This window comes from Gossypium hirsutum, chromosome D09, assembly GCF_007990345.1.
Source record: "Gossypium hirsutum isolate 1008001.06 chromosome D09, Gossypium_hirsutum_v2.1, whole genome shotgun sequence".
Classification (NCBI taxonomy): Eukaryota; Viridiplantae; Streptophyta; class Magnoliopsida; order Malvales; family Malvaceae; genus Gossypium; species Gossypium hirsutum.
This window is the reverse complement of record NC_053445.1, coordinates 3,172,118-3,244,206: the sequence shown is the minus strand read 5'-3', so window position 1 is coordinate 3,244,206 and position 72,089 is coordinate 3,172,118. Positions and strand designations below refer to the sequence as shown.

Here is a 72,089-nt window from a genome sequence, read left to right as displayed (position 1 = left end):
AACAGTTCTAAAGGATTTGTTTAAGCAAGTAAAGGGATTGGCGTTTTTATAATAATTCAGGATAGGAATGGAGCAAATCTAAAGAACAAAGTGGAGTTTTTATAATTTTTTTTATTTTTTGTGACCTTTAGTGGCGTTTTTTGAGAAAGCGTCGCTAAAGGTCTTGTTTTTTAGCGGCACTTTAGGAAAAAGTGCCGCTAAAGATCTTAGTTTTTAGTGGCGTTTGAGAGAAAAGTGCCGCTAAAGGTCTTGGTCTTTAGCGGCGTTTGTGAAAAAAGCGCTGCTAAAGGTCTTGGTCTTTAGTGGCGTTGGGGAAAAGCGCCGCTAAAGGTCATTGTCTTTAGCGGCATTTGTGGGAAAAGCGCCGCTAAAGATCTTGGTCTTTAGCGGCGTTTGTGGAAAAAGTGCCGCTAAAGTTAGCGACGATGTCGTCAGCGGCGTTATTAAGCGCCGCAAATACTTTTAGATGCGCTAAAAAGCGACGCTAAAGGCCTTAAAAAGCGCCGCTAAAAGCTTGTTTTGGTGTAGTGTTTATTGACATATTTTGAATAAAATTGATTTGATCTTTTATTTCTTGAATATTAAAAATTGTTAGCAGCTCATATATAAAGACTTTTTGCTTGAGAAACAATCCAATCAAAAATATGAATAAGACTTTCAGTTCAATCCAAATTCCCTTAGAAAATTCAATGTTAAAATGAGTTTGACTATTAGAAGATCTCTGCCATTATGCTGATTATTAAATACCTTTTTATATGACTATTTTAATGGAATAAGCTATTGTAATTGGTTGCAATCCAACAAACTTTAACTCTTATATAATGCAAAATTTGTTTAGGTTATATGTACGAAAAAGAAAGCATTATACTTGAACCCAACCTTATCAGCCAGTTGAGTCAGCTGGACTAACGGTGGGTTTGGATGGGCGATTAGGTGCGGTGTGGTGCATTTAGCTTACTTTTTGTCTCACGCTACAATATCGCTACAGTATCTAATCTCATCGTTACTGCTGTTTTTACACTAACCACAGGTAAATGCACCGTCCATCCAAACTCACCCTAAAATTGGCAAGGTATTTGTCTGAAAAAAAGCCATTAGACCAGTTGACTTGAGAATTGGGTAATTAAACTAATTTTTTTAATATTTTATTTAATTGAACTGGATGGACTAGTCGAACTATGAACTGATAGCGTGGCCGGTTTGATCATCGATACAATTTTGAAAACATTAATAAAATATTTCACACTGATATATTAATAGTTGGATGGTAAAATTTTGATTTGATAGTATCTAACTGTATCATAAGTACTTTATATCAAACAATACTTACCAAACAATTTTCATTTTTTCAAGGTCCAAACTATTATATTGTACTTTAAAAAAATTGGAGATAAAAATTTTAAAAATAAAAATAAAAATAAAAATTTATCAATAAAAAGGAAATTGTCCCACAATTATTGTTTTATTTGTGGAATATCTAGATCATTTTATTAAATATGAAAATGACCCTAACGATTTGATAACTATTCCCATTATCCAACGGTTGGTGTGATGCTACGTGTTCATTATGATTTTAGGGGTTTAAATGATTTTTTATATATTTTTATAAAATTTTAAATATTTTAAATATATTTTTATTAAATTTGTAAATTTTTGCAAATTATTATAATTTTATAATTTTTATGATTTTCATATGTTTTAATGATTGTTATGATTATTATAACTTTTAAGATTTTTATATAATTTTATAAAATTTTAAATATGTTTTATTAATTTTATAAAATTTATAATTTTTAGTTTTTAATATTTTTTTATGATTTTGAATATCCTTTTATGAGAAAATATTAGACTGAATCAAAAGTTGCTATGTTTCACCATATAATTGATCCATCAGTTTTATTTTAATGGTGAACATGGTCAGCCACGGGAGGGGCATAATTGATTATTTTAATTAACGATAAGAACTCAATTGGGCACGAATTTAATACAATGATTTAATTGATTTTTATTTTCACATTTTTAAGGTTTCTTTTACATATAAGCCTTTTATTTTTAACTAGAAATTCTATCACACACATATTATTATTAGTGTAATGATAAAAAAAACTTATTTATAAATCAATTAAACGTGGGCTTAATCCCTAAACATGTTAATTTTAATTCTTTTATTTTAAAAAATATATGAAAATATAAAAAAATAAAAAATAGTAATAGTAATAGTAATAATTTAATAAAAGGATATATTAATAATTTATGACCAAGTTGATACCCAATTAATTTGTAATACCAATTTAATAAAAAATAGATTAATGGTGTAAAAAGCCCTCAAACTTTTTCAAAAAAAGCAATCAAGCCCCTCAAATTTTTTTGCACTTAATTGAGCACTTGAACTTTCAAAATGCATCAAAAAGACCCTCAAACTTCTTCAAAAAAAGTAATTAAGTCCCTTTTTTTTTCCACTCAATTGAGTATTTGAATTTTCAAAATGCATCACAAAGACCTCAAAATTTTTCAAAAAAACAATTAAGCCCATGCTCTTATTAAAAAGTAAAAAATAATAAATTTTAGAAAAATAATTAAAATTTAAAATAATTAAATTTTATAAAATTAATTAAATTTATTAAAAATTAGAATTTTTTTTATAAAAATCGTAAAAAATAAAAATTGTAAAATTTTATAAAAATAATAAAAAAATTAATGACTCCTAGTTTTTTAAATTAAAGTCATCACGTGTTACAACATAGCGTGACATGTGACAAAAAATGATAAATAAAATAAAAATCAATAAAAGTTATAGTAAAATTATAAAATGCTTTTTTTGGTACGATAATTTTTATAAATTTTTTTACGAAATTTATATTTCTTTACATTTTATATAATTTTTTTACGACTTTAGAAAATTTTATAATTTTTTTATATTTCTATATATTTTATAAAATTTTTACGATTTTTATAAAAAAAATTTCTAATTTTTAGTAAAATTTTAATATTTGAATTCTTTTATTAAAATTTAATAATATTTTTAGCTTTTATTGATTTTAAATTTTTTATAATTTTTAATAAAAGCAGGCTTAACTGTTTTTTTTTTTAAATTTGAGAGTCTTTTTGATAAATTTTAAAAATTCAAGGTGAAAAAAAGGGGCTTAATTAATATCTTTCGTAATAGAAAAAAGAAATCAAAATTGAAGAAAAAAACACCTAATAAAGAAAATAAATAAATAAAGCCATAACGGTAAAAAAAACAAACCCTAGAAATCAAAAGTGTAAAAGAGCTCACGAAGGCAAAATATCTTTCGCCCCCAAATTCTCTCTTTAGTTCTTTTTTTTTTCAATTTAAAAAAAAAATCTGATTGTTTAGACACTGAGAATCAATCTCAATTCTCAGGTAAAACCCCATTATCTTTCGGCAATTAATTCCCCTCTGATTGCTCTTGCTTTTTTTAAATACTCTTTTAATCAGATCTAAAATCTACATGTTCTGCTCTTGTAAACTTTTTTGATTCATTTTTTACTGGAATTATCATTCTTTTTGTATTTGATGAGAGGAATTATAGTTTATTTATTGAATCTAATTATTTTGTGTTAGTTTTTGGAGATTATTTATATTTATGCTGTTTAAATTTATGGGTTTGAAATTTTTATTCTTTTACGTAATTGAATCTCTATAATACTGGGTTTCCCTTTATTGTCTGTTATATTAATTTTGGATGGGTGATTTGAAGTGGGATTTTAATTTGTTATGGAAGAAGATGAACTTGTGGGTCAAAGTTGAGATACAGTTAGTAATTTATCTCTGAATTTGCCTAGTTTTAAAGCTGAGTTATGGAGTGCTAAAGATTTATATAACTGTTTTGTTTTCAATGTTGTTACTGATAGTTTTGCTATTTGCTCCACTTTCTTGAGAAATTGCTATGAGTAAATATCTTATTTGACCAAAAAAAAAAAAGAGAAATTGCTAAAGATTTATTGTCTGTTATATTAATTTTGGATGGGTGATTTGAAGTGGGATTTTAATTTGTTATGTAAGAAGATAAACTTGTGGGTCAAAGTTGAGATACAGTTAGTAATTTATCTTTGAATTTGTCTAGTTGTGAAGCTGAGCTATTGAGCGCTAAAGATTTATATAACTGTTCTGTTTTCAATGTTGTTACTGATAGTTTTGCTCTTTGCTTTCCTCTTTCTTACGAAATTGCTATGAGTAAATATTTTATTTGACCAAAAAAAAAAAAATGGACACATTGTTGGAATCTAGTGTTTGTTCGATCATAAATTTTATGCGTGTCTTACTGTTCCTTAAGAAACTCAAACCAACAATTAAATTTAAGTTGAGATATAATGTTATCTGAATTATGCTTTGATGATTGAAAAATGAAAATAATTTAGTTATTGATTTGGTCTGTTGATGAGCATTTTGTGCTGGTGCTTTACATTTTGGGTGGTTCGATCCTCAAGATTGGTTCAATTAGTATTTGTAATGTTTTACTATTGTCTTGGAACCAGGTATTTATTTTTGCTGACAACAATGGCGGGTCAGAGGAATAGCTATGGGAAGCGGTCTCATTCTCACTCTGGCTATTCTGAGAATGGATCAAATAAGAGGAGAAATGCAGGTGATGACAGGGAACAATTTGTTATTGATTCAGACGATACCGTATATAGGTATTTGTGCCCTGCAAGAAAGATAGGAAGCATTATTGGAAGGGGAGGGGAGATTGTTAAGCAATTAAGAGCAGAAACTAAATCAAAGATTAGAATTGGTGAAACAGTTCCTGGTTCTGATGAGCGCGTGGTTACTATCTATAGCTCTAGAGATGAGAGAAATGCCCTTGAAGATGGGGATACTTTTGTTTCTCCTGCTCAAGATGCTTTATTCAGGGTGCATGACAAAGTTGTTGCAGAAGACTTGCACAGTGATGACGAATCTGAAGGCCACCAAATTACTGCTCGGCTTCTTGTATCTTCTGATCAGATTGGATGTGTTATAGGAAAGGGTGGACAGATCGTTCAGAACATACGTAGTGAAACTGGTGCTCAGATTCGCATTCTTAAGGACAATTTACCTTCTTGTGCCTTGTCCACAGATGAACTTGTACAGGTAATTTGACTATTTGATTGTTGTTGTGGTACTTTCAGATTTTGCTTATTCATTTAGCAATCTATTCTCCCCTTTAAAACATAGTTTAAGGCCATACACCCACATGGGCAAAAGTTATGCTGAGATTAGTTTCAAATTTTTGAAAGCATTGGCAAGAAGCTTTTCTTGTGTATAGGGTCAACATTTGACAAAGATTTTGTTGATTTGATTGCTGTAGTTGACAAAATCAGCATTTAATCTTTCACCTTTGAGTTCTTCAGGTTATGAATTATAACTTTTGAGACTGTTTTTTGCATGCTTTTTATATGTTATGTTTTTTATGTGTTTTTCCTGAAAATTTCACTTTCTTTTGTTTGTTATCTTTAATATTGTTAGTTTCTTTTTTATATTAATAATGTTATTAGATGGTTGGCCTTTTTATATTTTAATTTACTTTTTGGCTTTAGATATCTGGGGAAGCTGCAGTTGTGAAGAAGGCTCTGCATCAAATTGCATCTCGCCTTCATGAGAACCCTTCACGATCTCAGCACTTGCTCGCTTCTGCTGTGTCAAATGCATATCCTGCTGCTGGTGCAATGCTTGGTCCAGCTGCTGGTGCCCAGATTGTAGGGATAACTTCATTGGTTGGACCTTATGGACGATACAAAGGTGACACTGGAGAATGGCCACGCTCTATGTACTCGGCTCCAAGGGATGAGATGTCATCAAAAGAATTTTCTCTTCGTTTGGTTTGTCCAACTGCTAATATTGGAGGAGTGATTGGCAAAGGTGGTGCTATAATCAACCAGATCAGGCAGGAATCAGGTGCAGCCATCAAAGTAGATAGCTCAACTACAGATGGAGATGATTGCTTAATAACTATATCAGCTAAGGAGGTTAGCTTTTCATCTTTGCTATGTTTATTTGTCTTGTGGAAGTATCTATGCTATGCTTCGACGGGGTTCCTAATCTTCTGCTGTATTAGTTCTTTGAGGATACGTATTCACCTGCTATCGAAGCTGCTGCACGGTTGCAACCTAGATGCAGTGAGAAGGTTGAAAGAGACTCTGGAATTGTATCATTCACAACCCGCTTACTTGTGCCAACCTCACATATTGGTTGCCTTATTGGTAAAGGAGGAGCTATTGTAACGGAGATGAGAAGGATCACGAAAGCTAATATCCGTATCCTGTCAAAGGAGAATCTTCCAAAAATTGCATCTGAAGATGATGAGATGGTTCAGGTGTACTATCATTTATATAGGATTTTCTTAGTAATTACTTTCTATTTGTTGGCTCTTTTAAAAAAAAAAAAATTATACAAACAGAGTGAACATGGTTGATCTGTTATTATTCAGATTGCTGGAGACCTTGATGTTGCAAAGGATGCCCTTGTACAAATAACAACACGGTTAAGAGCAAATCTTTTTGATAGGGAAGGTGCTGTTAATGCGTTAGTGCCAGTTTTACCGTATCTTCATGTGCCAACTGAAGGAACAGACAGTTTGAGTTATGAAAGTAGAGAGGGCAAGAGGCATGGACGTGTGCACTCCTTTTCTGGTGGTTATGGCTCTAGTGATTTAGCTGCTAGTGATGACTATGGAAGTTATGGTGGTCTCCAGGTATTTGCTTTTGACAACTTTTACTATTTTACAGTACTTTAGGTGGGTGAATTGTAGAAATATAGTTAGTTGGACTTCGTTATCCCATTTATCAAGTGAATAATTTTAGTCCCTTAAATCCTTATTCCCTTCAATATTTATTTCTTATTTGGCTTCTTATAATATTTTAGCTTTCTCATTTTGTTTACATTGTCCCAATCTCTCTCTCTCCTCTCTCTCTCTCTCTCTCTCTCTATCGCTATCTCTATGCTGATAGTTAATAATTATGATTCTTAAATATTATTTGTAGATTGGTAGTACCACCGGTGCTTATGGAGCTTATTCTTCAGGACGTGGTGGTCCTTCTGGGTGAGAATAATTTCTTTCCTTGAAAGAACATATTTCTTGTTGTTCACATGACTGCCATTAGTATCATTTAATGCAGGAAAAGTGCTTGGGGCTGATGGAGTAATTGCACTATCATAAACATCATATTTAAATATTTGAACTACATCACATAAAGTTGTATTCGAGGGTACAATGCCAGTCTACAATTTGTTCTTTCTCAAGCATGTCTTTGAGTCTTTTAGTTTCCTTAGGGTAGTACATACACACTCTCTTAGGATTCTTCAGTATTCATCATTAACTTCTCTTACCAGGTTATCAAGCCATACCTCTGTTTCCCGGCGCTAAAACTATGGTTACTAAAATTCCATGATTGGTACGTGCAGATAGATTGTAGTTTTCATTTTGGTATTCTTATGTCTATTCATTTTGTTACGTGTATACAGTTTGATAACATAGCCTATCCGATCTCCCTATTTACGTATCTGATGCTCTTGTTTTCCCTTTGTTGCCTTTCCGATCCCACTAAAACAGCTGAGACTTATGAAGCCTGAATCTAGCCTACTGCCTACTTTGATGAAGCCTGCTTAAACCTGAAGACCAGATGAACCAGGGTTACTCATGGCCCACCCTGATGCTACTACCTAGAAGGACCAAATATACGTGGAGATTTTATTTTTCTCTTTGAAATTTGCCATTTCCATGCCACCAAAAACACCAAGCTCTGTTATGTGTGCTCCCAAGAACCTAGCTAGCCGTCATGCTTGTTGCTGCCTTTTATTTCCTTATTTTGCGTCTTTTTCTCTTTGTAGTTTGCATTTGTTTAGGGGTTCTAAACCTTGTACCTTCTTCCATCCACTGTCAGCTGTACTGAGAGTGCTGGGTTTATTATCTGACATTTGTCTTCTGCATTTTCTTAATTTCATCGGTTGTCTCAATTTATGATGGAATTTTATCCTCAGCTTACCCGGTTTACCCTAAAATGTAGCTGTGAAGACATAATCTGGAATACAGACATTTTCTTTCTATTTTATTAGCATCTAAATCAGCTTAAATGGTCCTTGAGTCTTTGTAATGACACCCTTAATCAAGAAGTCCATTGGTATCCACCTAACTGATCACCTGAGACTTATAGAAGAAGTCTACAACATGTTAAACTATGTTTGCGTAGGAGGGAAAAAGGAAGGAAAGAGGTGGAAGAATGTAGCTTTTCTTTGCATCCCTTCGTTTGGTAAGAGGAAAATATGAGCAAGTTAAATAAGTGGATTCTTTCTATTTAAATTGACTGTTATGTTTATTTTCCATGCTCTATGCTAAACATCAGAAAGGATAAAGAACCTTCTTCCCCCCTTTTTCCTCTCCTTTTTTCATTCTCTCTATCTTCCATCCATGCCTAACAGTGTTCGATGGATAGAGGGGATACAATATGGCATCTAGTCATCAACCTTTAGGGTTCAACTCCTCAATAGTGTTTTCTGAGACATGGCATTGTTTTAGGGTAAAAAAAAATGCTAGTTTATGCTACCAATGGATTACTTAATTAAAGGACAATATAATCATGTGAAAGGACTATGTATTGGTGTCTTTCTACATTATGTAGGTTCTTGGATTTTGTCTTGCACAAAGACCTCAAATATAAGGTAAGAGCTTAATTCTTTTATAATGGTTGGTTGTGACTTGAGGGAATAAAGGAATTCATTGAGTTGCTTGAAACACACTAGTAAGTTATTGCTTAATCTCTGTAATAGTATTGTGGATGTTCGTTTGAAATATGGTTAGACTGCTAGCTATGTTACTCAGACTTGGGTATATGTCCGACATGGATATGTTCAATTTCTTCAAGTGCCGTATCCTCGTACCCATGTCTGGTTATGCATCAGACATAGGTACTTAAAGAAAAATGAATGGGTAGAGTAACATAACTAGTTAGAATGTTATACAAGCAATTGATTTGGTGGCAGGTTCTGAATGTCACTGGTGTATTTATTCTTTTTCCTGGGAAAAAGTGCTATATGTAAATTCATTCTTCATTTTTATTCCAAGTTTCGGGGAAGACAGATTCAAAGTGGCTGAGGCAGAGAATGCATACGTATGCCGTAAATGATGAGGTGCATAATGTCTTTGTTGCATTATTTTGTATTGCGTTTTAATATGTTTTGTATGTAACAATTTTGATGGAGCTATTTAATCTAAACTCTTATTGCTGCTATTACCGTGTTATTCAATCTATAGCTTAACCCGGTTCCTTTCTAGTAACTAAAATAAACCTAGTCTTTATTATTTTCTGTTTTTGCTTGAATAATATTGAACCAATGTAACTGTTGGCACTACTGTAGTTTGATTCAATGCTTTATTTTGAACACATACTGTTTTTACTACTGTTACATAAATATTTTTCAGTGGAGGTTATAGTTAGGCCATAAAAGAATGGTAAAAGTACCATGGAGATCATTGCACTATTAATTTTTATTGTTAAAAATTGGTCATTGTACGTTAGAATGAGGTACACATGGCACATCACTTGTAGTTGTTTGGTTATTTTGTCAGCAATTAGTTTTTAAATGTATGAATTGATGAAATTTTTACAAGGGTTAGTCAACGTTAGTTTTTAAATGTATAAATTGACAATTTTTACAGGAAACGATCAATTTGTTCTTTAATTTAACCTATAGGTATAGGGATTAGTTCACACAAGAACTGATTACAGGTGTTGGAATTTAAATATAAATAAACTAAACCCTGAATTCGATGTGGTAATCTCATTTCTTAATCGGTAGGTTCAGCTATTATAGGTGATGGTGAAAATCAACTGATGCTGCTGAGCATACCAAGACCTCTACTGAAACTGAATTGAACGTGTCTGAATATGCCGTTAGCTTCCACTGCAAAATTCTTTTAATGTTCATTTTGTTTTGTCGCACGAAAGTTGTTGCTTGCAGTAGAAGTTGGGTGGTGATTGGACAGTCAGATTTGAATGGCTGAAATCACTTAATTGCAAGATTTAACGGAACATGGGTGTTGGACCTTGCTGTGAGAATTTAGGTAGAGGCTTAGAGCTTATACAAATGATATGTAAAAACTTAGGAGTAAGAAAAACTAGGAAACTGTCACGAAAGTTGTAAACGGAACTTTTTTTACTATGATAATGTCATTTTATGATTATGAAATTAATAAAAAAATATATGAACATCTAATAACTGTACTACATTTTTCAACCCTGGTAGAACAAGTAAAAGAGGGGGGGGGGGATCGTGTAATATAGTTGCATTTACCATGTACGTAAATATTGAAATTTATTTACAACATTGTTAACTTTTGTCAATTTAGTAGTTAAAAGAGATCATTGCCTATAAATACCTACACAAATGCTGAACAAACGATCAACTCTCCAAGCATGCAAGCTTATACTCTTATAAACTTTTTTTCAACATTTAGTTTTTACACCCTCTTTACTTTTACTCTTTGTAGCCTTCGGCTTTTTGCCCCAGCTAGATGAACTGACCTCTATAATCATCATTGCATTCTCTTTTGTACCTTATTGTATCACTGTATCAACAATTGGTGCGATAAATGTGGACAACAAGACTTTGCAAACCATAGTTGATTTGGCCAACTTGACTAATCACTCCAACTAACACCTGCATCAAACATAGCTCACGATCTTCCTCTAGTTTGAGTTTTACTCAAATCCCTTTTTCTTCCTCTCTTGTAGGACCATCGTTACAATATGCATATGCCTTTCTCCCTACTCTAGAGTAGTTCATGAAAGCTTTAAACATACTCTTGAGCTTCAACCTAACTATCTCGACTGTATCAGTTAACCCGATCCCTCTAGCAGCTTCAAATCCCTCAGCCATCGCAAAGCATCAACCATCACCTAATGCATATTTTACTGGACTTATAGAACAGATAACATTCACCTGGTTAGTCCAAGGTTCTTATCAACAAGCATTTAGGCTCTCGTCTCATGATTTAAGAACCTAAGAGAAGCTACGACGACTAGAGTAGTACTTTTCCAAACAAGAACACTGCTTCAAATAACAACAAAAGTAGTAGATTGTCGAATTGAGACCTACGTGGGAAGGCCTAGAAGAGAGAATCCAGTTTGCTAGAAAGATAAGGTCAAGTCAACCATCTGAGGAAATCGTGAATATAACGACCTTAACAACCTTCACAGAGACGATGGTAGCTTCTTGGTAGCATTCTAACATTCTCAAAGTAACAATAATGACTATCAAGAAGAACAACTAAGGATTTTCAAGGCTAAGATGATGTAAGAAAATGAAAGGGGGTTAAAATAGATGAATCTGTTTGAAACTTCTCCAACGGGTCACTTGTCCTAAAAGTACTAGCAAACAATATTTCAACCTTCTTCAAGTTCCTAAATTTTGTATATAACGGGTCGGGGGGGTTCAGAAGATCATCTGGCTCGGTATTACAACCACATGAATATATTAATAGCCTCCGATGGAATTAAGTGCAAGGTATTCTCTATGACCCTCTCTTAAACAACTCGATAGTGATACCTGCCACTATTACGAAGGTTTATTTATACCTTTGACCAATTAGTTGGACAACTCATGAGTCATTTCTTGTCCAATAAAACACTCCAGTAATCCCTAGCCTACTTAATGATCATTCGTTAGGGAGTGGGTGAGTCCCTTTGTATTACGTCCGTTGATTCAATACAGCCACCATGATCATAAAGGGGAACCATTGATGAATGGGCCATTCAAGCTTTCATTGCGGGAACTACTTATCATCATTTGAGGTATATCATTATCTGGAACACTCTGAGCAAACTTCTCAACCTATATGAGAGGATTACAAATTCTTGGAGGGAGATGAAGTTGAGAAAGTTCGTGCTTTTTTTTACACCTTCTCCCGACAAGGCAACCCTTCGCCAAAGCGTTCTATTTGATGGGCCTTAAGGACACGACTCAAATTGGAAAGTCCAATTTGTTTTGTGAATAAACCCGTTGTTGTCAAAGGGTCTATTGCTCTTTATAGCCCTTGGTGAGCACACCACTACTGAAATGGTGGAATTTTTAGTAGTTGACCATTCGATGGCCTAAAATGCCATTTTTAGAAGGTCAATTATGAGGATGACTAAAGTGGTGATAGCCACCTTATTTATGAAAGCCAAGTTCTCTACCCTCACGGGTGAGGGATATATAAAAATCAACTAGAAGACGGCCCGTGAGTGTCACATTGTCTCTCTACAACTCACAGGGAAATATCAACCCTTCTCACCTTTCTCCGGCTTGTTTCACATTGCATTTTCATCCTTTGATGGGGGCCAATATCATTAGAAGGATGGTAATTGATTTGGAAAGCCTTGAAGCTAGACCAGAGACCCAACTTCCCAAGGCACAACCAACATAAACAATGGAATCCATTTAATTGTATCGAGAATACCTTGAGAAGGTTACCTAGATTGTTTCCATCCTTCCCTTTGAAGAGAAAAAATCTTTTGAAATTCCTTGTTGACGGAATGTCAAGATGTCTTTGCCTGGTCTGCGACAAACAAGCCAGGAATTCACTCGTTTGTCATTCAACATTCCCTAGGGGTGGATCCCGATGCACAACTAGTAAATAAAAAGAATAGCAAATTCTTCGTTGAGAAGGTTGTGACTACAATAGGTCCTATGCCCTTATTGAGTCTCCAATGTGGTAATGGTGCCCAAATCCGAAAACAAATGAAAAACGGGTGTAGATTTCACCAACTTGAATAATGATTGCCAAAGATAACTTTTCGCTCCCTTTCAAAGATCTATAGGAGGATGCTTTTGCAGGCCACCAATATATGAGCTTCATAGATGTTTTTTCAAGCTACAATAAGATATTTATGGCTAAAGAAAACCAAGAGAAGATATCTTTCGTTATTGAAGATGTGTATTGTTACAGGATGATGCCTTTCAGTCTAAAGAATACAAGAGCTACCTATCGACAGTTGGTGAGTAATCTATTTTAGAAACAAATAGGGAGATGTATGAAATCGTACTCAAATGACATAATTGTCAAAAGTGCCACCATGGAACATGTCAATAACCTTTGAGAAGTATTTACGGTGCTACACAAATGCAACATGAAGTTCAATCCAAATAACTACATTTTCGGACCAAGTGCCAAGAAATTCATGGGTTTCATGATATCTGAGAGTGGGATTGAAGTGAATCCAAAAAAAATAAGGCAATCTTGGAAATGACTCCTCCGTAGAAGCCCAATGAAATTCAACGGTTAACTGGACAAATTGTATCCCTTAGTGACAGTGACTTTCTAGGTCTACAACCTAAGTCCAGGTTATATTCAAGTAATAAAATCTTGGGAGTCTGAGGTCGATCGACAGAGAAGTTGATTAGAACTTACAAGATTACAAATATTATGTTAGAATAGAAATTTAACACTTAACTTTGGAATAAGCATTGATAATGGAAGTAGTAGCTAGAAACACTAGAAATAAAAAGTCAACACAAAATATGCTGAGGTTAGAGGATCAACTTTTGGTGTCGGGATCAACTCTTAGTGTCGTATTAAGACTAAATTTTAATACTCAATACTATTACTCAATTAAAATCCATACATAAATGGAGGTCACAATCGATGATCTAGTAATGTACGTCCACTAATTAAGCATATGAATCCATGAGCAAATGTATGTCCATCAATGAAGTGTCCAAAATGATTGTCTAATAAGTCCAAAAGTTTAACAAAAGAATCCATAAGCAGATGATGGTGCAATATGAAAGTTCAAGCATATGGTATTATAATCACTTGATAACTTCAAGACTTATAAAAAGATTTCAAATATATATTTTGCCAATTTTTATGTCTACAACAAATCAAGGTTAATTTATCCAAGCATTCATTGTGCTATATATTGTCTATAACAAATAAAATATCTTACTTTTCAAGTATGATTATAACAAGTGATTGATAATTAATTTTAGCTCAAATGATGAGTGGAATTTACTTTAATATTTCCCAAGAGTTTCACCCTTTCACCTCAGCATTGAAAACTTAAAATTACATAGCAAAAGTAAAAAAACTCAAACTTAGATGAAATATACATATTAGATATAAGAAACTTGAGATTTTACATGAATAATGAAACAAACAAAAAACTTAACAAGCAAATGATCTTCAACTCAACTTTAAGATGTCTACTATGCTAAAACCAAAGACTATTTATAGAAATTTGTGAAGAGAAAAATGACAATACAAAGGATATGCTAATAATAAATTTTTAGGCCTACTTCTTTGTCATCTTTTGAGGCATTTTTTACATGTTAAAAGATGACTCATTTGGTCCAAGTTAACAGCTCTCAATAGGAAAGGTCCAAGAGAATTGATTGATGGTCTATATGATGTAAAAATTTCAACTCCAAACTCTAATTATGTTGGGAGATATGAGCCAAACACGAAAATGCGTCAAAATTGTCCATTAATGTGAAACTTGTAAATTTATCTCTACTTTTGAATTTCTTCCTGATGCATTTTGGCGTTGGTGTTTCAATATTTGAATGGATCTTCAAATCCCCTTTTCGATGATATAAGGTACACCTAAAATAGAGTCCTAAAGCTCGAGACATGATCGAAACACTAAGAAGTGTTTCGACTGAAAGTTCTGAAAGTGTTCAAATTACAAATTTTTAATCTTTTGAGCTTTTAACTTTTACTCATTATCTTGGATCAAATTTAGGCTTAATGCATTTAATCTCATGGTTTCATATATTGAAATCTTCTTCCCAAATTTGTTTTACCTGCAAATTTCACATGAAATATTTTATTGAAACTAAATGCATAAAAAAACTAAAAATACACAATATTTACAATACAAATAAAGAGGTCAAATCATTAAAATGAATTTAAAACATATAAAAATGCTCAGGAAACCAAACAAATATAAGTAAGATATAGTCCAAAATAATCATATGACGATAACTCATCACTTAGATTGTTGACAAATGCCTACCATTCTTCAAACTGTTAAAAGGTCCCTTTTAGTGGATATAAAAGTGTCAATAATCTTTTGAGAAGTTAAAGCAGTACCTGAGCACCCTTCCACTTCTAGTGTCTCTTTTACTAGGTGATTTATTGAAACACCCCTAACCCGTATCTGTCATCGTAACAGGATTACGGAGTAATACCGGACCAACGAAATAGTAAACCATTCAATTCATACATCAATGCAAACATAATCTAATTACTTCAAATACATACATAATGTCCCTTAATTGAGCCCTCGAGGCCCTAAAAATACTATAGAAACAGTTCAAGACTAAATCAAAAGCATTTGAAAATCTTAGAAAAAAGTTGAAAAATTTAGACTGTAGGGGTCACACGGTTGAGACAAACGCCCGTGTCTCAGGCCGCGTGGACATTCGAAATAGGGACACATGATCATGTCCATGCTCATGTAACTCACTAACTTGGGTCACACGACTAAGCTACATGCCCATGTGCTAGGCCATGTAACCCTTGAAATGGCCTCACACGCCCATGTGCCAGACCGTGTGCTAGGCCGTGTAACTGTCTGACTTGCATGCCTTGAACCTACAAGGGATACACGGCTGTGTCGCATGGCCGTGTGTCACACATAGTTGAGACACACAATTGTGTCTCAGGCTGTGTGGCCCCAAAATGGACCTTAAAATACAAGTTTATCGTTTCAAGTTTGCTTGGACCTTAAGAAACTTAAATACCAACAAAATACCAATTCAAAATGACATTAATTGAGCAAAAAACACAACAAAACCAACCTAATAAGTGCCTAACCATGTACCATCATTGGTACCACAAGTATATATAATTATACATCAAAATAAACATCAATTCAATTCAATGATTCATTCAAGCAATAACTAATCAAAATACCTATCAAAGGTACCACAATCACAACATTTCATTTATATATACCATTCATACTAGTATAAAAATTATACCTCACTCTCATGTAATATTTAAGTTGTTTATCTGCACAAAATATTTTCATAATATTTACATAAGCCAAACAATAACCAAAACCACACAATAGCCTATACATGCCATATAATTTGTATTAAATGTTCCAAAAACTATTGAGATGAGCTAGATAGTGTGACTTGAGTATCGATCCGATAGTCCAATCTTTCGAGAATCTACAATGACATTAAACAACACAAGTAAGCTTAATGGAGCTTAGTAAGTTCGACGTATTAAACGATAGATCTTACTGAACTAATTATAATAATTCTAACAATAATAATCATCCATGAGAACTCCCTGTCATTCATAATTTCAATCGATAAGTTCATCTATGTTCAGATCAATTTAGATCAATGTGGAATAAGTAACATATCTTTCAAATTCATTAAACATATTACCTTACCAAGATTTTCCATTCGAAGAACAACTTACGGGTAAGAGTACATCATCAGATAGACCGAATACACCAGACAGAAACTCATAAGAGCTAATCCAACTGAAATATGCCAAACAAAAGCTCATAAGAGCTGGTCCACTCGAAACACGCCAACATAAGCTCATAAGATGTAACACCTCTATACCCAACCTGATTACCGGATCAAGTATAGAAGTGTTACATTGGTTTTCAGAAACTCTAATAATAATTTCTAAATAAAAATAACATTATAATTTGTACATATTAGTTTCGTTGTTCCAGTATATTAATTATTGATATTCGAGATAAGCCGAAATAATTTTTTTACCATTCTTACATTTAAAACAATATACTAGAGTGAAAGAAAGGCCATTGTGAAAAATAGGGAACGTGACTGTGTGGATTTCAGTAATCATGTTTAAATTTTAAATTTAAGGGATAATTTGCCAAATTAATTCCTAAAGTTTACCTAGTTTAACCCTTGTTCACATATCAAATTTTAAGCCAATTTAATTCAAATATAAATCGTAATTAAGTAGTCTAAAATCTAATTTTCTTATATCACTTAATAAACATTTAAACTATTTCATATGAATTAAGTAAATATTTAAGTCGCATCACATACAACCTTAATACACACACCTAAGTACATGCCATTTACTGAAATGACAGAAATTAATACCTTAGCTCTTTCTTGGATCCACTGATGTGATGAGATAAGGTTCCTTAATGGCATGCCACTACTATCCCACTAGTTCTTATCTCGTCTACTTAGGCAAGTCATAATATACACATGTCACTTTTACACTTTTTACCATTTAATCCTTATAACAATACTTCGTATAATTATATCTTCCTTTTTCATTAACAGATGTAACTTGACTCAATATTTAATAATCTTCCATAATTCCATTAATGATTCTTATTATACATTTCACCTATCACTTTTACTTATTTTACAATTTATACCTCATCATGACATTTCATGTAACAATATATTTTTCTTTTAATTTCGTATATAACGTATTTCGTATATAACCTATCACTTCCTGAGCTAAAATTCTTACGAGTTCTTTCGAATACGTCAAGTTTGGTTGTAGCTCAATCTCACTATGAGGAATCATATGTGAAGGATCAGATCTGTACCATCTCAGCATTGAAACATGAAACACATTATAGATTTCTTCGAGTTCAGAGGGTAAAGCTAATCTATAAGCTACAGGGCCGATTCTTTCAACAATCTCGTACGATTCTATAAATCTCGGACTCAACTTTCCTTTCTTGCCAAAATGCAGCACTTTCTTCCACGGAGAAACTTTCAGGAATACTCGATCGCCAATCGCAGATTCTAGATCTTTTCTTTTTAGATCCGCGTATAATTCCTGACGGTTAGATGCAGCTTTCAAACAATCTCAAATAATTTGAACTTTGTCTTCTATTTCTCAGATCAAATCAATTTTCACCATTTTAGATTCACTCAATTTTGACCAATACAACGGTGTTTTACATTTTCTTCTATAAAGAGCTTCAAACGGTACCATTTTTATACTAGAATGATAACTGTTATTATAAGAAAATTCAGCTAACGGTAGGTACTTTTTCCAGTTACCTTTAAATTCAAGTATACAACATCTCAGCATATATTTTAGAATCTGAATCACTCGTTATGATTGCCTGTAAGTCTGAGGATGAAATGTTGTGCTGAAATGAAGTTTAGTGCTTAGGGCCTCTTGAAGTTTGCTCTAAAATCTCGATGTAAATCTCGATCTGAAATAATAGATGTCAGAACTTCGTGTAATATTACAATATCGGATACATATAGTTCCGCTAATCTCAAAAGTGTAAAATCTGTTCTGACTGGAACAAAATGTACCGATTTAGTCAATCTATCAACAATCACCTAGATCAAATCTTTCTTTCTTGAAGTTACAGGTAAACCAAATACGAAACCTATCGTGACTCGCTTTCACTGCCATTCAGGAATCATAACAAGTTGTACTAAACCTAACGATACCTGATGTTCTGCTTTCACCTGTTGACAAATCAAGCATTTAGCTACAAATTCACAAATTTCTTGTTTCATACCCGACCACTAGTACATTTGTTTCAAGTTATAATACATCTTCGTGCTACCTGGATGAATAGAGTATGTAGTGTTGTGAGCTTCAAAAAGAATATGATGTTTCAAATCCAGATTATTTAGGACACAAATTCTATCGAGATAACGTAATGTACCATTATCATCAACACTGTACTTTGAACTCAAATTATTCAGGATGAACTTTAGTTTCATCGTCAACCTCGAATCTTCATTTTGCGATTCTCGAATTCATTGTAGAAATAGAGGTTTGCTTCTCAACTCTGCTAATATAAAACCATATTCATTTAGAGCTAAATGAACATTCAACGCTCGAAGTGCAAACAATGACGACTTTCGACTAAGTGCATCCGCAACTACATTAGCCTTTTCCGGATGATAACCAATAACCATATCGTAATCTTTTAGTAATTCTAACCATCGTCTTTGTATCAAATTCAATTCTTTTTGAGTAATCAAATACTTTAAACTTTTGTGATCTGTAAACATGAGACATTTCTCGCCGTATAAATAATGTCTCCAAATCTTCAAAGCGAATATAATCACGGCTAGCTCGAGATCATGAGTAGGATAATTCTTTTCATGCGACTTTAATTGACGAGAAGCATAAGGTACTATTTCCCCTACCTGCATAAGCACACAACTCAAATCGTTAAGAGACGCATCACTATAAACAATATACGTTACTCCAGATTTAGGTTGAGTCAACACTAGGGCTTCCGTCAGCATGTTCTTCAACTGATCGACACTCTGTTGTAATTTATCGGACCAAACAAACTCAACATTTTTCTTTAATAATCTGGTCATCAATGAAGCAATAATCGAAATTTTTTAACAAAATGTTGATAGTAACTTCTAAACCCAGAAAATTTCGCACTTCTGAAACATTTTTCGGAGTTTTCCATTTCATCACAACAGAAACTTTACTTGGATCAACTCGGATCTCGTCTGTTGATACTATTTGACCCAAAAATCTAACCTCGCGAAGCTAGAATTCACATTTACTAAATTTTGCGTACAATTATTTTTCTCTCAAACTGTAGTACGATTCTCAGATGTTGAGCATGCTTGGATTCTGTCTTGGAATAAATCAATATATCGTCAATAAATACAACGACAAATCTATCCAAATAAGGTTGAAAAACCTGATTCATTAAATGTATACAAGCAACAGGGGTATTAGTCAAACCAAATGGCATTACTAGAAACTCATAATGACCGTAGCGAGTTCTAAAAGTAGTCTTTGACACATCACAGTCTTTAACCTTCAATTGATAATACCCGGTTTTGAGATATACCTTCGAGAACACTGTGGCACATTTCAATTGATCAAACAAATCGTCGATATGTGAAAAAGGATACTTATTTTTTTATCGTGACTTTGTTCAATTGTTTGTAACCTATACATAATCTGAAAGAGCCGTCTTTCTTTTTCACAAACAACACACGTGCAACCCAGGGAAACACGCTCAGTCTAATAACTATTGCAACTGTGCTTTCAATTATTTTAATTCAGCTGGTGCCATACGTTATGGTGATATTGATATCGGTACAGTTCTAGGAACAAAATCAATCACAAACTTAACTTCACGATCAGGAGGCATACTGGGAAACACTTTATGAAAAACATTAGCGAACTCACTAACAACTGGTAACTGATCTAGCTTCGATTCTGAATATCTGTTATCAGGAATATATACTAGAAATGTTTCGTTACCTTTTCGTATCAATCTCTGAGCAAAAAAAGCTGAAATAATTCTAACATCTTTCGGACTTTTAGGCTCAACTTAAATCATCTCTCTTGTTTGACATTTCAAATCAATCCGTTTCTGTCTACAGTTTACTATAGCATTATGCAATGATAGCCAATCCATACCCAGAATAACATTAAATTCCCGAAAGGGTAACAACATTAAATCGGCAAGGAATTCACAACCTCTAACTTTCAGTAGACAATTACGACAAACTAAGTTAATTATCACACTTTGACATAGTGGATTAGTAACTTGAATATCATAATTAGTAGACTCAACAGGTAATTCTTTTTCATTACTAATGCAGTGAAAATATAAGAATAATTTGACCTAGGGTCAATCAATGCATACATAGTAACATCAAAGAGATAGAATATACTAGTAATCACATCTGGAGTAGTAGCTTCCTCCATGGCTCGAATGACATAGGTGTGAGCAGGTGCTCTAGCCTCTGATTGAATGACAGTGTCTTTCATTCCCATATGAGTAGTCCCGATAACACTATTCTGGCCCGAACGTCTACTTTTCTGAGAGGTAGACATTTGCTTTTCTTTCTGATCTTCATTCTCTTTTAGCTATTTAGGACAATTTTGAATAAAATGATCAGTCGACCCACATCTAAGATAGGCTCCCAATTTACCTCTACACTCGCCAAGATGATATTTCCCACAATATCTACAATTGAACTTCAAAGCATTTCGTACACTACCCACACAATCAGCTGGTTTAGTAAGTGCTCTGAAATCATACTAAATCGTCTTATTTTTGTTTGGATGCTCAAACACCGAGGTAGCTCGGTTAAAATCATATTTAGTCTTCTTTACCGATGATACAGAAAATGACTTGGAAAAATCTTTCTTGTGAAATTCTCGAATCCGTCTATCCCATTGTATCTTACGGTTGTACACTTCTTGTATTTTCTGTGCACGATCAAATAAGATAACAAATTCTCAAATTTCATTACCTCTGATCATCATTCAGATTTCATCACTCAGGACATCTTCAAACCAGATACATATATCTTCTTTAGTAGGTACAATTTCTTGAGCATATTTACTGAGATGCACAAATTCTCTCTCGTATTCAGTTACTGATCTATTTCACTGATGTAACTCAAGAAATTCTCTCTTTTTTTTTGTCCAAATACCATTTTTTAACATATTTCTTTTTAAACTCAGTCTGAAAGAGTTCTCAGGAAATTTTCTCTCTACGTGCCACAGCTACTATCGTAGATCACCAACTGTACACTTCCTCCTTTAATAATGAAACAACACATCTAAGGAAATTATTAGGAGAGCAAGCCATTTCTTTGAAAACCCGTAAGATATTCTGAAGCCAATACTCAACTTTAACCGGATCATCCTCAAATCTGCCCTAAAATTTTTCAGCACCACACTTTCTAAGTTTCTTAATCGGAATACGCCTACTGGGTTCAATCACAGAAGGATGTGAAAGTGAAACCGGAGGTACAACAGGTGGTATAACAAGGGGTACAATAGGGGTGGAGGTCGTTGAGCTAAATTATTCATTTGCATAAACTCGTTGAACCACTGGTTCATATACCCAAAGAACATATTTTTAAGCTCATGTTTCTAAGCCGGTAGAATCGGAACATTACTACTCGTCTCATGATCAGAGGACGGTACGTTACTGTTAACCTCATCATTGTCAGCACGATCAAATCCGTCTGACATCTTTACAATCTATAAGAAAAATAAAGGTTAGATCGGATCAAACAAGTCACACTATCACAAATTTATATGACATGTAATTCTAAAAATTTTATATGCTACATTCAGTCTAAGAACCGACAAAACTGTAGCTTTGATACTACTAAATGAAACACCCCTAACTCGTATCTGTCATTAGAACTAGGTTACGAAGCAATACCAGACCAATAGAATAGTAAACCATTCAATTCATACATCAATGCAAACATAATCTAGTTTCATTCAAATACATTCATAATGTCCTTTAATCGAGCCCTTAAGGCCCTAAAAATACTATAGAAACAGTCCGGGACTAAATAAAAAACATTTAGAAATTTTAGGAAAAAGTTGAAAAATTTAGACTGTAGGGATCACACGGCTGAAACACATGCCCGTGTCTGAGGCCATGTGGACATTCGAAATAGGGACACACGGTCGTGTCTCAGGCCGTGTCCATGCCCGTGTAACTCACTGGCTTGGGTCATACGGCCAAATCACACGCCCGTGTGCCAGGTCGTGTAACCTTCGAAATGGCCTTACACACCCATGTGCCAAGCCGTGTGCTAGGCCGTGTAACTGCCTAACTTGCATGCCTTGAACGGCTATGTGTCCCCACAATGAACCTTAAAACACAAGTTTACCATTTCAAGTTTGTTTGGACCTTAAGAAACTCAAATACCAACCAAAATACAAATTCAAAATGACATTAATCGAGTTAAAAACACAGCAAAACCAACCTAATAAGTGCCTAACCAATGTACCATCATTGGTACCACAAGTATATATAATTATACATCAAAATAAACATCAATTCAATTTATTTATTCATTCAAGCAATACCTAATCAAAATACCTATCAAATGTACCACAATCACAACATTTCATTTATATATACCATTCATACTAGCATAAAAATTATACCCCATTCTCATGTAATATTTAAGTTGTTTATCTGCACAAAATATCATTCATAATATTTATATAAGCCAAACAATAACCAAAACCACACAAGAGCTTATACATGCCATATAATCTGTATTAAACGTTCCAAAAACTACCGAGATGAGTTGGATAGTGTGGCTTGAGTACTGATCCGATCATCTAACCTTCCGAGAATCTACAATGACATTAAACAACACAAGTAACCTTAATGGATCTTAGTAAGTTTGACGTATTAGACGATAAATCTTACTAAAATAATTATAATAATTCTAACAATAATAATCATCCATAAGAACTCCCTGTCATTTACAATTTTAATCAATAAGTTCATCTATGTTCAGATCAATATGGAATAAGTAACATATCTTTCAAATTCATTAAACAAATTAGCTTATCAGGATTTTCCATTCAAAGAATGACTTACGGGTAAGAGTACATCGTCAGATAGATCGAACACACCAGACATAAATTCATAAGAGCTGATCCAACCGAAATACGCCAAACAAAAGCTCATAAGAGTTGGGCCATCTGAAACACGCCAACAGAAGTTCATAAGAGCTGAATAGAAGCTCATAAAAACTGAACAAAAGCTCATAAGAGTTGATCCACCCGAATCACGCCAAACAGAAAGTATAACGCGAGAGTTCGCAACAAATGCTAAACCTCATTTTACTTGGGTAATATACAAATATCTCCTCCCACTCCAAACCCCTATAACACACCAAAACACGAATGTATCTATCCTGCGTTCAATTGAAATCGAGCATCAAATTCAATATTATAACTCAAATAATGATTCATTTCCAACAATGGAACATATATTATGTTATGTAATACCAATCACCTATGTATATAAATGTTAAATTTTAACAGTACGAACTTACTTGGATTAAATTGTAGTAGCTGCAGAAGTTTATGAACTGTTCCGCTATTTTTCCTTTTCTATGAGTATCTACGAAATCTTGATCTAAAATGTAAAGTTACTCATTTATTAGCATATATTTCATTTTCAATCTATTTTGCAATTAATACCATTTTATTTTTCGAATTTACACAATTTAATCGTAAAATTTAAATTTAACAAAAATCTCTTTACAAAATCTTCAAAGAACAAAATCAAAACTCCAAATACATGATATTCATAAAAAATCCAATATTCAATAATGGAAACTTACACAATTTTTAACAGAATTAGAAACGAAGGTACGAGTTAGCTGGACCTAGTTGCAACGATCTCAAAAATATAAAAATTACAAGCAACAGGTAAGAATTGAACTCACACGCAAGCTTTTATGCTCAATTGATTCTCCAAGCTACTTCTATGGTGTTTCGGCAATGGCATAAGAAGAAGTGAAGAAGAAAAACTTATTTCTTCTAATTTGTTTATTTAATTTTTATTTATTTATAATTATGCCATTAAAATCACATTAATTTATCATTTTAATTTCTTTTGCCGTCCAACATTATCCATTAGGGACTAATTATTATATTGGTCCCTCTTCATGTAATTAATAAGCCATTTAATCATTTAATTGAACTAATTACTAACTTTTTACATTTTTCAATTTAGTCCTTTTTTTAATTAAGCATCCAAACGTTAATATCTAAACCAAATTTTAATACGACTCTAATAACTCTATAAATATTCTAAAAATAATAATTACAAGTTGATACGACATAAATTTGTGGTCCTAAAACCACTGTTTTGTCACCACTAAAAATCAGGCTGTTACATTTATTGTATGTGTATCTTGTTGCATCCGACAAAACAGTAGCAGCGAATTGGTTAAGGAAATTGGTGGACAATGGTAACCAATTTATTATGTCGGTAGGGTTCTGCAAGACAAAGAGCTAAACTACTTCGAGGTAGAAAAGATTGTCTTTGCCTTGGTAATGGTTGCAAGAAAAATCCGTCCTTATTTTTAAGCTCACCCCATCATGATCTTATCCGGCCAACCACTTAAGGATATCCTGGGCAAGGTTGACACTTTTAGAAAGGTGATCAAATGAAGTGTTGAGCTAAGTGAATTTAGGCCAGAATATCTATTGTGGAAGGAAGTCAAGCCCCAAGCTCTAGCTAACTTCATAGATAAGTGCTCATTTTCTCAACCATTCAAAGATTTTAATAACAACCCCGACGAGGTTTATCAAATACCCAAAAGGTCCTTTTGTGAACCCTAATCCATTGCAAGAAAATTCTTAAATTCTCTATGTAGACGAAATTTAAAAAAAATGGCTTTAGAACTTGAGTTCTATTGGTAGGACCTGAAGGAGAAAAATAGTAGTACAATTTGTCCTTCTCTTTGTCCACTTCTAACAATATTGTTGAATATGAAGCCCTGGTGGTAGGACTAGAATTAGCTCATAAATTAAGCATCTGGAATCTCCATGTCCACATGAATTCACAACTGGTGGCGAAGCAAGTTCAAGGAGAGTACGTTGACAAAAAAACCAACACTGGCCAAGTACTACTTAGTTATGGATCTAATTAAGTGGTTCTTGAAAATTCAAGTTAACCCTAATGACAGAAAATGCCAGAGCAGATACATTCTTAAAGTTAGCAGGCACCATCAACATCATGGAAAGGGGGAAATCTTGTTGGAACACAAGGAGTATCCAAGTTATGAAGCACTAGAGCAAGTTTTCACTGTTGACTCTAAAGACACTTGGATGACCCCTATTCGAGATTCTTAATAAAAGAAAAGATGTTTAGGAACCCAAAAGAGCATGAAATGGTAGGATGGTTGGCTTCCCATTATATTTTGATTGATGGGGTCCTATTAGAGATTTCTCTAACCACTTCTTAGGTGTTTGGTACCTTTCAAAGCTGATTATATAATGGCAAGAGCCCATGAAGTAATTTGCGCACATCATCTGGGTGTAATGGATCTCACTTAAAGAATCCTATGGTAGGGTTACTATTGGCCCTTAATGCAGAAAGACATGGTGAAATATGTCGCCAATTGTGAACCTTGCCAACAATTCTCACCGGCACCTCGATAACTAACGAAACTCTCTAAAGCATCTTTAGTCTCTGGTCGTTCAACACTTGGGGAATTGACATAGTTGGCCCATTTTCACCTGTTGTTGTGTAGAAGAAACATATTGTGATAGTCATTGAGTATTTCACCAAATGGATGGAAGTTGAAGCCTTGGCCACCATCATTGAAAAGTAAATGGAAAATTTTGTGTGAAAGACTATCATTTGCTGGTATGGGATTTTATGTGCAGACAACAAAACCCAAATTCAAAGGAAATTCAAGGATTTTTGTGAGAATCTTCACATTTATTTGGCACAGTTTAGTCAAGATTTTGTAAACGAATGGTCAGACCAAGGGCACCAATAAGAAAATTCTCCAAGGGCTGAAGAAGGAAGTGGATGCGGCCAAGAATAGATGGTTGGAAGAACTCATTAGAGTTTTATGGTCTCTTTGAATGACATCGTATTTAGGAACACGAAAGATTCCTTTAATCTTATATATGAGACTGAAACGGTGATACCTATAGAAATTGGCCCCAACATCCATTGTATGTTGCATTATACCTCCCAAGCTAACGAAGTTATGCTCTGAAAGAACTTAAATCTCCTAGAAGAAACCAGAAATTAAGCAACCCCCTGCCTAGTAGTTAGAGCACAATAGGTGGGCAAATACTGCAACTCCAAGGTGCATAGGTGGGAGTTTCTGGTAGGAGACTTGGTTATGAAGAACGCAGATGCAAGTCAACTAGAGGGAACAAAGGGAAAATGTCTACCCAAGGAAAAAACCAGACCAGGTAGCTGTATTTATCGACTTTGGATAATACCGATTAGAACAGATGAATGGAATAGCTATACCACGAACATCGATTGCTCGTAACCTTCGCAGATTTTATACTTAAATGAAAAGTATGTTTTTCAAATTTATGATTGTTTTTGTTCTCTTTTTTTACAAGTTATGTACAACAAAAACAAATAATAAAATACCACGACTTTCCATTCACACATTGCTTTTTATATAGCACCATGCGTCATAAAACACCCATATTTCTCTTGCAAGCCTCCGCCATGTGTTGGGAGCAAGATCTCTCTAAGCCTCCGTCATGTGTTGGAAGTAAGACCTCTTATAAGCCTCCCCCTTTGTGCTGGGAGTAGGACCTCCCATAAGCCCCCTATGTGTTGGGAGCAGGACCCCTCATAAGTGCCCTCCATATATTAGGAGCAGGACCTCCCATAAGTATCTCCTTATATGCTGGGAGTAGGACCTTTCGTAAGCCTCCCTATATGTGTGGGATCAGGACTTTCTAAAATGTTCTACTCAAGAAATGACCCTAGAAAAGGATGTTTCACAAAGAAAACATTAGCGCTATTAGAAAAGAATACGCTAATAATACAAGTTTAAAGTCCTGGTAAATTGGTTTAGTGGTATGGTCATTCGAAAGATTTTACCCAAGATAAATAATCACAACGAATATTTCTATCAAGAAAGTAAGAGAAGTAATTCCTTCACTAGAAGATGTTAATAGAAAAGCTTTCGTACACTCTAATCCTTCTAAATGACAAGAAATTTGACGACACAATATCTTATTTCTCTCAAAGTTAGCAAACTTGCAGGTATTAGCATTTGTCAATGAAAGCGTCATAGTAATAATGAATGGTCATTACACTTAATTACTTTGAAAGAAACTCTCCTAAGAATAAATAAACAAAGAAACAGAAATGGAATGGAAGGAAAATGTAATTTTATTGATTAAGAGAAAAAAAGTCATTCAACATCAAGAAGGGATTTATGCCTAGTATTACAAGTATTATTCTCAGCAAGGTTAACATTATTCTTCTTGAAGGTAACATTAGCAGTAGGGGGATCTATATCTTTTAAAAAACCACCATTCGACTCCCTACCTACTTGATCACCTTCAGTAGAGGCATTTCTTGTTGTTGTCTCGGCAGAAGGCGTCTCCTTCGGAGCAGTTAAAGGAATTTGGAGTCGCTCTTGAAACTCTTGCCACTTATCATTGTCAAGATCTGAATCGTTCAGATTGAAGCTTAATAAATCAAAGTCCTTTTCCAGTAGAGCTGCCAAGTTCAACTGCCGGTAGTCAAAAGGATCATAGACAACTTGAAGGGCTAAGACCAATTAGTCCTGAAATGAGTCCAACAACTTCCCTTGAGCCAAGGTAAACAAGGCTTTACCAACAGCATAAGACTCTTTTTCCTTAAAAAAACTCGACTGTCAAATCCTCAATCTTTTTGACCTTCTCTTTCAACTAACTTCAAGTTAGAAATGTAACGACCTGAAAGTTCATGGTGTCAGAAAATACGATTTCGAGACATTGTTTCTGTAAATTGAACCTGTAAATATTTTTATTAAATAATTATCTAGATATTATATAAGTGGATTGAATTTTGGATAAGTAATTTAGCTAAAATTATGTTTAATTAAGGCCTAGGAACTAAATTGTAAAATTCAATCACTATAGATTTTCAATTAGAAAATAACTTTACGACTTAAATTTTAACTAGTGGACGATATAACATGATTATGCTTAAAATTTATTAATTAAAGGTAAACATAATTAATTAAAACTAAGTATAAGGGTAATATATGTATATATTATAGAATTGGTGGGAAGACATCTTCTTCCCCACCGAAATTGAGAGAAATTAAAGGAGAAAACGCCATAGTCGAATATCAAGTTTTTATTCAACAATATTGTTTAGTACAATTTAGTCATTTTCTTATAATTTTTATATTTTTGAGATCGCGGGAGCTTAATCTAGCTAGCCTATGTATGAATTTACAAAACTGTTAATTTTTTTAAAAGTTTCCATAATTGAGAATTGAAAGTTTTAGGTGTTAAATTGATATATTTAAGTTTAGATATGAAAAAAAAGAGTAAATTGTTAAGCTTAATTGATAGTTTCGTAGATTAGGAACTAAAATGAATAAAATGTAAATTTGAGCTTAATTGATTATCTTAATTAATGACAAAGGCTCAATTGGATGTGAATTTAATACAAGGGTTTAATTGATTTTTTTATTACTTTTTTAACGGTTTTTTTTTACATATATGTATTTTATTTTTAACTAGAAATTCTATCACATGTATATGTGTGTGAAAAACACATATTTAAAACAAAAGTACGTGTTTAAAAATAACATATAATAAATTATAAAACGTATAGTTTGAAGCTAATAATAATAACAACATATATGCATTATGTACGAAATTAAAATAAAAAATAGTTTAACTTATGAATAAAAGAAAATTGAAATGAGTAAATATATCATATTAAGAATATTAAATACACTCTAATTATTTATCATCATATTGCCAGTTTTCTATTACATATCAAAAGTTATCAAGTTAGTGAAAAAAATTAAATATTGAGTTGATTTGTAAATTCTTCAGACATTATCTATACACATATTTGATAAGAGAAAATATTTTATTATAAAAGTTAATTTTTTATTTTTAATAAATTATAATAACAGGATAAAGTTTGAATAAATAATACGAACAACACGACTCGAACTAAACACCCCGACTAAAAATTTAATATCCATATAGTAATAAAAATCTTATTTATAAATCCATTCAGCACGAATTAAATAGAAAAATGAAAAATCCAAAAACTAATCATTTCCAACAAGTTAGAAATCAAAAGAGCTCATGAAAGCAAAATATCTGTCGCCCCCAAATCCTGTCTTTAGTCCTTGTTTTTTTCTTTTTTTTTTCTTGTTGAAAATCTCATTGTTTAGACGCTGAGAATCAATCTCAATTCTCAGGTAAAACCCCATTATCTTTTGGCAATTAATTCCCCTCTGATTGCTCTAGCTTTTTTAAAATTCTCTTTTAATCAGATCTACAATCTACATTTTCTGCTCTTGTTTTCATTTTAAATTCATTTTTGACTGGAATTATCGTTCTTTCTGTATTTGATGAGAGGAATTATAGTTTCTTTATTGAATCTAATGTGTTTTGTGTTAGTTTTCGGAGACTATTTATATTTATGCTGTTTAAATTTGTGGGTTGATTTGAATTTTTTATTCTTTTACGTAACTGAATCTTTCTAATATTTGGTTTCCCTCTATTGTCTGTTATATTAATTTTGGATGGGTGATTTGAAGTGGGATTTTAATTTGTTATGGAAGATAAACTTGTGGGTCAAAGTTGAGATACAGTTAGTGATTTATCTTTGAATTTGCCTAGTTGTAAAGCTGAGCTGTAGAGAGCTAACTGTTTTGTTTTCATTGTTGTTATTGATAGTTTTGCTATCATGGTTGGAATCTAGTGTTTGTTCAATCATAAATTTTATGCGCGTTTTACTGTTCATTAAGAAACTCAAACCAACAATTAAATTTAAGTGGAGATATAATGTTATCTGATTATGCTTTGATGATTGAAAAATGAAAATAATTTAGATATTGATTTGTTCTGTTGATGAGCATTTTGTGCTGGTGCTTTACATTTTGGGTGGTTCGATCCTCAAGATTGGTTCAATTAGTATTTGTAATGTTTTACTATTGTCTTGGAACCAGGTATTTATTTTTGTTGATAATAATGGCGGGTCAGAGGAATAGCTATGGGAAGCGGGCTCATTCTCAGTCTGACTATTCTGAGAATGGATCAAATAAGAGGAGAAATGCAGGTGATGACAGGGAACAATTTGTTATTGATTCAGATGATACCGTTTATAGGTATTTGTGCCCTGCAAGAAAGATAGGAAGCATTATTGGAAGGGGAGGGGAGATTGTTAAGCAATTAAGAGCAGACACTAAATCAAAGATTAGAATTGGTGAGACAATTCCTGGTTCTGATGAACGCGTGGTTACTATCTATAGCTCTAGAGATGAGAGAAATGCCCTTGAAGATGGGGATTCTTTTGTTTCTCCTGCTCAAGATGCTTTATTCAGGGTGCATGGCAGAGTTGTTGCAGAAGATTTGCACAGTGATGAAGATTCTGAAGGCCGCCAAATTACTGCTCGGCTTCTTATATCTTCTGATCAGATTGGATGTGTTATAGGAAAGGGTGGACAGATCATTCAGAACATACGTAGTGAAACTGGTGCTCAGATTCGCATTCTTAAGGATGATTTACCTTCTTGTGCCTTGTCCACAGATGAACTTGTACAGGTTATTTGACTAATTGATTATTGTTGTAGTACTTTTAGATTTTCCTTATTCATTTAACAATCTCTTCTCTCCTTTAAAACATAGTTTACGGCCATACACCGACATGGGAAAAAGTTATGCTGAGATGAGTTTCAATTTATTGAAAGCATTGGCAAGAGGCTTTTCTTGTGTTTAGGGTAACATTGGACAAAGATTTTGTTGATTTGATTGCTGTAGTTGACAAAATCAGCATTTAATTTTTCGCCTTTGATTTCTTCAGTTTATGAATTATATCTTTTGAGACTGTTTTTGGCATGCTTTTAATATGTTATTTTTTTTATGTGTTTTTTTCCTGAAAATTTCACCTTCTTTTGTTTGTTTTCTGTAATATTGTTAGTTCTTTTTTATTTTTTTAATATTAATAATGTTATTAGATGGTTGGCCTTTTTATATTTTAATTTACTTTTGGCTTTAGATATCTGGGGAAGCTGCAGTTGTGAAAAAGGCTCTGCATCAAATTGCATCTCGCCTTCATGAGAACCCTTCACGATCTCAGCACTTGCTTGCTTCTGCTGTGTCAAATGCATATCCTGCTGCTGGTGCCCGGATTGTAGGGGTAACTTCATTGGTTGGACCTTATGGACGATACAAAGGTGACACTGGAGAATGGCCACGCTCCATGTACTCAGCTCCAAGGGATGAGATGTCATCAAAAGAATTTTCTCTTCGTTTGGTTTGTCCAACTGCTAATATTGGAGGTGTGATTGGCAAAGGTGGTGCTATAATCAACCAGATCAGGCAGGAATCAGGTGCAGCCATCAAAGTAGATAGCTCAACTACAGATGGAGATGATTGCTTAATAACTATATCAGCTAAGGAGGTCAGCTTTTCATCTTTGCTATGTTTATTTGTCTTGTGGAAGTATCTATGCTATGCTTTGACGGGGTTCCTAATCTTCTGCTGCATTAGTTCTTTGAGGATTGGTATTCACCTTCTATCGAAGCTGCTGCACGGTTGCAACCTAGATGCAGTGAGAAGGTTGAAGGAGACTCTGGAATTGTATCATTCACAACCCGCTTACTTGTGCCTACCTCACGTATTGGTTGCCTTATTGGTAAAGGAGGAGCTATTGTAACGGAGATGAGAAGGATCACAAAAGCTAATATCCGTATCCTGTCAAAGGAGAATCTTCCAAAAATTGCATCTGAAGATGATGAGATGGTTCAGGTGTTCTATCATTTATATAGGATTTTCTTAATCATTGCTTTCTATTTGTTGGCTCTTTTTTTTAAAAAAAATATTATACGAACGGAACATGGTTGGTCTGTTATTATTCAGATTGCTGGAGACCTTGATGTTGCAAAGGATGCCCTTGTACAAATAACAACACGGTTAAGAGCAAACCTATTTGATAGGGAAGGTGCTGTTAATGCTTTAGTGCCAGTTTTACCGTATCTTCATGTGCCAACTGAAGGAACTGACAATTTAAGTTATGAAAGTAGAGAGGGCAAGAGGCATGGACGTGTGCACTCCTTTTCTGGTGGTTATGGCTCTAGTGATTTATCTGCTAGTGACAGCTATGGAAGTTATGGTGGTCTCCAGGTATTTCCTTTTGACAACTTTTACTATTTTACTGTTCTTTAGGTGGGTGAATTGTAGAAATATAGTTTGTTGGACTTAGTTATCCCATTTATCAAGTGAAAATAATTTTTAGTCCCTTAAATCCTTATCCCCTTCAATATTTATTTCTTATTTGGCTTCTTATAATAGTTTAGCTTTCTCATTTTGTTTACATTGTCCCAATCTCTCTCTCTATCTCTATGCTGATAGTTAATAATTATGATTCTTAAATATTATTTGTAGATTGGTAGTACTACTGGTGCTCATGGAGCTTATTCTTCAGGACGTGGTGGTCCTTCTGGGTGAGAATAATTTCTTTCCTTGAAAGAACATATTTCTTGTTGTTCACATTACTGTCATGAATATCATCTAATGCAAGAAAAATGCTTGGGGCTGAGGGAGTGATTGCACTATCATAAACATTATATTTAAATATTTGAACTACATGACATAAAGTTGTCTTCGAGGGTACAATGCCAGTTTACAATTTGTTCCTTCCCAAGCATGTCTTTGAGTCTTAGTTTCGTTAGGTTAGTACATGCACATTCTCTTAGGATTCTTCAGTATTCATCATTAACTTCTCTTACCAGGTTATCAAGCCATACCTCTGTTTCCCGGCGCTAAAACTATGGTTACTAAAATTCCGTGATTGGTACGTGCAGATAGATTGTAGTTTTCATTTTGGTATTCTTATGTCTATTGTTATAATTGGCACTTCTTTGATGTTGTCCAATACATACTAGTGTATACAATTTGATAACATAGCCTATCCAATTTCCCTATTTACGGATCTGATGCTCTTGTTTTCCCTTTGATGCCTTTCCGATCCCACTAAAACAGCTGAAACTTATGAAGCCTGAATCTAGCCTACTGCCTACTTTGATGAAGCCTGCCTAAACCTGAAGACCAGATGAACCAGGGTTTGACATACTCATGGCCCACCCTGATGCTACAACCTAGAAGGACCAAATATATATGGAGATCTTATTTTTCTCTTTGAAATTTGCCATTTCCATGCCACCAAAAGCACCAAGCTCTGTTATGTGTGCGCCCAAGAACCTAGCTAGCCGGCATGCTTGTTGCCGACTTTTATTTCCTTATTTTGCATCTTTTTCTGTTTTTAGTTTGCATTTGTTTAGGGGTTCTAAACCTTGTACCTTCTTCCATCCACTGGCAGTTGCACTGAGAGTGCTGGGTTATTATCTGACATATGTCTTCTGCATTTTTTAAATTTCATTGGTGGTTCAATTTATGATGGCATCTTATCCTCAGCTTACCCGGTTTACTCTAAAAATGTATCTGTAAAGACATATAATCTGGAATACAGACATTTTCATTCTATTTTATTAGCACCTAAATCAGCTTAAATGGTCCTTGAGTCTTTGTAATGACACCCCTAATTAAGAAATCCATTGGTATCCACCTAACTGATCACCTGAGACTTAGAGAAGTCTACATGTTAAACCATGTTGTGTAGGAGAGAAAAAAGAAGGAAAGAGGTGGAAAGAATGTAGCTTTTCTTTGCATCCTTTCGTTTGGAAAGAGGGAAATATGAGCAAGTTAAACAAATGGATTCTTTCTATTTAAATTGACTGTTATGTTTATTTTCCATCCTCTATGCTAAACAACAGAAAGGAAAAGAACCTTCTTCCCCCATTTTTCCTCTCCGTTCTTCATTCTCTCTATCTTCCATCCATGCCTAATAGTGTTCGATGCATAGAAGGGATACAATATGGCATCTAGTCATCAACCTTTAGGGTTCAACACCTCAATGGTGTTTTCTGACACATGGCATTATTTTAGGGTAAAAATGCTAGTTTATGCTACCAATGGATTACTTAATTAAAGGACAATTTAATCATGTTGGAATCCCTATAATTAAGGATAGAAATCTTACCTTATTACTAGTAGTTCCCTTGTAAATAGAAATTAATCTCAGTTACTGATTCTTAGGAAATTAGGAATTTTTTCCTTTAAAATGATTATTCCTCTCTTTATAATCTGTAAACTAAAGCAGTAGAAGAATAATAGAATATTTTCCTCTGAGTTTTTTCATGGCATCAGGGCTTTAGGATTCATTCGATCCTATTTTTTTCTCTAATTTCCTTTACTAAAAATTCCTTCGGTTTAGTCCTCCAATGGGTGATATCAATGAAAATTTCTCTGAAACTGAGACATTACAAATAACTCAGAATATCAATCAGGGAATCACTCAAGGTGAAATTAATTCCTCCTCTATAATCACCAATCATTGGCTAAATGGGAAGAACTTCCTGCAGTGCTCTCAATCGGTTCTTATGGTGATTCGTGGTTGTGGCAAATTAGGGTACATCAATGGAGAAATTCCACTACCAACCATAGCTGATCCTACTTATGCCACTTGAGAACTCAACAATTCAATTGTAATGGCTTGGCTAATCAATTCGATGGAAGGCCATATAAGCCGCACCTATCTTTTTTTCAAAACTGCAAAAGACATGTGGGATGCAGTCAAAGAAAACTACTCAGATCTTGGAAACTCCTCCCAAGTATTTGAGATCAAGCTTAAGTTAAAAGATATTCGACAAGGAACACTCGAGGTAACTCACTACTATAACAATCTGAAAATTTTGTGGCAAGAACTGGATATGTATTATGAGGCAGATTGGGGTGAAGGCTTAGAACACAACAGGTTTATGACCCATCTCAATAATGAACGTTTTTTTAGCAGGATTGAACCGTGAGTTAGATGAGGTCCGTGGCCGAATTCTGGGCAGATCACCTCTTCCAACGATCGGTGAAGCATTTGCAGAAGTTAGAAGAGAAGAAAAGCGTCGTCTTGTCATGATGGGAGATTCAAAGGAACCTAAACCTATGACCCCGATTTCTAACTGTCCTACTGAATCCTCTGCTCTCATCTCCAAAGGTCTACAGCCACAAAAACGTGCTGGAAATGATTCTGGATCAACAAGACCATGGCGTAGTCACTGCAATCGTGTTGGTCATACAAAAGAAAAATGCTTCAAACTCCATGGCTATCCTGAAAAAAAACAGAAGGATAATAAGATTGCCATGTTATCCTCCACTACTGGTGATGATGTTCTTGATGTTCGCTTAACCAAAACACAGCTTGAGACTCTCTATAAGATACTTGGTACTCCCACTACTCATGGATCTCTAGCCACTCAAGGTACTGCCCTCAACATTGCTTTTGAATCTAATAATCAATCTCCTTGGATACTCGATTCGGGTGCCTCCGATCACATGACAGGTGACTCCACGTTGTTTCACACCTACACTCCTTGTCATAACAAATCCCGAATCCGCATAGCTGACGGTTCTTACTCACCTGTAGCTGGAATAGGAGAAGTACAAATGACAGAGTTTTTCTCTCGATAAAGTCCTACATGTCCCAAACTTGTCCTGTAATTTACTTTCAATTAGTAAACTTACTAAGGATGAAAAAGTTCTTGCTGAATTTTCTGCAATTGGTTGTGTGATACAGGAACAGAAATCGGGGAGGATGATTGGTACTACTAAAGTTGATGATGGACTATATATTTGGAATAAAAACAGTACACAAGGGGATTGGCTCTATCCACTTCAAAAGAGGACACTATTATGTTATGGCACCGTAGGTTAGGACATCCAAACATTGTGTATTTGAAAAAACATCTTTCGCTGTTATTTCGAAATAAAAGTATTAATTTCTTGAAGTGTGAAATTTGCCAATTATCTAAACATACCCGTGTGCCATACCCATTAAAACCACATATTCAGTCTCAACCTTTTTCGTTAATCCACAGTGACATATGAGGAGCCAGCCGAGTGAAAAATATTACAGGGGCTAGATGGTTTATAACATTCATTGATGATCATACTAGGGTCTGTTGGGTCTATCTACTCAAAGAAAAATCTGAAACACCCAAAGTATTCCAAAATTTTCACTCAATGGTTCGAACCCAATTCAACTCTACCATACATACCCTCCTTATTGACAATGGGAGAGAATACTTCAACTCTGTCTTAAGTCTATACCTTTCTGACCAAGGATTTATACACCAAAGCTTTTGCCCTGACACTCCTCAACAAAACGGGATCTCTGAGAGAAAAAATCGTCATCTCCTTGTTGTGGCTCAAGCCATATTCGCCATGAATGTTCCAAAATACTTGTGGGGAGAAGCTGTCCTCACTGCCTGTTATCTCATAAACCGAATGCCATCAAAGATCCTCAATTTCCAAACACCTTTAAATACTCTTTTAAAGGCCTTCCCTCTATTTCATGTTCCTAATCTTCCAGCCAAAATATTCGGCTGTAAAGCTTTTGTCCATAACCATCAACCAAATCAATCCAAACTTGATCTTCGAGCCCACACTTGCATCTTTATTGGATATTCTCCTACACAAAAAGGCTATAAGTGTTACTCACCAACATTGCGCCGAATGTTTGTCTCTCGGGATGTTACCTTTTTTGAAAATGAACCATACTTTGCAGCATCTCATCTTTCGAGGGAGATTTTTAATGAAGATGAGACCCTTAATACTCTTCTCATTATACCTCCTGATCCTACTATTACTATCACAAACAAACCTATCCTAGATTTAGTTGTTGTTTCCCCTGTGCAGCAAGAATTTAACATCGTCCTTCCCAATAACAATACCTCCACCGAAGTACAACAGCCACCTGATCAAGGAAAACAACAAATACAGGTTTACTCCCGACGGAATCGTTTTCCTGAAACTGATACAGCAGTGCCAATTACATCTCCAACCGATGACTGTTCTGAAACATAAGTCCCACCTCCGTCACCATCCATCTATCTTCCAATTGTAGTTCGAAAGGTTGCAAGGAGCTGCACTCAACATTCTATTTCTCGGTTTGTATCCTATGGAAATTTATCTAAGTCTTACAAAGCTTTTGTGACTAATATTGATTCTGTAAAAACTCCAAAAAATATAGGAGAGGCTCTTGAATCAGCTAAGTGGAGACAAGCCATGATGGAAGAAATGAAGACCCTCAAAAATAATGAAACATGGGAAGTCTCGGATCTACCTAAAGGGAAAAAAATCGTAGGGTGCAAATGGATTTTCACTACGAAATTTAAACCCGATGGCCGTATTGACCGATACAAAGCTCGACTAGTAGCTAAGGGATTCACCCAAACTTATGGTCTCGACTACAATGAGACGTTTGCACCGGTTGTCAAGCTAAACACCGTTCGGGTCTTGCTATCTCTTGCTGCCAACCTTGATTGGCACTTGACTCAATTGGATGTAAAAAATGCTTTTCTCAACGGGGAATTAAATGAAGAGGTGTACATGGATTTCCCACCCGGGTTTGAAGAAAATAAGGACCAAGTGTGTAAGTTGAAGAAGTCCTTGTATGGGCTGAAATAATCTCCACGAGCGTGGTTCAGCCGATTTGCAAAAGCTATGACTAGCAGAAATTACATTCAAGGACAGGCATACCACACCATGTTCTACAAGCACTCGGAAGAGGGTAAATACTGCATACTTATCGTTTATGTCGACGATATAATATTAACAGGAAATGACTCGAGCGAAATTTTGAGATTGAAAGAATTTCTTGGTACAGAGTTTGAACTTAAAGACTTGGGGAGTCTTAAATATTTTCTTGGTATGGAGGTAGCAAGGTCGAAAAAATGTATCTTCATTTCCCAAAGGAAATATGTTCTTGATCTACTGCCGGAAGTTGGTTTGATGGGCAGCAAACCAGCCAAAATTCCTATGGAGTTTAACCTTAAATTAGGAACTAATGAGGATGGAGAAGAAATCGACAGGGGGAGATATCAACGTCTAGTATGAAGGCTCATCTACCTATCTCACACCCGTCCAGACATAGCCTTCAGTGTGAGTGTTATTAGTCAGTATATGCATCCCTCGAGGGAGAAGCACCTAGAAGCTGCATATAGAATACTAAGATATCTAAAAGGAACTCTTGGTAAAGGACTGTACTTCAAGAAGATTGTCAACCGAAGCGTGGAAGTCTACACTGATGCAGACTGGGCAGGTTCTGTTAATGATAGACGCTCTACAAGCGGCTATTGTAGTTATGTTTGGGGTAATCTCGTGAAGTGGAGGAGCAAAAAAACAGTCTTTGGTAGCACGTAGCAGTGCAGAGGCAGAGTATCGAACACTATCTCATGGTATATGCGAAAGAGTTTGGATACAAAGACTTATGGGAGAATTAAAAGTGCCTTATACCAGGCCTATGAAGATGTACTGTGACAATCAGGCTGCTGTTAGCATAGCACATAATCCTGTGCTTCATGATCAGACCAAACATGTGGAGATAGATCGTCACTCTATAAAAGAAAAAATACACTCAGGAGAAGTATGCATCACCTACCTACCTACTAGACAACAAGTTGCAGACATGTTAACTAAAAGTTTGAATAGAAACATGTTTGAAGAACTTATTGGCAAGCTGGGTTTGATTAACATCTACACTCCAACTTGAGGGGGAGTGTTGGAATCCCTATAATTAAGGATAGAAATCTTACCTTATTACTAGTAGTTTCCTTGTAAATAGAAACTAATCTCAGTTACTGATTCTTAAAAAATTAGGAATTGTTTCCTTTAAAATGATTATTCCTCTCTTTATAATCTATAAACTAAAGCAGTAGAAGAATAACAGAATATTTTCCTCTGAGTTTTTTCAAATCATGTGAAAGGACTTTGTATTGGTGTCTTTCTACATTGTATAGGTTCTTGGATTTTGTCTTGCATGAAGACCTCAAGTATAAGTTAAGAGCTTAATTCTTTTATAATGGTTGGTTGTGACTTAAGAGAATAAAGGAATTCATTGAGTTGCTTGAAATACACTAGTAAGTTATTGCTTAATCACTCTAATAGTATTGTGGATGTTCGTTTGAAATGTGGTTAGACTGCTCGCTATGTTACTCAGACTTGGGTATATTTCCGACATAGATATTTTCAATTTCTTCAAGTGTCATATCCTTGTATCCATGTCTGGTTATGCATCAGACATAGGTACATCAAGAAAAGTGAATAGTGAGTAACATAGCTAGTTAGAATGTTATACGAGCAATTGATTTGGTGACAGGTTCTGAATGTCTCTGGTGTATATATTCTTTTTCCTGGGAAAAAGTGCTATATGTAAATTCATTCTTCATTTTTATTCAAGTTTCGGGGAAGACGGATTCCAACTGGCTTTCGCAGAGAATGCATACATATGACGTAAATGATGAGGTGCAAGATGTCTTTGTTGCCCTATTTTGTATTGTGTTTTAATATGCTTTGTATGTAACAATTTTGATGGAGCTATTTAATCTAAACTCTTATTGCTGCTATTACTGTATTATTCAATCTATAGCTTAACCCGGTCCCTTTCTAGTAACTGAGATAAACCTAGCCTTTATTATTTTCTGTTTTTGATTGAATAATATTCTAACAATCTAACTGTTGGCACTGCTGTTGTTTGATTCAATGCTTTATTTTGAACACATACTATTTTTACTACTGTTGCATAAATACTTTTCTCTTACGGTGAAGGCCGTAGTTTTGGAGATAACATAATTGACTGTAGGTGTTAGCGTTTGAATAACTTGAATAGTTTGATTCAAACCTTTGTTTTTAAGCACATATACTCATTTTATTGTTTTGATGTATCAATACTAATTTTATGGTGAGGTTATAGTTAGGCCTTAAAAGAATGGTAAAAATACCATGGAGGCTCTTGTTTTATAGGAGTCGGATTGTATTTTACCCTCCACTCGAAGAATAATCAAATTAGTCTTTATATATTAGATTAAAGAGCAAATCGATTTTTCTGTTAAAAATTTTACTCATTTTTATTGTTAAAAATTGTACTGTATGTTAAAATGAGGTATACATGGCACACCATTGTAGTTGTTTGGTTATCTTGTCAGCAACGTTAGTTTTAACCATTAAAAATTGATTTTTTGTACTAGAAATAATCAATTTATTTTTTAATCTAACGTTAATTTTCATAGTAGGGAAAGAGCTGATTATAGGTATTGGAATTTAAATACAAATAACTAAACTAAACCCTGAATTCGATGTGGTAATCTCATTGCTTAATCGGTAGGTTCAGCTATTATAGGTGATGGTGAAAAATAATTGATGCTGCTGAGCATGCTAAGACCTCTACTGAAACTGAAGTGAACGTGTCTGAATTTGTCGTTATCTTTTACTGCAAGATTCTTTTAATGTTCACTTTGTTTTGTCGTACGAAGTTTGCTTATAAACTTTTAAGACTTGCAGTAGAAGTTGGGTTGTTATTGGACGGTCGAAGATGATTTGCTGTATATCACTTAATTGCAATATTCAACGGAACATAAGTGTTGGATCTTGCTGTCAGAAATTTTTAGGTAGAGGCTTCCAGCTTGTACAAATGATATGTAAAAGCTTCGAAGGAGGAAAAAAAAAACTAGGGAAATTGTTACGAGAGTTCGAAACGGAACTTTTTACTATGATAATGTCATTTTATTATTATGAAATTAATAAAAAAAGAACATCTAAGAACTGTAGTCCATTTTCCATCAGGAGATTAAACCTGGTAGAACAAGAAAAGGTGGGCTACCCGTGTAATACAGTCACATTTACCATGTACGTAAAATAGAGTTTTATTTTACAATATTGCCAATTTTTGTCAATTTAGCAGTTACAATAATTGTATATTTTTACTTAAAATAAAAATTGACGTGTATAATTTACGTGGTAATGGCCAATTGGAAGGTCACCCTCTGTTCTAGCCACCCAAACAAGTAGGAATCATCTGTTGACCCAAACATATAAATATCTTCAAGAACGATGAAGAAATGATCGACTCTCTAATCATGTAAGTTTATACTCTATCAACTTATCTTCGACACTTAGCTTTCACAGTACACTTTTACTATTTGTAACCTTAGGTTTTTTGATAGGGCTAGACTTTGTAATCATCACCACATTCTCTTTTGTACCTCCTTGTTGTATCACTGTATCAACAATTGGTACGATAAATGTGGACAATAAAACTTCGTAATCCCATAATTGATATGGACAATCCAACTAACCTAACTTGAAACAAGCTGTAGCTTGCCTTACAACTACACCTCCTTCCCTAACTGTAACCTTTACGTCGTTAGATTGGGGTTCTTATCAACAAGCCTTTGGGACCTGGCCTTATGATTTAGAGACCCAAGCGAAGCTACGATGACTAGAGTAGTAGTTCTTTCAACAAGAACACCGCTTCAAAGAGCAACAAGAGTGGTAATGTATCCTTGACCAAAAGAACACTCTGATTGAGCAGCTGATTGTTGAATTGAGAGCTGCCAGGAGGGCCCCAAGCGAGAGAATCTAGTCTGCCAAGAAGATGAGGCCCAATCAACCTTTCATAGAGACGAGGTAACTTATTGGTAGCATCCCAACATTCTCAAGGTAAAAATAATGCCTATCTAGAAGAGCAGCTAAGGATTTTCAAGGCTGAGATGATGCAAGAAATGAAGAGGGTTAAAACAGACGAATTTGTTTGGAACTTCTCCAATGAGTGCCAACTGTATTTCAGCCTTTTTCAAGTTTCTAAAGTTTGTATATAACGGGTTGGGAGGATTCAGAAGATCATTTGGCTTGGTATAACAACCATATGAATATACTAAGTGTAACACCCTATACCCGACTCGATTCACCGGGTCTGAATGTAGGATGTTACCAGACTTAAAACACTTAACAAAAATTTTGAAATGGGCGAAGACTTTGCTGAATGAACTTTTCACCTATTTATTATTATTCTAAGACATAGATTTTGAAGATAAACATTTATTTAATTACAACTGATTCTCAATGATAGTGTAAGTCAATATTACTTAAAAATTTATTGAAATAGACCCCAAACGTGGTGTACAATATTATTCACCATTTAAAAAAAACATATTCTATAAAGTGTCCTTTTGTATGCATAATATCGCTAAACAACCGACTACTTTGGCGCGTCCCTAGCTTGGTCCCTTCTGGCGAACCTAACAACCTGCAATACAAATAAACACCTATAAGTTCAATGGAACTTAATGAGTCTAAACCATTATTACCTTTCAGCATTGATATTGAATTCCTCGACTCTAATATTCTGATCCCTTTCAGATTTTTGGTTTATACTTTCTGATTTCTAGTTGGTAGATAACTATACGCCAACTTTAAGACTTAACCGTCTTATATATATTTCACCCAGATGGAGGTAACCCAGACTTCACACCACATTTTAAATCCTTCTTCATAATTCCCTTAAAGATAGTAGTTGGAAACACATCTCAATATGATGTTCGTCAGATTCTTGTAGCTTGTGGGTTTTCTTATAGACCATACAAACTTTCTTAGGAGAATATAACTTTTTAATTCACACACTCAAATTCTGAATGACTTCCTTACAAGACATGAAAATTCTTAGGTATGGCGGGCAGCTCTCACCACATTTAATTCCAGATACTGAAAGCTTCTCTACCTTGGAAGTCACTATGGTGGATTCTCTTGTCCATTATATTGTTTGAGAATTCATTCAGAAAATGCCTCAAAGGCATACCCACATTTCACCATACGACTGTCTAATACTTATCGGTTAGGCTCGTATGTCAGAATTTGATAGATAGGTTCTCCAGATGACTTGTCACCAAGGCTCTCCAGATAATATACCACAAAGGCTTTCCAGATAGATTGCCACAAAGGCTTTTTAGAGAGATCGCCATAAAGAATTTATAGATAATCCATTTTTACTGTTTGGGCGAACCATCTCTGTGGATGCCATGGGGCTTCTTCCATATGATGTTATATCGTCACGCCATCTTGTCGTATTATCATATGATTCTATGGCCATGGACTTTCCACAGGTTTATTCTGTGATTTTCTAGTTCGGTTAGCATTATAGCTGTCTTACCGAAGGCTACATAATAAATCTTCATTTCGTATTTGTATATATCACAACCTCTCTTGTACTGGACTCGTACCTAATCAAAAGATCTTTTTAAAAAAACTTTATCATTCGTACATGTGTAACACTGATTATTATCCCCTACACATTCTAAAGATGACGTGTCTACTCTCTAACAAGAAAGACACTTATAATGTAACTTAATGTTCAAACAACTATCAATACTCTTTTCTAACATTTATACAAATATTATCCCAAGGAAACATGCTTATCTACAGATGCACCAACCATTTATTTGAATTAAAGTGATATACAAAATTCAATTTTAGAGACTCACCAAAAACTCTCATTCACCTCGACTCAGAACATCTGTGCAATCATCCTTCCCGGTCTAGCAGCAACAACTGCTTAAAAGATCATAAAACCTCCATTAAAAGTCTTATTTTTTGATAGGTTACTAACAATTCGCCTATACATGACCCTCATGTAAGGTCTTCCTACTCAAAACATATTTTTCTCACATCTTTATGCATCCCTACTATTTTTTATTGTAACATCCAAAGCTATTAAACTTACCAAGAGGTTAAATCATCCACTAATCTACAAAACCTTAGCTTTAGCTTACCGAATAAGAATAAAAGAATGTCTAGAATGAAAAAAAAGTAACCAGAGTGTAATCGGAAGAGAAAAACCCCTTCACCATATATATACTCCCAATCTCTTATAGTAGATTTTGACAAGTGGCAAAGCTTATCTAAACAATCTCCTAGTTTTTCATAAAATCTAGGGGTAGGTAAGGAGAATTCAGTAAAGATCTTTGTTACTGTTTTGACCAGTCACGAAGAGGGTTTAATCGATTCCACTAACTCTCAACTAATCTTGTTACGAGAACCAATCATGAACAGTGCTCAAATAAACAAGTGTGCTATACTTTGGCAGCAACTTGCGTATGGCGTGGCCTTAAAGACAATTAAGTCTCTTGTAACATTCTCTTACACTTGGTAGGTTATTGTGCCCGACCAAAATTCTGAGGCGTACTCTTCCTTTGGCATATGCATTCTTGAGCGAAGTCTTTCTTAACTTGAAGATACCCTGAAATTAAACCCTTCAATACCGCCAGCAGGCAGATTCTTGGCTAGTATGTGCCAATCAATTTACATACATAATTTACTCATCTTTTTTAAATTGTTGATTTTTGGGGTGTTATACTAGGAGCCTCCCATAGAATCAAGTGTAGGGCATTCTTTATGACCCTTTCTCAAGCAACACGATAATAATACTTGTGGCTATTACGGGGCTCCATTTACCCCTTTAACCAAGTAGCCAAATAGTTCATGAGTTATTTTTGGGCTAATAAAAAACTCCAGCAATCCTCAGCCTACTTGTTAAAAATTCATCAATGAGCAGGTGAGTCCTTTCTTGATTACATCCGTTGATATAGTGCAGCCACCATGATCATGAAGGGGTCCATTGATGAATGGGCCAGTCAAGTTTTCATTATCGAAACTACCAATCAAATTCTAAAGTATATCATTATCGGGAACACTCTAAGTGAACTTTTCATCTTGTATGATATGACTCATAAGTTGTTGGAGGGGGATAAAGTTGAGAAAGTTTGTGCCCATTCTTCTGCACTTGTCCCCTAACAAGATAACCCCCTGTGACAATCACCCCCAAGGTGATTTCAAAGCTATCAGCATCCTAGGACCACTCTTAGGGTATGTGGTCATGATTATGAGCATTACAACTCATCAAACCAAAGAAACCACTAGTGGGTTAATAATCTTCACATCACTAACTGTCAATGACCTATTCAAAATTATCGAGGAAGCCAAGATCAATGACCCAGTGCCCCCTATAACCAATTCAAGACCAACCATGAGTTCAATTGCTCCCTACCTTAGTTAGCATCACAGTAACTCAGAGGATCATAGATTTAACACCACAACCACCACTCAGTTAGCATCACAGTAACTCTAATCACCACTACAAGTACCATAATGCCTAGGGGCATCGCACTGATTAAACATGCCTCGAGATAAGGAAGCATGATAATCATGTTAATATCACAAAAATAAGGGAAAACAAGTTGGAGGAATAATTGATTTGTTGGTAGGAGGGAAGCATGTAAAATGGTTTGGTTCTAATTTGAAGCGAAAGGCCCACATGGGAGTATCCTATCAGTTTTTGCCACAGTAAAAAGCCCGAGGTCTCTGAATGGTAACTCTAGTTTTTAGAAATAGATGAGAGGGACACTTTAAATGTAGAAGAAGGGGATTCTTTGGTAATCTCAACCAAAATCTCTTCTTTTTATGTTAGAAGAATCCTGGTAGACACATACAACTTGGTTGATACTTTGACAACCAAAGCGTTCTATTCGATGGGCCTTAAGGATACAACTCAAACCGAAAAGTCTAATTTGTCTTTGCAAATCAACTCATTATGGTTAAAGGGTCCATTGCTCTTTCTGTAGTCCTTGGTGACAGTGAGCACACCATTATTGAAATGGTGGGATTTTTAGTAGTTGACCATTCGGTAGCCTAAAATGTCATATTTGGAAGGACAATCATTAGGATGACTAAAATGATGGTGGATACTTTTTGCATAACAACCAAGTTTTTTACCTTCACAGGTGAGTTATATATAAAAGTTGATAGGAGACATTCCAAGAGTGTCACATTTTCTCCCTACAACTCACAGGGAAAGATCAACCCTCCTTATCTCTCTCTGGCTTATTGCATTTCACATCTTCATCTTTTAATAGGGGTCAATATCATTAGAATGTCGATAATTGATTTGGAAAGCTTTGGAGCTAGACCAAATACCCAACTTTCTAATAGACAACTAGCAGAAACAATGTAATCCATCTGCCTGTATCGGAAGGACCCTGAGAAGGTTACCTAAACTGTTTCCACCCTTCCCGCATGAAGAGAAAGAATCATTAAGTTCCTTTTTCATGGAATGTCAAGATGTATTCTCTTGGTCTGCGAAAAATAAACCAACAATCCACTTGTATGTCACTTGACATTCCCAATGGGTGGATCCTGGTATATAACCGGTAAAAAAAAAGAAGAGAAAATTTTCCGATGAGAAGGTTACGACTACATGAAAAGAAGTAAAGAAACTGCAAGCTACGGGTTCCATTTGAGAGGTTACATACCCTTATTGGGTTTCCAATATGGTAATGGTACCCAAATGCGAAAACAGATGGCAAATGCGTGTAGACTACACCAACTTGAATAAGACTTGCACAAAGGAAAACTTCTTGCTCTCTTTCATAGATCGATTGGTGGATTTTTTTATAGGCCACCAATATATGAGCCTCATGGATACCTTTCCAAGCTACAATTAGATATGTGATTCTAAACCTTTCCGAACATCCAACATACAAATTGAGCATCTACAACAGTATTTCACCAAGATACATGCATACCATTCATCATACCACTTAAGCTAATATCAAGCATTGTTCAATCATCATTCTAAAGCAATCAAACCATCATAAATCAAATATAGAAGTCCTTAAACAGTATATAAAAGTCCATTTACAAACCAAATAAAATGAAGTCTAATCCCTTCAATATATATAGTCCCACATTACCTTTATTTTTGGTAGTTGAAGAAAAAACACTTCACATACACAAATTAATAGCCTTAGATGGATCACTTGCTTGCTCACTCCTCCTCCTCACTCAATCCATTTCTCTGCTAAATAATAATTTGAGAGTGTGATCTTAACCAAGCTTAGTGACTGCTCAAAGATGCCACAGTAAAACACAATATCAAAGGCTAATAGAAACTATACTAAGAACAAGTACACTTATAATCATGAATCATTAAATCATATTGATATATTGGTATCTAGTGATTATGAAATATGTATGGAAATACAACATATCGAATACACGGATCTCTATCACACCAATGACTCAAAGAGTCTAACATGTCTCAAATAAGTGTAGCAATAAGCTAACACTCTCCAACACACCAACATGTCCCAATGAATAGAGCTTAGCTCAACATTCCCTTATCCTTCCAACATGTCCCAATATTAAAACACATATATGAGTAATAAATTCCTATGGCTTGTCAAATATATCCAATGATTTCAAGATATCACAAGGCCATCATATCCATTTTACACATTTATTTATTGATTTATGCACCTTTCCACATATCATGTTGTCGCATGTGAAATGATATGCGATTTGTGCAAGTATACACGCCGAATCAAGTAATAAAGTGATAAGTGAGTATCGTTCCTATGAAGATCAGATTGAGGCACAAAAATGGTCAAGTTATTGTAATATATGGTTATTGATGCTATGGCAAAAACAACAATAAGTATGCAGTGACAATTAAAGGAGTAGTGATGTATACAATATGTGGAATTAATGAATACTTGGAAATTTTATGGCAAAACAAAAGTAGAAATGTAATGGAAATTATGAGAATTATTACGGGAATATTATGTAAATGAACAAAAAATAACTAATAATGATATGGCAAAGATACTATGGCAAAGAATAAAGAATATACGATGTTGATTTGAAAGGTCGGGATTACTAAGAATCTACCCTTATTGCCAATAATGCTCCGGCAAAATCATGCTTAGTTTACTGCTCAGAAGAGCTCTAAAATGGTCTATTTCTTTCGAGAGCAAAAACCTTAAGTTACCTTGCTCGTATCTGTGGGCTTTTAATATGGTACCCTCTACTATTTTTCTTCTATATGAACGTTGCTTTATGTCTAGAATCTACTGCAAGTATCAGTTGGGCACTTGATCATATCATTCAATATCAATCCAACTAATCATACCTTTTTAGAATTAGATTTAGTTTATGGGCATGCGGAACAATCATTTATGTCTAGGGATTGCACGCATACAACTTAGAAATAAAACAATTGAATAAAAGAGTAAATTGATTTAGATATATGATTCAACCATTAAAGAAAATAAAAGTTTCATAATGTAATCCTAACTCGATGAAATTTAGCTCATGGGTTGGAACATAAAATTTAAAACCAAAATAACATCCAACACCATTTTCATCATTCAATTCACGGAAGAAAAAAATTAAGAAATACTGAAGACTACGGGAAGATAGCATTCGTATGTCCAATTCACACTCTAACAGCATAATATCCTGCGATGGCTGAGAGGGACTACTTTCGTCTTCCTCTTTCAGTCTCTACTCAGCCACTACCATCAAATTTTGCCTAAGGATCTCTTCCTTTTTTATTCATTGTTTTAAGGTTTCCTTCTTTGGCTTTTTATAGCTTTTTTTAGGGCAAATCCAACAATCCATATTTATCTTCTCTTTTTAAATTCTTTTTTCAACAACCCAAGATTGTCTTCTCCTTTTTAAAATTCTTTTTCTAAGATAAAAACCAACAACCCAAGATTATCTGATCCTCTTTTTTAGCTAGATTTTGTTGGTACAAGTATAGTTGGGCTGGTATGCGTTGAGTGTTGACTCGGTTTTTCTGGAATTGCCACGACATTCATGCTGACGAAATATCCAACCTTTTGCCCTAACAAACCTTCACTCCTTTTTTTCTCGTTCCTCGATCTGCATCTGCCAAACCACCAAACACAGCCCTACCACAATCAATTAAAAGTATCTAATATTTAAACCCAGTCCAAGCACCTAATGAAATGATGAAAGTGCGAATGAAATGTCCTAAAATACAACTAAATGTACCAAAGTACAAGCAATTAGCTAGGTATAAAGTCATGAAATATAAATCTTTTCAAGAGTTATCACATGTTAATCATGATCACATAGCTATCACATTGCTCGTTGAGCCACAATCACTATAATCTCAGATATGTGCATAAAATCGGAAGATAACAAGTCATATTCTAACATAATCCTATCACATATCGTCATATGCACATCTCATTACACTTAAGCATTATTTACAAAATACCATAAGTTCAAGTAAGAACACTTACACTTGGAACTTAAGATAGGTGATTATGCTAACCTAAGGTCCTAATTAACACAAAGAATCGTGCTTACATCCAGCACACCAGATGACTCACCGATTTAGCTTTTTCTTGAATGTTGAAAGCTTAAACAAGATTTTCCTTGCCCTTTGTTTTGCTCAAAGAGGCTCCAATTGGATCTGGCACTTTGCGTACACATCAAACACATAACAAAATCATCATTTACAGCTTTAAACAGAACAAACAACCTCAAACACATAGTCATATGCTCTCCCCTCTTAATTCCAAAAACTTAACTACTTAACTAAAAATAAGTGATTTCCTTGTTCAATTTATCGTTTCTAATCACTAAACATGATTTTAAACATCTAATTTATCATATTAGAGCAAAGCCATCAAAAACACCTAATTACTCAGATCTAACTTTTCCTGAAAATTAATCAATTATGAATACTGAAAGAGCTAAAACTAGTAATTCTTAAAAATCCTTTAACGATCTATAAAATTGAGTTTACAAACCTTATAATTAGTCCAAAACAAGTTAAAAATAGTTTAAAACTCGTGATTTAACTTAGAATTTCATATTTCACCATTTTTAAGCTAAAATTCAATTCAAAACTTTAGATCTATGTAATTTTCACCGCAGTTGATTAAATCTTGAATTGTAAAAACAACAAGCTTAGTTTGATCATTAGAAATTAGAATATTAACTCAATTTGAAAAGAATTCCGAGTTGAAGATCTAATTCGATAAAAAACTTTTGAAGAGAAATGAAGAAATTGATGATAGAAACAAAGATTTTCTTTAAAATTGAAGGATGATTTGGTGTTTAGAAGGTAGGAAAATCATTAGGGTTTTGCTAATTTGAGAGAAAAAGATTTGATTTGGATTTGAAAGAAATTTCAAATGAATTGATGAAAAGAAAGGGAAGGGGCGTGCGTTGTTTAAATAGGCAATGGGAGGAAAAAAAATTTTAAATTTAGGGAAATTTTCCTTTGAAAAACTTTCAATTTTTATCCTTTTCCAAATCAATCCTTATTTGAATTAAAATAACCATTTTCTTAATTAATTTCAAATCCGGTTTCATTTTTAAAATCCCTTTTAAAATAATTAATAATCAAACACTTAAGCCTAGTTTCTCAATCTAAATTTTTAAACCCAATTATTTTTATAATATTTTATTTAGTTATAATAATCATTTTTATCCTAATTTTAGTATTCAGATCAAATATCTGGTTCACTAACCCGATTCTACTAACCTGATTTTTGGGATGTGACATATTGACAACTGGTGAGTAAGCTATTTCAAAACCAAATGGGGAGATGTATGGAACTGTATGTAGGTGAGATGCTTGTCAAAAGTGCCACCATAGAATAGCCTGTCAACGACCTCTAGAAGGTATTCACGGTATTAAGCAAATACAACATGGAGCCCAATCTGAGTAAGTTCACTTTTGGGGTAAATTTTGGAAATTCTTGGGTTTCATGATATCCAGTAGGAGGATCAAAGCAAATCTGAAAGAAGTCAAGGCCATTTTGGAAATGACCTCTCCGCAAAAACCCAAGGAACTTCAATTGTTAACCAGACGAATTGTATCCATCAACAAGTTTGTTTGAAGATCATTAATAGATGCCTACCATTCTTCAAAGCATTATAAAGTCCCTTCTAGTGGATAGGAAAATGTTAACAATCTTTTGAGCGGTTAAAGTAGTACCTGAATACCTTTCCGCTTCTAGCATCTCCCTTGGTGACTTATTATATGTGTATATTATTTCTTCTGAAGAAATAGTAGTAGCGATATTGGTCAAGGAAATTAGTGGACAGTAACCTCCAATTTATTATGTTAGCAGGGTTTTGCAAGACGAAGAGCTAAACTACTCCCCGGTAGAAAAGACTGTTTTTACCGTGGTAATGGTTGCAAGAAAACTTTGTTACTATTTTCAAGATCATCCAATTGTGGCCTTATCCGACCAAGTACTTAAGGACATCCTGGGCAAGGTCGATACTTTTGAAAGGATAATCAAATGAAGTTTCGAGCTAAGTGAATTTAGGCTAGAAAATCTATCGCGGAAGGCAGACAAGGCCCAAGCTCTAGTTGATATCATAGTCAAGTACTCACTTTCTTGACCATTTGAAGCTTTTAATAAAAACCTCGCTTGAGGTCCTTCAAGTACCTAGAATAAGGTCCTTTCACAAACCCTCATCCATCGTAGGAAAAACCTTAAATTCTTTATGTGGACGATTTTTCAAGAAAAAAAGGTTTTGGAGCTGGAGTTCTGTTAGTAGGACTTGAAGGAGAAAAGTGGGAGTACATTTTATCCTTCTTTTTTTTCTACCTTTAACAATGTTGTTGAATATGAAGCCTTCGTGGTAGGACTAGAATTGGCTCGTAAATTGAGCATTCGAAGTCTCTATGTCTACACAAATTCTCAACTGGTGGCAAAACAAGTTGAAGGAGAGTAGTAATTGAAGAACCAACATTGGTCAACTACTTAACCATGGGTCTAGTTAATGGGTTTTAAAATTTTAAGTTAACAAGGTCTTAGTTTTTGGATATGGTGCCTTAAATGTAGTATTTTCATCTAACTACACTTGTAATTTTTTTAACAGATTGGTTAATAAAATTATTCAGGATTTTTTGCACGCAAAGTAAAATGGAAGCAAATGTTGCTAACTAGTTGGCTCATGTTTAACCAATGTTAAGCGATATTACATGGTCGGATTGTAATTCAAAAAGATAAATTATATTAGTAGACGAATCTAAACATGTCCTTAGTCTAATAAAAATGAGTAAACCAATTGAAAGACTAATATACTGTCTATCAAGTCCAATTGGGGAGATGTTTTGTCCTGGGCATCGGAGTGGATGACTCTCAGAAGATAGAGACATAGATGTGACTGACTGGATTGACTGGACTGACAGCAAATTAGACTGGCCCCAAGAAGAATAAATCCTAAATCTGTTTATGGATTTATTCGCTTGTGGCATTCATAGTGTGGCATACCTAAATCTATAGTGGATGATGGACTATATATGCGTGACTCGTACACTTTGATGTAAGTAAAAGCATGAGTTTGAATAGATATGGAACCAAAAGCTAGTGCATTAGGTGTACGACTTCTACAATATGTAACATCATTCAAAATAATGGAAATTCATAGCCTAAGACGTGGGTAAATGATATCCTCTTATTGGCATTACATGGTTGATGAAAAGTAAACGTGGTCACAAGTCGATCGTCTTTGTGATGAATGACTTTATTACTATTTAATAGTAATTGACTTTTCATAGAGAAAGATGTAATTATTATCATGCGATAGAATAGGATCATATTGGGAGAGTGGATATCACCCCAAAGAGATTAAGAATATCCCATGAGCAACCTGGGTAGAGTCCCAAAAGAAGAGTGGGATTGACCACTCATATGGCTAATTGTAGTAGTAGGAAAAGGATTTTTTTCCCATTTGTAAGTAGAAGGACTTGTCTATTTGATATGAAAACCAAACCTCCTACCAAACTTCAATTCCACGAGAATATATTTGCTATAATCAACCTGTATTGTTACCTCCCCATTATAAAACAAATTTTTTGTCTTAAGAAGTGCCTTATGGGGTAGGAATACTAACAACCTAGAGGAACTTTCATCATTCAATTCCTGCACATAATACATGTATGGAAACAACAAATCAAAAGAGTGTACACCTTTCTTGTGGCTCATGATGAAGTACCTAAAAAATAACCACCAAGAAACTCTTGTCAACTACCCAAGTGCTATACTGAAATCATAAAGAACATCTCGAATAAACTCTAGAAGAGGAAGAGAAAAACCTTCATTGAGCATAAACAACAACAGGTAGAACTTAGGACTCCTTCTGGTTGTGTAACACCCTAAACTCGGCCTAGATGTTATGGCTGAATCTGGCGATGTCACATGGAAAGGGATTTCAAGCGATCCCGAATCAATCTAACCTTATCCTTTGTCTCAGAGACCAACTCAGGACTAAGAACACGTTGCTCACCCAACTCAGTCCAGCATAAAGGAGTGCGGCACTTACGACCATACAGTGCCTCGTAAGGTGCCATCTGGATGGTAGACTGGAAGCTATTATTGTAGGCAAACTCCGCTAACGGCAAGTACTCCTCCCAACTGCCTCCGAAATCAATAACACAGCTCCTCAACATGTCCTCCAGTATCTGAATCACCCTCTCTGACTGACCATCTGTTTGAGGACAGAAAGCAGTATTGAAATCTAATCTTGAACCCAGAGCTTCATGAAGCTTCTTCCAGAATCGAGACGTGAAACGAGGATCCCAATCAGAAATGATCGAGACAGATACCCCATGCAGTCTCACTATTTTTGATATGTAGAGCTTAACTAATTTTAAAAGAGAAAAGTCTGTTCTTACCGGGATGAAGTAAGCAGACTTGGTCAATCGACCCACGCTGACCCAGACAGAATCCTTCTTAGTGGGTGTTAAAGGCAACCCCCTAACGAAGTCCATCGTTACTCGCTTCTATTTCCATAACGGCATCTTAAACGGCTGTAGCTAACCCGAAGGTAATTGATGTTCAGCCTTAACCTACTGACAAGTCAAACAGTGAGCAACAAAGTTGGTAACCTCACACTTTAACCCTGGCCACCAATACAATTCTCGAAAATCTCGGTACATCTTGTTCCCGTCGGGATGTATAGTATAAGGACTACCATGCGCCTTTCTGAGAATCGATTGCCTCAAATCCACATCATGCGATACACAAATCTGACCGTGGAAACAAAGTACCCCTTCACTGTTCGGTCTAAAATCTGTTGTACTACCACCCTCAATCTATCAGAATCGAAGACCCAATGACTCATCTTTCAACTGCTTACCCTTAATTTGCTCAATTCATGACGGCTTAACCTGAAGTTCAGCTGATAAACTACCATCATCAAATAAACTTAGGCGAGCAAATATCGCCTTCAAATCAGTCATAGCCCTACGGCTCAGTGCATCAACTACCACATTGGCCTTACCAGTGTGGTACTTAATGGTGCAGTTATAGTCTTTAAGCAGCTCAATCCATCTCCACTACCTAAGATTAAATTCTTTCTGAATGAGGAGATACTTGAAGCTCTTATGATCAGTATAGATGATACACTTCTCACCATACAAATAATGCCTCTAGATTTTTAGTGTGAATACCACAGTGGCCAACTCCAAGTTATACGTCAGATAATTTGCCTCATGGGTCTTAAGCTGACGGGACGCATAGGCTACCACCTTACCATCTTGCATCAACACACATCCCAAACCGACATGTAATGCATCACTATAAATAGTAAACTCCTTTCTAGGCTCCGGCTGTATCAGAATAGAGGCCTCAGTTAGTACAGTCATGAGCTTTCCAAGCTCTCTTGCTGCGCATCAGTCCAATTAAACGGTACACCCTTACGTAACAGCTTAGTCAAGGGTGCTGCAATCAATAAAAAAACCCTCTACAAATCGTCAATAATATCCACCCAGTCCCAGAAAATTATAGATCTCAGGCACATTCTTAGGCTGCTTCCACTCCAAACAGCCTCAATCTTTCGAGGATCAACTTGAATCCCCTCAATCGAAACACATGACCAAGAAATGTCTCTTCATGCAGCCAGAACTCACACATACTAAACTTAACATAGAGCTATCTTTCCCTCAAAGTCTGAAGAACGACTCGAATGTGCTCATCATGCTCATCCTCAGTCCTCGAGCAAACCAGTATATTGTTGATGAATACCACCACAAACTAATCTAAATAAGGCTGGAACACTCGATTCATTAAATTCATGAAAGCTGGCGGTGCATTAGTCAGTTCGAATGACATCACTAGGAACTCATAGAGACCATAACGAGTCCTAAACGTCGTCTTATGAACATCAGCCTCCTTAACCCTTAATTGATGATATCCAGATCGAAGGTCAATCTTGGAGAAAATCGAAGCTCCTCAAAACTGGTCAAACAAATCATCTATCATCGGTAGGGGGTACTTGTTCTTAATGGTCATCTTGTTCAGTTACCGGTAGTCGATGCACATCTGCATGGATCCATCATTCTTCTTTACAAACAGTATCGGTGCTCTCCATGGAGACATACTAGGGCGGATGAACCCACAATCCAATAACTCCTAAATTTGAGCCTTAAGCTCCGTAAACTTCTTCGGTGCCATTCAGTAGGGGGCGATAGACACCGGAGTTATACCAGGAAGGATTTCTATCCCAAACTCCACTTCACAATTCGGAGGTAAACCCGGTAGCTCCTCAGGAAAGACGTCCGAAACATCCTTTACTGTTATGATATCCTTAACTGTAGAGTCTCCAGAATTCGAAACACTTACATAGGCCAAGAATGCCTCACATCCCTTACGAACCAACTTCTCTGCCACCAGTGCAGAGATCACATTAGATAAGTAGTTCCAACGTTCTCCAATCATGACTACCTCCATATCATCCTCGGTGATTTTCACCTTTTCGACCAGAGCAGAAAGATCTCACTCCTTCTGCAAGGCTATTAGAACTCTCAAATTATCTCTGAGGCCATCCCCAAATAGGACACATCGCTCATACTCATGTGTCACCATACCTCACGCATAGCGGCTCAGTCTCAGAAACTCGGCCATTGATCGATCCCTCTGTGTAAGATTCAGAAACTCCCTACTATGTGCATCTACATAACTAGCTCCGATATATTTCTCTTGGAAGGCGGTCTTAAAGAACTCCCAAGTCAGACGTTCGAGTTAAGTGCCCTCGTTAACGATCAGCCACCACTGATAAGCCTCGTCCTGCAGCAGCGATACTGCATCCTTTAATTTCTACTTAGGGGTGCAATCTAGATCGTCCATGATTCTCTCCATGGCCTAAATTCAGTACTCGGCCACATTAGGGGCGACCCCAATGACACCACTGAAGAGCTTAGCTCCATTGGGCCGGAGTCATTCCGTAATCGACCCTCAACCCTCAAATCTAGTATTGGGCCCAGCGACCCTCTCCAAAATCCTTTGCATAGCCTAGGACAAAGCATCGTCCCCAGCCATGCGATCTTGGGACCCAATCTCAGTAGTGGGCGACATTAGTGTCTCACTCATATCCAAATTTTACAGGCTGGCCAATGACGAGGACTCAGTTCGAGCCCTTCTACGGCCTTTACCTTGGCCTCTAGTAACCCCGTCCGTGAATACCTCGTGTGCTCATATCTAATCAGATTTATCTCGTATTATAAGTTTTATGAATTAGTTACAGTTCCAGTGTTTATTAACAAATGTTTTATGTAAAACAGTATCGGTTATTCGGAGTTCGTTTTCGTAAATCGCAGTCTCACTACAGTTTCCAATTTTTTTACAATTTTTAGTATACACTAACTAAAGTGTTTTCAGTACAGTTTACTACCTATAGTAGTTTCAGAATATACTATCCATAATAATTTCAGTTTAAAACAAATCACAGTTCAGAATACTTATAGGATCAGCCCCAGAGACTCGGTGTACCACTTACTCAGTAAAAACATTTCAAATCATTTGAAAATTAATTAATTTTTCGAAAGCCCAATTTTTATAAAACACATAATCCATAGCTCAATTTTGTAACCTGGCTCTGATACCACTAAATGTAACACCCCCAACCCGGCCTAGACGTTATGGCCGAATCTGGCGATGTCACATGGAAAGGGATTTGAAGACAAGATTGTCGAGTTTAAAAACTGTTACAGTAAGTTAGCTTTAATTTAATTCGAAACAAAACTAGTTGATTTGCTTTAAAACTTGTCTCTTAGCGGAAGCTTTTGTAACCAATTAATTTAGGAAAAATCATTTCTATTTACGAAAAACCTTAGTTTTTAGAAAAAAATCGAGTTTTGTGAAGTTGTAGTTAAAAAAAATCATAAAAACAGTATAAAGTACTAAATTTAAAGACAACCAGTCCATAGTCTAGAAGAAACATCAAAACCCCAAATAAGTAATAAATTTTAAGCATTAACAGAAAATAGTTTAAAATTTACGTGTGGCAACCATCGAGTCCTCCGCTGCATCGACTCATCCAGTCTGAGGATTACCTGTATAGATTAAACAGAGAATGAGTGAGTTTTCGTAAACTCAATATGTAATCCCCACAGAAAACATGCATACAGATAATCAACGGAATTCAATTAGATACAATCTAGGGCCAGTGCCCATCACAAAATCAGTTTGGGCCTTAGCCCATTCAGATATAGTCTCAGAAATACATTAGGGCCTTGGCCCATATCAGATACAGAATGTAGATATAGTAAATCAGAATCCTACCCACCAGCCTTTACACACCATCTCCGTTCAACCCTACACACTATGTGGGGATTAAATCAACCCATCTATCCCTATACACCATGATGTACCGAAATACGACACATAATCAGAAGGTTGCAGCTGCGCTGCCAGATAACAAGCTTAATAGCCTTTCAGATACTTCCTCTAAATATCATCAACCCACCCCGATGCAATGCAACATACAAAATATGTTATGCCATTATGCAATTAATAGTACATACTGTGATAGCCCGAAATAGGGCCTAATCAGAATAGTGGTTTTGTAACCACAAATCCGAAGTGAAATAGTTTGATTTTATAAAGTTTTATTAATTTCCGATTGATTGAAATATTTTGTGAAAATATGGATAGAAAATTTTAATGATTTAGTGCCTAATTGAATTTTTAGGACTAAATTGAGAAAAATGCAAAGTGTGTCTAATTAGTGATTAAATGACTTAATTGAATTATTGCATGAAACTGGAAGTGTTAATGTGGAAATTAAACCATAAATTAGTGATATGGACACAAAAGGGTAATTCTAGAAAAATATCTAAGTAATGGGTCAAGGACATTTTTGTCCAAATTGAGAAAAAGACAAAATAAAGTGAAAATAAGTGTCCATCTTCTTCAAAATCAGACGTTTGCTGCCAAAAAAATTCATGTCACCATAGCTAGGGTTCTTGATTTTTCTAAGCTCAATTGTAAGTGATTTCTTGCCCCGTTTTTAATTATTTTCGTATTTTTATGCTTATTGAAGCTTGAATTTCATGTTTCTACCATTTAATTTAAATGAAATTAAATTTTAAAATTGACCCATTCATGATATAATTGTAAATTGATTAGTGATGTTAGATAATGAATGTTTGAAGTGTTAATTACAAGTTTTACTAGATGAATTTCAATGAAAATGTTGAAAAAGAAATAAATTGTGAAAGATGGTAAAGTGTGCATGAAGTTGTGATTTTGTGAAATTGGGGGCTGTTATAAGCATGAAGTATGATTTAGTGAAGTTTGAAATTTAAGAATTTAGTGAATTTTATTTTTACGAGCTTTGGGACAAAAGTGGAATTTTTGAAAAGTTATGGGAAAAAATGTAAGTTCGTCAAAATATTGTGTATGAGTTGTATTTGAATGGAATATTGATAAAATGTATTAAACTGTGTTAATATAGATCAAGAAAGAAGAAATAGTGGAAGTGATAGGGGAAAAGAGAAGGTTATCGACTAATTTACAAAAATAGTCGTTTTGCATCCGAGGTAAGTTACGTGTAAGTAATAGTTATATTTTTATAAATTGTGAATTATATTTGATATGTGAATTAATATTGAATGTGGAAGGAAAATTGTTCATGAATTATTCTAGTGATAAAGTGTTGAAAATAAAGTGTTAAGTGTAAATTCCCGGTTGAACTTAGGAATAGAAGTGGATACAAGTGACATGTCACTAGAGATCAGTGTTACAGTGTTACAGTGAGTCCCGGGTGCTGGGTGATCTAGCATGTGTTGCAGACACCTGACAGCTTGTGTGAGCAGGCCCATGGACATTTCCAGTGTTATTGATCAGTGGTAGCTTCGGCTACATTTCAGTGGTAGCTTCGGCTACATATCAGTGTGACACTTATGTGCTAAATCTATATGTATCTGTGTATATTCCGAGTGTTCAACGAGATTAATAATGAGTTAAAGTGAATACGAAATGAAGTGTGTATGCAGGTACAATTGAAAGAATTGAGCATATGTGATAAATGTTAAGTGTGAAAATGTATATGCAAGTGAATTGGTAAGATTGTGCATGTGTAAGTGATTGAAATTGCTAAGAAATGTTTTGATTAGTTATATGTTAAAAGTGTTAATTATTAAATGAGTAATTATTGTTTACATGTAACTTACTAAGCTATTTGTAGCTTACACATTTTCTCCTTTCCTTTGTTTTATAGTGATTTAAGCTTGCTCGAATTGGGAATCGTCGGAGCTCGTATCACACTATCATAACCATCTCGGTATTATGTGTTTTTCAGAATGTTTAAAACTATGGCATGTATAGAGTCTTATATAACGTGAATGTGAAAAATCACCATAAATAGTATAAATGGAATTAGAGAGTGAATGATATATATAATTAAAGCTTATCAAGTCTATTTTTACATAAAAGAAACGGTGTAGGCAAATGAATTTTATATTTTGAGATAATTGAATTTTAGTGTGACAGGGTCAGAATGGTTTTTGAAGTCCCCTGTTCTGACTTTATAAAATCATTATAAATTGCACAAAAATAATTATAGGTCATAATTTATATGTCTAGATTCCTTAGTCAGTCTATTTTCAAAATAAATAAATGATAACCTTATATGTATTCTGTACAATGAGATAATTGATTTTAGTACCAAGAGGTCAGAACTGTCAAGTAGTGAAACAAGAGAGAATTTAATGAAAAAACTGTACTAATTGGCTAAACCAAAAATTCTAAAAATTTTATGGTAAGAAGCTATATGTGTCTAGTTTCAGGGAAAATTTACAGATTTAAATTTCTAGTTTTGTAACTCAAGATATAATTAAATTAGTGCCAGTCGCGCAGGTGGACAGTTTTGTTGTGAACAGTGAATTTAATTTTAAAAGCAAATTTTTATGCTTCGAATTGGCAAGTTAAGTTGGATAACATCTCGTACTCGATTCCGGCGATGGTTTTGGGTAAAGGGTGTTACACATACATTCAGATATCATAAGTCATGCTCGGTATAGAAATCAGACAGACAGATCACACATATAGGGGTCTAAGTAAAGCTTACCAACTCTACAGTAGGTCCACAATCGACTTGGGCGACCCGTGCAACCTTACAGAACTTTTCAAAAAAATAGGCTCACACGCCCATGTGGCCGACTCGACCCAAATTGGCCTTGGCCATCTGATCCATTTTTAATGTAACCCGTGCTAGTTAATTATTCATATACGTTTTCACTATTTACTTATATGTTCCTTCAAAGCTGTCTACTTGAGTCACTGTTGCTAAATTATTTATATCTTGAGCTACAGAATTTCGAACTAAGATCCACTTGATGTCTTTGAAACTAGACTCAAATACCTTTTTACCATAAAAATTTCAAAATTTTTGGTTCAGCCAATAAGTACAGTAAAATTTTCAAACTTACCCTTGTTCTGTTGTCTAACAGCTTCGTCCCTTCTTTGCTAAAAATTAATTTTATCTTAGTAAAAAATTTGGATGATGTTTTCATTTGTTTCTATTGAAAATAGACTCATTAATAATTTAAACATGTAAATTTTAACCCCTAATTATTTTTCTCCAATTTTTGATGATTTTCCAAAGTCAGAACAGGGGAGCCCAGATTTACAAGCGAATTGACAACCAAGAACGAATAGAAATGTAACACCCCGAACCCGAGACCGTCGCCGGAGTCGAACACGAGGTGTTAACAGACTTCAAACCACTTATTTGACATTTCCCAGACAAGCTGCCAATTTGCGTACTAGTCGCTTTAAAAATCATATCTTGAGTTCTGAAACTTGAAATCCAGTTCCGTAAATTTTCCATGGAACTAGACTCATATACCTATATGGTAGAATTTTGTAGAATTTTTGGTCGGGCCAATTAGTACAGTTTATTAGTTAAATTCTCCCTTATTACAGGGTGCGACTACACTGACCTTCATGCATTACGATTTGGATAACTCCCTGCACAGAGCTTCAATACTGATGCCGTTTGTTTCTATAGAAACTAGACTCAGAGAGGAATCTATACATATATGGCATGACTCCTAATTATCTCTGGTTAATTTATAATGAATTTCCAAAGTCGGAACAGGGAACCCAGAAACCGTTCTGGCCCTGTCTCACGAGAACCTGAATATCTCTTAACATACTGTCCATATGATCGTTTCGTTACTTCTATATGAAAATAGACTCATCGAGCTTCGATTACATAATTTATTCACTATTTAATTCCATTCCTACTAATTTTTGTAATTTTTCAATCCCACGTCACTGCTGCTGCCAGCATCTGTTACTGAAGCAACTATGCCCATTTCGTGATTTCTCATTGATCTAACTAGTAATTCATCATACATATCACAAAATTATAATCATGACTAGCCATACCAAAGGCTAATCATTGTCAAGCATCTCCCTACTACACTATTGCCATATCATGAATCTTAACACCAAAATTAATCAGCCATGACATATGGCATAAAAATCGAATTACCAAGACTTACGACCTAACGTTATAAAACCAAATCCAACCGAACATTTATGCCATTTTCGCATGGCTAAAAGTTTACATACCAAATTTCAATAAAACATATTAGCCTATACATGCCGAAATGTTCTCCTAGACCGACTAAAAAAGAAGATACCAAAAGTTGCTAGCCGGTGTGATGACTCCGATGACGGCCCGATCACGCAAAAAGAGACGAGTCCAAGAAACCTAAAATAGGTGACAAGGAAACACCGAGTGAGTATATAACTCAGTAAGTCATAAGCAATGCACTACCATCCATTAATAACATTATCACAAGAGGAAGCAAAATGGAACGAGGCTAGTTACTCCATCCATACCGAACCATACCATAGTTCCTCAAACCTATCGGTTCAATCTCATACCAAGTCATGCATTCACATTCCATATACTAATCAATAGAATATTTGAGGCATTTTCATACATCATTTTATTTTCGTTACAATCATACAACTAAACGACCTTTCACCTATTCCACGATAAATCTTATGTACGTGACTTCAATTATAATTGTCACATAGGTTCAAACTTACCAAGCTCAACTTCAAATATAAACATAGCGCCTATTAGTCATGAACTCAAGGTACTTACCCGATCCGCTGTCCGTGATCAACTCAATAATGTCGCACACTTAGTGTCCATAGTGATTCAAAAGTATATATTAAGTCCGCACACTCAGTGCTATATAATCAACTCGCACACTTAGTGCTATATAATCAAACTCGCACACTTAGTGCTACATAATCAAACTCGCACACTTAGTGCTGTACAATTTAAACCCGCACACTTAGCGCCAATCTCATGATCATAAATGTTTATACCCGCACTCTTAGTGCCGAGATCAACAACTCAATACATCTCACCTCTTTTCTTTTCATTCAACACTTTCATCACCACATACATACATGTATATATATATTTATCATTCCATTCAGCATCATTACATAGACGTTATGACCATTTAAATTAATACAAACTATATGCTTAATGACTTACTTTATGTTGGGTAAAATAATTCCAAGTCGGCTACTCGATGACCTTCGATTTCCCCTTGTTGGACGCCTCTCCTTTAGGTTCTTGAGCTTAAATAAATAAATCAACTAGTTTAATTACCATGCTAGTTATTTATATCCCATAACATTAATAGTTTCATATCAAAAGAAGCATACGGCAACATTTTATTTTTATTCACCTTATGCTTTTTACTAACTTTAAGCCATTCGGCTATTGATCACCTAAGATCCAATTACTAAAATTAACCCAATAAATATTTCAATAAAACACACATAAATATTATATACACGGCAACCACCCTTGTTAATTACTCATATATATTTTTAATAATTTTCATTTCATCTTACAACCATTCTTGTTCAAAACATTAGAACCTTAACTAATACTTATAAATTGTCTCAAGGCCGAATGCATTCTTACTTCCAAAGTAACATAGTCGATGATATATTTTATTTCAAGGTACATATTCATAATTCAAATTCAACCATATAAACCAATATCACCCACTTGATCAATTATAGAGAATTAAAGTTAATATCACAATGTGTACTCTATATGGCCCATTATACATAATCAAATTTAACATCATCTATATATTTTCTCATATGGCCGAATATACATACCCCCATATAATATCATTTTCATTCCATTTAACACTTAATTTCCACTACATAAACACTTGGCCGAATAATCCTAAACTAGCAAAACTCCACATTTGTTCATACCATCTTTTAAATTCACATATATCTAATTAGGTAGCTCATATTTTCCCCTTTCTAATATTTCAATCCAAAATATCAAAACACCATCCTTTTAGCATTTATCCAATAATACCGTATGCACAATTTGTCACCAAAACTAAAGAAAAATCAACATATGGGGTTACAATAAGAGCTTGACTACTACTAGATTCTCATAAAAATCAATAGAAATAACATGAACTCCTACCTTATTTAACCTCCAAGATAGCCGAATGCCCTAGACAAATTCCTTCCTCTTTCCCCTTTTGTTTCGGCTTTGCAAGAAGGTAAGGAAGATGAACACACTCTTTCTTCTTTTTTCTTTTTTTTCTCTTTTCTTTGTCTAGCTACGGCAAATGGAGGGGGGAGATGGATGAGACAACTTTGTTTTCATCACCCCTCCCTTTTCATTACTTAATTACTAACCCTTTTATTTATTCTTTCTAACATAACACACTAAGCCAACATGTTCCCAACATGTTTCCACCCATAGCATGGCCGGCCACTAGCTCACATTTTGGGTAATTTGACATGCAAACCCATCATTTTCATAACATGCATTAATAGGCCACTTCACATTTGCCTAGCACATTTCTAAATTTTCTCACATAAGTCCTATTTAATAAAATTCACTTACAATTAACAAAATTCAAGCATGAAATTTTCACACATGCATATATACATATAATAAGCATCAAATATGATGGCTAATTATTAGTATGACTCGGTTTTGTGGTCCCGAAACCACTTCCCGACTAGGGTCAATTTTGGGCTGTCACAACTCTCCCCCACTCAAGAAATTTTCGTCCCTGAAAATCTTACCGGTAAATAGGTTTGGGTATCGTTCTTTCATCGAGCTCTCGGTTTCCCAAGTAGCTTCCTCGATCCCGTGTTTGAGCCATAACACCTTTACTAACGGAACCCTTTTGTTTCGCAACCCCTTCACTTCACGAGCTAGGATACGCATCGGCTCTTCTTCATAACTCATATCGGCTTGAATTTCAACCTCCGACGGACTAATTATGTGCGAAGGATCAGATCTATAGCGTCGAATCATCGAAACATGAAAGACGTCGTGAATCTTTTCAAGTTCAGGGGGTAAAATCAATCGATACGCAACTGGACCGACTCGTTCGGATATTTCGTATGGCCCAATGAATCTCGGACTCAACTTGCCCTTTCGGCCAAATCTGAGTACCTTTTTCCAAGGCGAAACTTTAAGAAACACTTTATCTCCCACCTGATATTCAATGTCTTTTCGTTTCAAATCCGCATACGATTTCTGACGATTCGTGGCTGCCTTTAGACTTTCACGGATTACCCTTACTTTCTGTTCGGCATCTTTAATCAAATCGACTCCGAAAATTTTACTTTCACCGAGCTCGGTCCAAAACAATGGTGTACGGCATTTACGACTGTACAAAGCCTCGTAAGGTGCCATCTTAATACTTGATTGAAAACTATTGTTGTAAGCGAATTCAATCAAAGGTAAATACCGTTCCTATGAACCACTAAACTCGAGGATGCAACATCTCAACATATCCTCAAGTATCTGAATTATCCGCTCGGATTGCCCATTGGTTTGTGGATGAAAAGCGGTGCTAAAATGCAGCTTGGTACCCAAAGCTTCTTGCAATTTCTTCCAAAATCGCGAGGTGAATCTCGGATCTCTATTCGACACGATAGAAATAGGTACTCCATGTAATCTCACAATCTGAGAAACATACAATTCGGCTAGTTTATCCAATGAAAAATCTGTACGCACGGGGATAAAGTGAGCCGACTTAGTCAGTCTATCAACAACAACCCAAATCGCATCCTTCTTACTTGCTGACAATGGCAGTCCGGACACAAAGTCCATTGTGACTCGATCCCATTTACACTCGGGTATCATGATCGGCTGAAGTAATCCTGAAGGCACTTGATGTTCCGCTTTCACTTGTTGACATATTAAACATCTCGAAACAAAGTCGGAGATGTCCCGTTTCATACCATGCCACCAAAACCGACGTTTCAAATCGTTGTACATTTTCGTACTCCCCGGGTGCATTGACATTCGACTACAATGAGATTCGTTCAGAATCATCGAAATGAGTTCTGAATTTCTTGGAACACACAACCGGCTTCTGAACCTCAAACAATCGTCATCATCAATTTGAAATTTGGATTCCATATTCGGAATACATTCAGCCCGTTTTGTAACCAATTCATCGTCGACTTTCTGAGCTTCACGAATTTGATGAATCAATAATGGTTTGGCCTTTAATTCAGCTACTAACACATTGTCGGGTAGAACAGACAAGTGCACATTCATCGCTCGTAAAGCAAACAGCGATTTTCGGCTTAAGGCGTCCGCAACCACATTAGCCTTTCCCGGGTGGTAATCAATGACAAGCTCGTAATCTTTCAACAACTCAAGCCAACGTCTTTGTCGCAGATTTAAGTCTCTTTGAGTCATCAAATATTTGAGACTTTTGTGATCCGAAAATACATGGCACTTTTCGCCAAACAAATAATGTCGCCATATTTTCAAAGCAAATACGATGGCGGCTAGTTCGAGATCATGGGTTGGATAATTTCTCTCGTGTGGCTTCAATTGTCTCGACGCATAGGCCACAACTCGACCTTCTTGCATCAATACGCAACCCAACCCGAGTAGGGATGCGTCACTATAAATGACAAACTCTTTGCCTGATTCGGGTTGCACTAAAATTGGAGCTTCAGTCAAATGAGTTTTCAGTTGATCGAAGCTTTTCTGATATTTCTCCGTCCATTCGAACTTAGCATCCTTTTGAAGTAGCTTCGTCATTGGTGTGGCTATCATCGAGAAACCTTTTACAAATCGTCGGTAATAACCGGCGAGCCCCAGGAAGCTCTGAACTTCGGTAACATTTCTTGGAGGCTTCCAGTTAAGTATGGCTGAAATTTTGCTCGGGTCAACTCGAATACCCGATGCGGATGCCACATGACCCAAGAAACTAACCTCTCTTAACCAGAACTCACACTTACTGAACTTAGCATATAACTTCTTATCCCGCAAAATTTGCAACACTAATCTCAGGTGCTCAGCATGTTCGGTCTCATCTCCTGAATAGACTAAGATGTCATCAATGAACACAACTACGAACCGGTCTAAATACTGTCTGAAGATCCGATTCATCAAATCCATAAATACCGCAGGGGCATTAGTGAGCCCGAACGACATCACTAAGAACTCGTAGTGACCGTACCTCGTTCTGAAAGCAGTTTTGGGTACGTCCGAATCTCGAATCCGCAACTGATAATAACCCGATCTCAAATCTATCTTTGAAAACATTGAGGCTCCCTTTAGTTGATCAAACAAATCATCAATACGCGGAAATGGATATTTATTCTTTATCGTCACTTTATTCAGTTGACGATAGTCAATGCACAACCTCATGGTTCCGTCCTTCTTTTTCACGAACAATACTGGTGCACCCCAAGGTGAGAAACTTGATCGAGCGAAACCTCTATCCGTCAACTCTTGCAATTGAGCTTTCAATTCCTTTAACTCGGTTAGTGCCATACGATACGGAGCTATCGAAATTGGCGTAGTTCCAGGTACAAGCTCAATACCAAACTCTATCTCCCGAACAGGTGGCAAACCCGGTAACTCTTCAGGAAAAACATCCGAGTATTCACAAACCACCGGCACAGATTCGGGTTTCTTTTCTAATTCTTTGTCATCAAGTACATACGCAAGGTATGCTTCGCACCTTTTTCTTACATATTTCTGGGCCAACATTGCTGATATTACAGCTGGCAACCCCCTTAAGTCCGTAGACTCAACTCGGATTATCTCGTTATTTGCGCACCTCAAATCAATAGTCTTGCTTTTGCAATTCACAACCGCATCATGCGCGGTCAACCAATCCAAACCAAGAATAACATCAAATTCATCAAACGGAAAAGCATCAAATCGGCCGGAAAATAGGATTCTCGGATTATTAGAGGGCATCTCTTACACACTTTATCAACAAGTACGTATTGACCCAAAGGGTTTGACACTCGAATTACGAACTCAGTAGACTCAACAGGTAGAGTCTTACTGGATGCTAAGGTTTCGCATACATATGAATGAGTAGAGCCAGTGTAACACCCCTTACCCGTATTCCTTACCGGAACAGAGTATGAGGTATTACTAAATTTTTAAAAATTTTCGACAGCATTTCTACTTATTTTTGCTTAAACCTCCTGCAAATTTAGAACACATTCCAATATACCAACCAATTTCATTTGTATAAACACACATATAGTTTAACTATTAATAAACACTACATTTAAAAGGGAACCATAACATATATTTACATGATGATCCCACATTACATAAAGTGTCTATACATGCCATAAAATTTCGGAACACTAGTAGTAAAATACTAGATGATTGTCTGACTTCGTTCCAATTTCCGAGTTGTTGGAAGTCACTATAACCAAGAGAAAAATAAAATCGAGTAAGCATATAGCTTAGTAAGTAAACACATGATAAATAAGTAATTACTCCCATAACTACACCAAAATATAAACTTATTCATGAATAACTTTATTGTTTTGGCAATTTCCAGCAAGCTGTTTTTCTGCGTCATAGTCGCTAATTTATTTTTATCTGGAGCTACAGGGCTCCAAATTGAGTTCCGTAAATTTTCCCTGAAACTAGACTCATATACCATTTCACCATAAAAATTTCAGAATTTTTAACCCAGCCAATTAGTACAGTTTATTCATTAAACCTTCCCCTGTTTCACTGCCCAACGGTTCTGACCCTTCCTCACTAAAATTTACTTAACTCTCTGTACAAAATTTGAAAAATGGGTTTTCTTGTTTCTAATAAAAATAGACTCAAAAAGGATTCCAGGGATATAAATTTCATGCCATAATTATTTTTTTACAATTTTTGGTAATTTTCCAAAGTTAGAATAGGGGATCTCGAAATCAATCCAGCCCTGTTTTAGTAAAATTCAGATATCTCCAAAAATACAACTCTTTTGCTTATTCTATTTCTTTCATATGAAAACAGACACATCCAGCTTCAATTTCATATATTATTCAGCTTCCCATTCATTTTCCACCATTTATGGTGATTTTTCAAAGTTACCCAACTGCTGTTGTTCAACACAGTTTATAATTAAATCGTTCCTTTTTCGTTTTTGATATTTTCTCCCATCTCATACATGGATCGATTTAGTGTCCAACTCAATATTTACCCCATAAAATTTTCCACCATATGGCAATATTCACCTTCCACACTTTTTCGTTGAACACTCGGAATGTTAACCGTTATTGGTGGATCTCGCACTTAGCACCACCACTTAATCGGGGAATCAGCACTTAGCAACCCCTTGGGGGAATCAGCACATAGCAACCCCCTTTTTATTTCAGAGATACGGTGGATATCGCACTTAGCACCACCAATGAACCGGGGAATCAGCACTTAGCAACCCCTCGGGGGAATCAGCACATAGCAACCCCCTTTCACATTTCAAAGATACAGTGGATATCGCACATAGCACCACCAATGAATCGGGGAATCAGCACACAGCAACCCCTTTATGTACAACATACTTCGGCTTATTCCGAGTGTTCAACCCATAAATCATATATTGCAACCCTTTACCACCTTTCCCGATTTAACAACATTTTTAGGATATGGCCAAACATTTATTTTAATTCCAAATAAATCTCAACATATATCAATTAATGTCAAAATAATACATCAAGTCACGTGTTTACTTACCTCGGTGCAAAATATCGTAATTTTGCACTTCACTCCACTATCTTTTCTTTTCCTCGTTTGAGATAATCTTCACGTCTTTCTTGATCTATAATAGCAAATTTAACTCATTTAATGTTCACATTCATTAAAATAATCCACCACCCAACTTTTTGAAAAATTACAATTTTGCCCCCAAACTTTTGCATAATTACACTTTTGTCCCCAAGCTCGGAAATTAAACTTCATCACTTATTCTTAGGTTTTATGACATGTGAACATTTTTCCCTTCTATGGCAACATCAAATTCTCACTCTAACATACACTTATGAACAATAATTATTTTTACCGATTATGCCTATTTACCCGTTTTCGCTTAAAATCGCTTAGCAAAAGTTGTTTAACATAATTTATAGCTTCATATTCCACCATAAAACAGAAAAATAAACACATTTCACCTATGGGTATTTTTCCAAATATGAGCCCTAACATGAATTATTGCTAGAATAAGCTAAACCGAGTTACGAGGATTCCAAAAATGCGAAGAACATTAAAAACGGGGCTAGGATGCACTTACTATGAGCTTGAGAAAGCAAAGAAACCTTAGCTATGGCTTCCTTCAAATTTCGGCAGCAACTAATGAGGAAGATGATGATTTTTGTCATCTTTTTCCCATTTTATTTTTTTTATTACCAAATGACTAATATGCCCCCACTTAAAAAAAATCTATTTCTCTCATTTCTTATGTCTATTTTTGTCCATCAACTAACTAATGGTCTAATTACCACATAAAGACCTCCAATTTAAAATTTCATATCAATTAGATACTTCTACATATAGAACTCAACTTTTGCACTATTTACAATTTAGTCCTTTTGACTAAATTGAGTGCCCAAACGTCGAAATTTTCGAACGAAATTTTTACGAAAATTTTCCGTGAAATTGTAGATCATAAAAATATAATAATAACCATATTTTCCCTCGTCGGATTTGTGGTCCCGAAACTACTATTCCGACTAGGCCCAGAATCGGGCTGTTACAACTCTCCCCCTTAGAGATTTTCGTCCCCGAAAATCTTACCGGAAAAGAGGTTTGGGTACTGTTTCCTCATAATTTCCTCCGGTTCCCACGTAGCCTCTTCCATTCCATGTTTTTGCCACAACACTTTCACTAAGGCTACACTTTTATTTCTTAACTGTTTGACCTCCCGAGCCAAAATCTTTATGGGTTCTTCTTCATAAGTCATATCTGGTCGAACCTCAATCTCTGTAGGAGAAACTATATGTGAAGGATCCGAATGATAACGTCGCAACATCGACACATGAAATACATTATGTATCTTTTCCAACTCTGGCGGTAAAGCTAACCGATATGCTACAGGGCCAACTCTCTCGGTAACTTCATATGGTCCAATAAAACGTGGACTTAGTTTGCCTTTACGACCAAATCTCAGAATCTTCTTCCATGGGGATACTTTCAAGAACACTTTATCACCCACTTGAAACTCAATTTCTTTTCTCTTTAAATCCGCATACGACTTTTGCCGATCTGAGGCAGCTTTTAGGCAATCACGGATTATTTTCACCTTTTCTTCAGTTTCTTTCACCAGGTCGACTCCATGAATCCGATTCTCACCGAGTTCAGTCCAATATAAAGGGGTTCTACATTTACGCCCATATAATGCTTCATACGGTGCCATTTGTATACTTGACTGATAACTATTATTATAAGCAAATTCAACCAATGGTAGATATTTCTCCCAACTGCCTTTCAATTCTAAAATACAACACCGGAGCATATCTTCAAGAATTTGAATCACTCTTTCCGATTGCCCGTCAGTTTGCGGATGAAACGCAGTACTGAAATTCAATTTTGTACCCAAGGCTTCCTGCAACTTTATCCAAAACCTCGAAGTAAATCTCGGATCTCTATCCGATATAATAGATTTAGGCACCCCATGTAATCTCACTATTTCAGCAACATATAATTCAGCCAACCTGTCAAGTGAATAATCAATGCGTATCGGAATAAAATGGGCTGACTTTGTCAATCTATCCAAAATTACCCAAATAGCATCTTTCTGCTTTGGAGTTAAAGGCAATCCTGTCACGAAATCCATCGTGATACTGTCCCACTTCCATTCTGGAATCGTTATCGGTTGAAGTAAACCCGATGGCACTTGATGCTCAGCCTTCACTTGTTGACAGATTAAACATTTTGTTACAAATTCCGAGATATCCTTTTTCATGCCCGGCCACTAATACAACTTCCTCAAATCATTGTACATTTTCACACTACCCGGATGGACTGATAAATCACCACTGTGTGCCTCACCTAAAATAGTCCGAATTAGCTCATCATTTCTCGGTACACATATTCTGTCCCTGAACATCAGGCAATCATCTGAACCAATTTGAAAATCTGAGTCAACACCTGCTTTACACTGAGCTCTCTTGGCTTGCAATTTACTGTCATTCTTTTGAGATTCCCGAATTTGCTGAAGAAATAACGGTCTAGCTCTCAATTCAACCAACATTGAGCCATCATCAGATAAAGTTAACATCGTACCCATAGCTCTCAAAGCAAATAAAGATTTTCTGCTCA

General features: G+C 35.3%; 3 protein-coding genes across 17 annotated transcripts; all 3 read left to right on the top strand.

Moving 5' to 3' along the window:
• Positions 1-3,178: 3,178 nt before the first annotated feature.
• Positions 3,179-8,047, top strand: LOC107890459 (RNA-binding KH domain-containing protein RCF3). 2 transcript variants are annotated; one of them, XM_041101585.1, is made up of 9 exons: positions 3,231-3,385; positions 4,501-5,095; positions 5,542-5,970; positions 6,060-6,317; positions 6,432-6,695; positions 6,985-7,043; positions 7,120-7,209; positions 7,334-7,395; positions 7,554-8,047. In XM_041101585.1, exons 2-7 carry the CDS (start codon positions 4,523-4,525, stop codon positions 7,136-7,138), a joined length of 1,602 nt encoding a protein of 533 aa, XP_040957519.1. In that variant the 5' UTR covers positions 3,231-3,385; positions 4,501-4,522; the 3' UTR covers positions 7,139-7,209; positions 7,334-7,395; positions 7,554-8,047. The 2 variants fall into 2 exon arrangements, with proteins under 2 accessions (XP_016670367.2, XP_040957519.1); XM_016814878.2 differs by lacking the exon at positions 7,120-7,209 and having other exon boundaries at positions 3,179-3,385.
• Positions 8,048-29,483: 21,436 nt separating this feature from the next.
• LOC107890460 (KH domain-containing protein HEN4) lies at positions 29,484-59,997 on the top strand. 14 transcript variants are annotated; one of them, XR_005918377.1, is made up of 10 exons: positions 29,484-29,671; positions 30,425-31,019; positions 31,474-31,878; positions 31,968-32,225; positions 32,337-32,418; positions 32,501-32,600; positions 32,862-32,920; positions 33,209-33,270; positions 58,926-59,010; positions 59,691-59,900. XR_005918377.1 is itself a non-coding variant. In XM_041101587.1 (9 exons), the coding sequence occupies exons 2-8, from the start codon at positions 30,447-30,449 to the stop codon at positions 33,265-33,267; spliced, it is 1,536 nt and encodes a 511-aa protein (XP_040957521.1). In that variant the 5' UTR covers positions 29,484-29,671; positions 30,425-30,446; the 3' UTR covers positions 33,268-33,270; positions 59,691-59,966. The 14 variants fall into 14 exon arrangements, 12 of the variants coding, with proteins under 12 accessions (XP_040957521.1, XP_016670379.1, XP_016670378.1 ...); XR_005918376.1 differs by having other exon boundaries at positions 32,337-32,600; XM_041101587.1 differs by lacking the exon at positions 58,926-59,010 and having other exon boundaries at positions 59,691-59,966.
• On the top strand, positions 35,057-36,313 carry LOC121221104 (uncharacterized). Its single transcript, XM_041101588.1, has 2 exons — positions 35,057-35,197; positions 35,329-36,313. The coding sequence occupies exon 2, from the start codon at positions 35,442-35,444 to the stop codon at positions 35,994-35,996; it is 555 nt and encodes a 184-aa protein (XP_040957522.1). The 5' UTR covers positions 35,057-35,197; positions 35,329-35,441; the 3' UTR covers positions 35,997-36,313.
• Positions 59,998-72,089: the final 12,092 nt, after the last annotated feature.

Excerpts from the sequence above, each read along its gene's own strand:
- LOC107890459 (XM_016814878.2), top strand. The coding sequence starts at position 4,523 with ATGGCGGGTCAGAGGAATAGCTATGGGAAGCGGTCTCATTCTCACTCT. Across the intron at positions 6,696-6,984 it reads GAAGTTATGGTGGTCTCCAG|ATTGGTAGTACCACCGGTGC; the intron begins GTATTTGCTTTT and ends TATTATTTGTAG. Across the intron at positions 7,044-7,333 it reads GGACGTGGTGGTCCTTCTGG|GTTATCAAGCCATACCTCTG; the intron begins GTGAGAATAATT and ends TTCTCTTACCAG.
- LOC107890460 (XM_041101586.1), top strand. The coding sequence starts at position 30,447 with ATGGCGGGTCAGAGGAATAGCTATGGGAAGCGGGCTCATTCTCAGTCT. Across the intron at positions 31,879-31,967 it reads TAACTATATCAGCTAAGGAG|TTCTTTGAGGATTGGTATTC; the intron begins GTCAGCTTTTCA and ends CTGCTGCATTAG. Across the intron at positions 32,921-33,208 it reads GGACGTGGTGGTCCTTCTGG|GTTATCAAGCCATACCTCTG; the intron begins GTGAGAATAATT and ends TTCTCTTACCAG.
- LOC121221104 (XM_041101588.1), top strand. The coding sequence starts at position 35,442 with ATGATGGGAGATTCAAAGGAACCTAAACCTATGACCCCGATTTCTAAC.